Raw genomic sequence first — 72,089 nt, forward strand, 5'->3', positions numbered from 1 at the left:
TGACAGCGGCCTGGATGAGCAGATCCTTTGGGATGGAAGACAGGTGTGCAAAATGTGCGGGAGGACCAGCGAAGCATGTCCACATGTTCTGGGCATATCCAAAGCTTAGGGGATTTTGGCAGGGGTTTGCAGATGTCATGTCCACAGTGTTAAAAACAAGGATGGCACAGAGCCCAGAGGTGGCGATTTTCGGGGTGTCGGAAGATCTGGGAATCCAGGAGGAGAAAGAGGCAGACGTTCTGGCCTTTGCTTCCCTGGTAGCCCGGAGACAAATACTATTAGCTTGGAGGGACCCAAAGCCCCTGAAGCCAGAGACCTGGCTATCGGACATGGCTAGCTTTCGCTATTTGGAGAAAATCAAGTTCGCCTTGAGAGGGTTACTGTTAGGGTTCGCCCGGAGGTGGCAACTGTTCTTCGACTTCTTTGCGGAAAATTAATTGTCAGCAGAAGGGGTTCCCCTTTTTGTTCCCCTTTTATTTGTTTATCTTTAATCGCTTTCCCTGCCAAATCAAATCTGACCAATTCCCTCCCTATGTCTTTCCTGGGGCTGTTAGCAAAATTGTTGAGAAACGACTTCCTCCTGGAATCTTAGGTCCCAGTTCCTTCTGGCATCTGGAATCTGACTACCTCTGCCCCCTCTTCCTTATTTACCTCATATATTTGGTCGATATATGACATGAGGTGTTCCCCTGCATATGCTGCCTCTGTCATTTCTTTCATTAATTTAGATTTCTCATTCCCCAAATCCAAATCATTTATTAAATCTGAGACTTTGTCTGTTAACTATCTCCCCCACTGTATGTAAATCAATCAGTTTAGTTGATTCTCCTGATGGCCCCATTTTCTTCGCTAGCTGCTTTGCCCTCTGTGAATACTCAATTCTACTCTCCCCCTCTTTCTTTGGACCTGCTGTTTTCATCACTGCTGCTGCTATTTTATATGGCACCATACCTCCCTGTCCTTCCTCTGGGCCTGGGGTGAATGACTGAACTATTTTTTCACTTCTGGTGAACAACGTTCTTAAAGGAGCTCTGTAGGGGGTTATTCTTTTAGCTTGATTCCTATAGTCTGAACAACCTATTTGTCATTGTACCAGTTCTCTCTCCTGATAGTGACTAAATTGTTGTACAAAATCATCTACCGGCCCCATATATTCATTAGATATTGCAATTGGGACTGGGATATCCGGTGGAGTGAAACTGACCTCTTTTACCGGTGTGGGTGCGGCTATTCTGGGTCTTGGGAGATTCTGAACTCTTTCCTGTGGTCTTAATGCTTCTATTATCTGGCCATGTGTTTCTGTCCTGTTTCTTACTCTACTCATGGCTTCCCCGAAAGTGTCATACCCTTTGCTCATTTGCCAAACTTTAGCTTTGGTGGTAATGTTCGGTAATGCCAGTAGTTTTGCAGAATCAATTTGTTGACTCCCTCCTAATAATTCTCCTATGGTAAGTCCCCTTGATATAACTTATTTGTTCCATCCTTCCTGATCTCTGCGGTGTACCTCTCTCGCTGTCGGATTAAATACGTAAAACGGTAACTCGTTATTTACTAGTTGATATGTTGTCTTTTCCAGAAATCATTGGAAACCCCCCTGTCTAATGGTTTAGAATTTTTTCTATTCCCTGTCCTTTTTCTTGGTCTCACTATTTCCTCATCTTCTGATGATGATGATGATTCTTCCCGTCTCAGTAAAGGGAGCGCAATAAACCCAGCCATGCTTTGTTCCTCATCACTTTCGTATAGGTCAAAATAATCTATAAAAGCTCCCTCTTTAAATGCTGTATATTGCCTGGCCAATTCTCTTCCCTAAACTGACTTAAATCTGGGTATTGATACTGGTATCCCTCCGGGAAGTTTTCACAGGGGTCCTGATTCCCTTGGTCACTGGTGCATTGGGAAGTGTTTTCTCTGTCTTTAATAAGGGTGCTGGCTCTTGGTTAAATTGGAAATTAAGTCGCTGTCTTGGTTCTGCTGTGTCTGAAAGGGCTTGTGGCCATTGCTATCGCCAAATCCTTATTGTCTGACCTGCCCTAACCGGAGGGGTTATTGCATATGCCTTTACTATTGCTCTCAGAGATTCCTTTCAGTCATTTTTGAATATCCCGTCTCCTAACACTGTCATATCTACATCTCCCCCTACACTATGTCTCAGGATTCCTTTCATATTTCTTGATTTATCACTGCGTCGTCTGTCATGCCATACTGTTGTCCAGAATAGTCTAATGATACCACGTGTAATCATTGTCCCGTGGCTCAGAATCATGGCTCTCGCTGCCCCTTCTTTAAATTCCCCTCTCAGCTCCCTCCTCATCCATTTTTTGCTGTAGCTCCAGGTTGTATTTATGAGCTAATACCCCTGATATTCCTGCCCCTAGTTAGTGGAAGGATTCACCTGCACCTCCCCTCGGGCGTTTATAAAATCCCCTTCCACTAAGTGTGCTTGCTTTCCTCCCAGTTGTAATATTTTTACAATTTCCGTCGGCTCCCATTCACTTTCGCTGTCACTTAGCATTCTTGTTTGCAGCCCTACTGTTTTTACTGTACCATCTGATTCTAGGATTGATTCATCATCCTCCATTGCTAAAGTTTCATTTTTTTGCAGCTGTTTTTTGTATTGTTTTGCCACTTTAGATTTAGTTTTGTGTTTATTAGGAATTTGTATTATCTCTTCCATGCTTTCCCCGTCGATGATTTTACCCAGATCAGAGCACACTTTACCCACTTGAGCAGCTGCCTGCTTCTGTCTGTGTCCAGACAAGATCAATGCTTCAGTTTTATTTTCAAATGTAAATTCACACAGTGCTTTAAGAATCCCGACAGGATCTCTTAGTTGCAGGGCTTTAGGTATTCTAACAAAAATTGAGACCCCCTCCGTTCTGATAAGTCTCTCTTATCCAGGAGTTTTTTTGCCTCTTTCAACCCTTTCCACTCTCGTCTCATTATATCATTTCTCTCGGCCGTATTCCAGGGCAGGATGATTGTAGTTGCCATTTGTTGGATTTTTAACTTCTGTTCCTGGTTGTCCCTTTCAGGTCGACTCTGAAATTAAGGAGAAGTACCCTTTCTGGGCCCTATCAAAGGGTACTGAGGCACTATCTTCCTGTTTTAGTTAAGGGTCGTTAAAGTTTCTAGGCGTCCCTATTTCTCTAGGATGTCCCTCTCAATCTGCCTTACTCTAAGGATGATTTATTTTTTGGCCTCCTTTTACCAGTAATGGATGCAAGATTTTTAGTGCTGTCACCAAGATGTCTTGCAGACTTTTACTCAGGGTCAGTATCTTCTAGTCTACTGATTTTCACACCCAATCCGAGTTTTATGTCCCCTCGATGCACAGAATATCCTTCCAAAAGTCAATCACACATGACTTTCCGAACTAAACTCGGCAGGTAAAGCTCGCCTCACACATAGACTAGAAACTTCTAATATTCTAACCGTTATTTGGGAACTAGAAACTTATAATATTCTAGCCTCCACTCTGCTTAACTAGAAACTTCTATTATTCTAGCCTCGCTTTACCTAGAAACTTTTAATATTCTAGGCCCTCATGCTGGGTGCCATGGAGAAAATAAAACCCGCTGTGCGTAATTAACACATTGGGCGCCATGAAGTTAAAACCTCACCACTATTCTTCGCATTCTCCTTATATCAAAAAGGGGTCAAGAGATTCTAAATGGTGGACAGGGATTCTCGCTCCCCGACTCCTATGCAGACTTAGGCGGGTGCAATTCGGGTCAAACTAGTGTTAACCCGTATCTTCATAGAAGAATTCTATCTACTTCCCACTTAGTAGCTTCGATCTTGGGTCCTGCGTTGCTAAGTAAGTAAAGTACACTTTTGTAATAACCACTGTTTCATGTTAAAACTTTAAGTTATTTTATTTTTTCTTTTAAAAAGATAAAATCACTGTTTTTACAGAAAAGTAAAAAGATCTTGCTTCTGGATTCTCCTGGTCGGTTGACCAGACCTTCCTGGGCCTCCTCGACAATCTTTTGTCTTTATCTGTTGGTTTCCTCCCGGTTGTTCAACGGTTCTGCTCGGCTTTCGTATTCTGTCAGTTCCATGTACCAAAATCACCCTGCAGGATGTGAGTACCTGGCTGGGGCGATTCAGAATATATGGCTGGGGCGATTCAGAATATATATCACCTTTCTAACAGCCTTGCTGATTACATGACATTTTAAAGTATTTTCTTTTGCTCCTGATCGCAATATCAATTCTGTCCATGTGATTCCACATCGAGTACTCGTAATGTCATGAGAATGCCTTCATGTTAACTTGACCTTGGTTTTTCAGCTTACTGGTAAGGGAGGTTTCCTGTGAATTATTCTGGGGCATTCCAGCCTTTCATTACCTTATCTTTTTAAAGCATTGTATTTTCTTGTATTCTTAAATGTTTCAAGTTATTCAAACTTAAGATTCTGACAATTCCAATCAATTGCTTGCTAAACTAATTAACTTCTATTGAAGGGTAGAAAACTCATTCTCTTTATGTAACTTAAATCTCAACTTTTAGAAGAATTTCTCTGACTTGAACTAAAGATATCAGGTTACAGCTTCCCTATCTCAAGGCCTGTGTGATAATGGCTGTCTGCCATCTAAAGAACCTTTGTCTGCAGTTAACCCTTCGAGAGTCTTCTGCTATTTCATTACATTTAGTTTTATGGGATATTTTCTGTTACTTTGCTTTTTCTCATGTTCCTTGGGTTTTATCATCAGACCTTCATGTTTCAAATGGCATCTTTGCATTTTCATTAACGGGGTGGGGGGGTTAGTTTAGCTTCGAGTAGGGGGTTAATAAAGGTGGGGCCTGTAAGGGAGGGAGATGGCTTTTGCACTATGTTTATAGTTTCATGTACAATGTTTATTTTGTTGTTGTTGTTATACCAAAAATACCTCAATAAAATGTTTATTAAAAAAATGAATTCTTGCAGTGCAGAAGGAAGCCATTCAGCCCATCGAGTCTGCATCGATCCTCCGAAACAGCACTCTACCTGGGCCCACTCCCCCGCTCTAACCCCATAACTCCACCTAACTGTTGGGACACTAAGGGGCAATTTTAGCATGGCCAATCCACCTAACCTGCACATTGTTGGACTGAGGGGAAACCAGAGCACCCAGAGGAAACCCATGCAGACACTGAGAGAACATGTAAACTACACACAAGGTCATCCAGGGCTGGAATTGAACCCTGCTCCCTGGCGCTCTGAGGCAGCAGTGCTAACCACTGTGCCACCTGCTTTGCAAGGCAAATTGAATTTTGGCATTCATTGCTAATGGAAGCAACTGTGTAGGGCATTGGTGAGAATGCACCTGGAGTACTGAGCACAGCTTGGGTCCCCTTGTTTAAGGACGTAAATACATAAGAGGCGGTTCAGGGAAGGTTCACTAGATTGATTCCAGGGATGAAGGACTTGTCTTGTGACGAAATTGAGCCGATACACATTGGAATTTAGAAGAATGCGAAGAGATCAAATTCAGGTATTTAAGATGTTAAAGGGGATTGAAAGGATAGATGTAGAGCAGATGTTTCCCTTGTTCAACATTCTAGAACGAGAGGTCACGGTTTTAGAATAAGGGTACCAAATTTAAAAGAGATGAGGATAAATTACTTCAAAGGGCCTTAAATCTGTGGAATTCTCGACCCCAGACTGCAGTGGACGCCGGAACACTAAACAAATTTGAGATGATAGATTTTTAATTAGTAGCAGGATGAAGAGTTATGGGGTGCGGGCAGGAAGGTGGAGATGACGGGGAGATGAGATCAACCTTGATCGTATTGAATGGTGGAGCAGGCTCCAGGGGTTGACTTGCCTACTCCTGCTCTAATTTTTATGTTCTGATAAATGTGGGGGTGAGGGTGAGTGGGAACCCTGAGACTGGTCAGACTCTCTCTCTCACAAAGACACACACTCTTGCTCTCATACGCCCTCTCTCACTCGCACACACCAGCAGCCAATTTCATTCACCACCCCCCCCCCCCCCCCCCCCAAACAGGCAACCGCTCTCTTGTTCCTGCCCAGCAGCCTCTCTTCCTCTCGAAAACCTCTCTCTCCAGCACTCGCCACTGTCTAGGGGTCATATTTCTAGGCCTCAAGTGAAGAAAACTGCTCCTCCAATCAGAGACTGGTTCTCTCCCAAATTTGCTCACTAGTTATCCTGGCAACCAAAAATACAGGAGAGAAATTGCCTGTGACTGGAGGAACAGTTCTCCGAAGCATTTTGAAATTCACTTACTGGCGTTTTAAACATGGGTATGCGGACCAGATAGAGGGGCCTGGCATGCCAGGTAGTGGCCAAGTGCTGGACAAACCAGCTCTAAACTGTTTCTAAGCACCAGTTAGTCAAAATATGATTGGAGTTTGCACATCAGATTCATCCAGGTTAGAAGTCAATGGTGAAATGCATGCTTTCAACAAATTACATTGCAATTTGTAAACGTATTGTAATCTTAATGTCCTGTTACGTATTGGGTATTCAAATGGAGTCCCATTAGATATGGTGTTCTTGTAATAATTTTAATAATCCCCCATAATTTTTGACTGCCAATTATCTTTGGATTTATAATGTTTTAAAAAGCGGTGTACAAAATACTGTACTGCAAATCCTTGAAATAATCAACTGGGTTTACAAAATGCGATTCATTACATCCTCATTGTGACAACCTCAATTATTATTTGAGGATGAGAGCAGCAACAATAGAAAAATCTTTAAAGTAGCAACAAAGTTTGTTTCTTAGCCCTACGGAGCACAAGATCAGCCATTCTCAAATAAAGCATTCTCAAATAAAATTAAAGATGGCACAGTGACACTGTGGTTAGCACGGCTGTCTCACAGTGCCAGGGACCTGGGCTCAATTCCGACCTTGGGTGACTGTGTGGAGTTTGCACAGTCTCCCAATGCCTGCACGGGTTTCTTCCGCGTGATCCAGTTTCCTCTCACAGTCAAAAGATGTGCAGGTTAGTTGGATTGGCCATGCTAAACTGGCCTTTGGTGTCCAAAGGTTGGGTGGGGTTACAGGGATGGGACAGTAAGTGGGCAGAGGTAAGGTGTTCTTTCAGAGGACTTGATGGGCCGAATGGCCTCCTTCTGCACTGTTGGGATTCTATGTTTATGTCATTCCACGTAAACAATATTAAAAGATTTGGGCTGGGTTGGGACACAGAATGGACACTTAATACTTTAGGAGTCAAAGATGATCTGGAATTTTGTTTGGTTGATTCAGTAAATTCCTGATAAAAAAGTGTTTGTGGGACAACTGCCCATAAAGGAGCATCCAGCAGCTCAACTATAAAACAGAGAAGGAAGCACTGGATCTTACTCAAATACGTTAAATTTACTTTACCCATAGAGGATACAAGTTAAACTTGCTGAATTGTAAAGTATGGCATTTGTACAAGACTGCAAAATTAGCAGTGACATTTTAAATTTTAAGATAAAAATGTTATTGAATGCTTCAGTTTCAGATCAAATATACAAACATTCAATGAACAGCCAGAGCATAGGCTGTCATATGATGCAACAGCATTGTTTTCATACAAGTTACTGAAAAAAGGCTTTCGAATGTTTCTAATTTTAGCACCTTAGTTAATAGGAAAAGCGGTGCTTAAAAATTATTTACAAACTTTAAGTAACAATTTTACAATTGACGAAAGGCTGTAACATTATACAAAACGCTGCTTACAGAAACCATTGAGACCAGCATCCTATTGGATGCAAAGTATATTAAAGCCACATAATATCTCAATAATCCAGTCTACTCAGAAAAGTAAAATGATAATCCAATACACATTACTCATCTTCTGAAAGAAATACAATACGTTGTAATGGTTGGTCATTCTCAAGAGTTTTTAAGATGTTGCCAGTTTTCTATCTTCTCCCCCATAATTTCTAAGAAGCTTCCTTCTCAAGCTACAATTCACAGACTTACCCACTCTCCATTACCACAAAGTGGCTATTATTTACATGAGCCCACAGATGTGATCAGTTAATGCAGCAATGATCAGGGAATCATAGTCTGTGCAGCTCTCATTACTGGTTCAATGTGCAGAATGATCAGGGAATCCCTTGATTAGATTACCAGCTTCCTCCTGTCTACTGACAACAAGAATACTGGGAAATGCTACATTTTTGAAACTGGTTGAGAAATAAGGAGTAGCGTACTAGAAAACAAAGTATTAAAGTATAAATTTAATCTGATTGCAGGCATTTCAGTAGTGATCAATTTGTTTTCAGCACTCTTCTTCAACGCTTACAGCTAGTTTTACCAGCTAGCTTCTGTTTAACAAAATACATTCTCAAAACGTGTAGTTAACCAATCCAAGAATTTTGTTTTGAAATTTACACTTGAATATGTGAACAAAAATATATATTTTTCGTACTATTTACATGTTCTTGTAGCCAGTAATTAAATAAAATGTTACCTAGTTTTTACACTGGCTCACCTATAAATGAACTTCAAACAAATATTCTGTATTTGCAAATCTATTGCTAAAAACCTATTTTCTAAATATTTCTTCAGATCGAAGGTTAATTGAAGAACAACATCACATTTGTCCACGCTGTACAAGTTATTTCCATCATCACACACCTGTGATGGAGAAGAGGCAAATGAAATAAAAAAAACATGTTTGACTCAGCTGTCAAAGTAGGACATGTGAGCTGAAAGTATTCCCAGAGACAAGACTTGTGGCAGTTTTTTTGTCACTTGGAAATACTCCAATCATTGACTGGGCCAAAACCTCAATATTTTTGGTTAAAAGGTGAACTTCTGCCCCAACTCAGAGACAAGGAATCATGGATGGTGCTTTGAAGAAGAGCCGTACCCCTCTACAACCGATCAACTGTGCAGTTAGATTTAGTACCCAAAAAATGACAAATTGTAAATAAGACCATTTCAAGATCTATTACAGGGCAATTTCTTCTTGATCCAACACCATTGCAGACAGTGCATTAGGGTCTCTCATATGTGGGTGTGCTGCTAGAATTTGATCAATTTTCTGCCTTTGTCTGAATTCAGGAAATATCTTCAACAACTCTTGTTTTAGCTGTTCAGTCTCCTCTTTCGATCGGAAAGGTGGGATCAAAGGTTGTTTCGTGATGAACGGCAAAATGGCAGGTGCTGCTGTAAATGGCATATTTTGACCAGGCATTACATTTGCCCTCTCTGGTAAATTCCTAAAAATCAAGAAAAGAAGTGTGAAAAGGGCATTAATTTTAGTTCAAAGAATTGCTGGAAGTGCAATTTGCTATATTATGGATATCACGATATATTCAGCTGTTTTTATATGAGCATGATTTCAAACTCTTTAGGTTGGAGACCACTTTTCAATTGCATTTGTTATCAGAGTCACCATCTAAATTGTAATACCATTAACTGCTTTCACATATCTGAATGTAAAGTCCAATATCCTGTTAAATAGACTTACATGAAATTCTGTCAAGGCTGTGTGCGCAATTTTGAAAACAGTGATGTGATTGGTGAAGTGAAAACATTCAGCTTCAAGTTAGCCAACATATCTGTTCAATGATTCACCACGTGACACCACCCTGCTCTTTCTGGAGTGGCATTAGACTCTATAGCTGCTGCAAGATATTCTGGAACCATATTTAATGCAACCCGCCACTGCGTCTACTCACTGCCCAGCTGCTGAGAGTGTTTAAGAGATATCCCCCATCACCTCCACTCGCTGTGCTGGAATATCACTAACACACTACCTGGTGTGTGGCATTTCTGCCACTGGAACACCACCAATAAAGACAGCATGTTTTCTAGAATATGAAAACAAAAATGCAAGCTGAATTTGGAAAACAAGACTGTTGCCAGGCACACTTTCAAAAGACATTTAATTTTCCAGTAATTTGGAATATCTGGACATATAACTTCAGCTTCCACGGCAAACATTTCCAAGGTGTTGCCTCCTTTCTTTTCTCTAGCTAGAAACTATTTTTTCATTTATTCACAGACGTGGACATCGCTAACAAGGCCAACATTAAATTCCCATCCCTAATTGTCCATGAGAAGGTAGTGATAAACTGCCTCTTTTAACCAGTGCAGTTCATGTGAAGTGCAGTTGCAGAGGGGATTTTGACCCAGCAACAATGAAGAAATGATGGTATGTTACCAATTCAGAATGGAGCGAAAGTTGGAGGGGAAATTGGAAATGGTGGCACTCCCATGCTACCCTTGTACTTCAAGGCAGCTGTTGTCAAAAATTTGGGAGCTGCTTTCAAAGAAACCGTGGTGAGTTGCTACAGAACATCTTGTATATATTACACACGACAGTCGGGTTGTGCTGATGATAGAGAGAAGTGGAATCAAGCAGGCTTTGTCCAGGATGGTGTCCAGCTTGAATGTTGTTGGGAGCTGCACTCATTCAGACAAATGTAGAATATTCCATCACACTCCTAACTTATTATGCCTTGTAGTTAGCGGAAAGGTTAGTGAGCTGGGAGGTGAATCACTTGCTGCAGAACATCCAAGCTCTGACCTGTTCTTGTAGCCACGGTATTTATATGGCTGGTCCAGTTAAGTTTTTGTTGATGATGAGGAATCTAACATTGGTAATGCCATTGAATATTAAGAGGAGACAATGCTCATAGGATTGGTTGAGACTTTCCAAATTAATTTCAAGCAGGGCTTGCATTTATCGAAGGTGACTACAGGCTGGACTCAGACTGAGATCCTCCAAGTGTTCTAACTCACTGTAACATTGTTTCACAAAGCAAGTTTTGACTACTGAAAATTAAAGCTAGTGACGATGATTCATGTAAAGGTAGCCATGAGAAACACCTTCTCATCACTGACATCTGGCTATCTTTATTCAACAAACACATTACTATCCTTTCGGCAGTTTTCCAATCAACAGGAAGAACATTAACACGCAGAAACCTATTATAAGCACAATAGCCTGACCAATCAGCAATAAGATCCCACCCATATTCCCATCCTTCACTATATATTTCCTCTTTCAGCTGTTCCAGTCATTTCTCCAGACGACAGGCAGTATGCTACCCAAAATGCAAGACCTACCGATTTTTCTAAGAAGCTGCTTTTTAAGGTGACAACTGCTCTCTTCAGAGTGCATTTTACGTGGTGTACTGTAAAAACGCTTTATTCAAGGTTACCACTCTGATAGAAATCTAGTTTTAATATATAAGTTTATACGGAAGAAATGCTTCAAAATCAAAATGGCTTTTTAAAGTGATTTAGGCGCAAAATGGCTTCACTAAGGTCACAGTTCAAACAGACAGGCAGTGAAACTGCTGAATACCATGAGAATGATCAGATTTAAACTCGACACAGACATTCGTTATGATATGCATCTGGGCAAAGTTCGAAGAGTGGTGGGAATAAAATGATGCAGTCACCCCATACTAAAAATTTGATGGACAGTCATTTCTAGCGAATAAAATGAACTATAATTATTATGACCCAATCACGGACAGAAAGGGACAGAACATTAGCAATAGCAATCACCTTAAAAATAGGTGCCGATTATGAGCAAATTATTCCGGAATCATCTTTACTTCCTGTCTTTAACTATTTCCTGCGCTTTGCTCTGAAGGTGCCATTTTGTTTATTTTCAACTTTTCTGTATCGTGTATTTTAATTTGAAGAAATCATCAAGAGCTGTAATTTGTATTGAATTTAACTCAGTCATCTGTATTTGCTTGGACAAAACAAACTTTAAAAACTCTGTATTTGCAAGCAAACGTGATAAGAGACATCTGCAAAACTGACTGAATAAAGATTGGATTTACTTCACGCATGAAGCTCAGTTTTAAATTTCTGTCGAGTGAGATATAGTGCGGTGACACACAAGATCCTCCAAGATCTTGACCAAAGTACAGATCTATCACACTCTCCCCATGAAAACTTCAAAAAGTAGAGATGCAGAAGTTATAAATCAAATATATCTCAGCAAAGATAAATGTGAATGAGCTGAAGACTGAAGTTTTATAGATGAATAGGTAGATTAGATATTAAACCAAATATAAAGCACACACTTACACAGTAGATAAATTAATTAGAAATGAATATAAGAAATCTACAAAAAAAAAAGAATTTTAGAAAGGGCAAAAAAAAATTACAAGAGAAATTTAGCCAAAACAATATAAAAGAGACAATTATGAGGACTTCCGGTGACGCGATGCGAGGGTAAGATATGCACCAGGTGCCGTCCCGGCATTTTTACCATTTTCGCTCGTGCCATGGGTCTTTAGCGTCTCATAAAAATTCTGAAATTTGGCTGTATAGAAATCTCTCATCTCTGCGAGAAAAAAATTGGTGCGTATCCCGCCTACTGAATCTGAAGCCTCAGGGATCAACTGGAAGTAAATGGCGGAGGCAGCTTTTTCTCCAATCACTCCACTAGGCCGAAACTCTTACCTTTAATCTTGGCGATCGAGTTTGATAAACATCGACAAAACTTGTTGGTGGATCTTAAAAGATCAATTGAAGAGACCATGGCCCCCATTCGATTAGTTCTCTAAACAACCAGCAAGGCCGTCGAAGCTCATGGAGCCACGGGACTACATTGTCAGACCATAGTGTTAGCATCACTTCCCTGGAGTCTGACCTGGCTTCTATGGTCAAAGTTAACAGAACATTAACAGTTGAATGTCTTGGAGAACAGATCCAGAGACAGAATGTTCATATTATGGGGTTATGGAAGGGATTGAGGGCTGCACCCCGATGCAGTATTTCTTGGACCTGTTCCACAAGATGGTGGGTGAGGGTGTACACACGAGTGGGGCCTCAACCGGAACCTGGGATTCATGTCGCATTACATTCATCCCCCACCATCTGACCTGGGCTTGCAAAATCCTACCAACTGTCCTGGCTTGAGACAATTCACACCTCTTTAACCCGGGGTTACCCCCATCTCTGGATCTGTAAAGACTTAATTACCTGCAAATGCTCACATTCTAAGCATTGCCTTGCATCTTTAAATTTGTCTATATATATGTTTCTGGAACATACCTCTTCATTCACCTGAGGAAGGAGCAGTGCTCCGAAAGCTAGTATTTGAAACAAACCTGTTGGACTTTAACCTGGTGTTGTCAGACTTCTTACCATCCTATTCATGTATTTGTCAAGATGCCCCTTAAATGTCACTATCGTCCCTGCTTCCACCACCTCCTCCGGCAGTGAGTTCCAGGCACCCACTACCCTCTGTGTAAAAACAACCTTGCCCCTCGCACCTTAAACCTATGCCACCTAGTAATTGATCCCTCTACCCTGGGAAAAAGCCTCCGACTATCCACTCGGTCTATGTCCCTCATAATTTTGTAGTCCTCTATCAGGTTGCCCCTCAATCTCCGTCGTTCCAGTGAGAACAAACCAAGTTTATTCAACCGCTCCTCATAGCTAATGCCCTCCATACCAGACAACATCCTGGTAAATCTCTTCTGCGCCCTCTCTAAAGCCTCCACATCCTTCTGGTAGTGTGGCGACCAGAATTGAACACTATACTCCAAGTGTGGCCTAACTAAGGTTCTATACAGCTGCAACATGACTTGCCAATTCTTATATTCAATGCTCTGGCCAATGAAGGCAAACATGCCGTATGCCTTCTTGACCATCTTCTCCACCTGTGTTGCCCCTTTCAGTGACCTGTGGACCTGTACACCTAGATCTTGCTGACTTGCCAGAGGATTGGAAAATCGCTGTTGTAACCCCCCTGTTCAAGAAGGGAACAAGGAAAAAGATGGAAAATTATAGGCCAATTAGCCTAACCTCAGTTGTTGGCACGATTCTAGAATCCATTGTTAAGGATGAGATTTCTAAATTCTTGGAAGTGCAGGGTCAGATAGGACAAGTCAGCATGGATTTAGTAAGGGGAGGTCGTGCCTGACAAACCTGTTAGAGTTCTTTGAAGAGATAACAAATAGGTTGTCATGATATTCAAACACACACATCATGATAGACACACCAACAGACAAATCAGAACACACAACACCACAACCAATGACAGAAAGATATAAAAGCACAGACACGACCCCCGGTGGTCAGTATTAGCTGCAGAGGAGAACCAGGACACATATGTTACCAAACACACTCAGGGAGACAGCACGTGCAGAGTATCCAGAACGAACTGTATTATAAGAGTTATAATAAAATAGAGTTGTACCACATACAACTGTGTTGGCTCATCTGTGCACCAGAGCACCCAACACCACATGGTACAGGAGTGGATCGATACCTGCCGGCATACCTCAGTGTACACAGACAACCAGCAGTGCCCAGGCAAAATGATAGAGCTCCCGGTTCCGCAGCCGCTCCAGTGCTACGGCGATCTCCGCGAAAACTGGCGGCGATTCCGGCAAATGTTCGAATTGTTCCTGGTGGCAGCTGAACTCCAAGACCTGGATGATAGCGAAAAAATTGAATTTCTCCTCACCATCGCCGGTGCAAGGGCAAGAGAAATATTCACAAGGTTCAGGTTCTTCAGGAGGCAGCAAAGGTACGATTACCAGGCAGTCCTGGACAAATTCTCCAAGTACTGTGAAGAAAACGCAATCCAATCGGCAAATAAAGGTAAGAAAAGCTGCAGTACTCACCTCGTGGCTGGGATCCCGGAGCCCGAATTCCCAGAAGCCAAAATCCCGGGCCTGAGAGAAGGCTGGGTCGAGGTCGGCGGCCATCTTGCTAAAGGTATAACGCTAGCACAGTTGCGTGAGCAGTGCGCAGAACCGGAAGTTTCGTTTGCGCATGCGCGAGATGCTGCGCATGCGCAGTCAAGAAAACGGCCATCGGTAAAGGAACAGCGATCTGAGCATGCGCAGTCGTTTCCTACGTGCTACATACCGAGCGTCAGGATGTCAGAGGCCCCAGACTGCACCAATTTAAAAGGGAAATGTCCCAAATCCAATTTAAAAGGGAAACGTCCCAAATCAAAAAAACAAAAATCTGTTAAAGCTGTAAAACAACCTTCCCTCACCTGGAATGACAGCACAGTGCCGCAAATTGACCCAGGAGATGAATTTGACCTCCGAAGAACCCTCCGACAAGCAGTTACCTACGCACAAGCCGATGATTCCGACCTCGAATACTTCGATGACGATCTTTACAGTGTTTCCGGACCTCGCGAGCCCAATGATAGCTCCGTGGTCCTATACGACTATGACTCGGACGAACCTTTCGTGTTGCACATTGGCGGCCCCCACATTGAATCCGACGCAGATGCGGATTCATTTTTCGGATTTGAGGATCTTCAATCCAGCAGATATGACGTTCCAACTTATCAGTACCGGATGATGCTGCAGCCTGACATTAACAGACAGGGAGCGGTGCAAGCACACGGAGAGCGCCCTGCTGCCACACAGAGCGTGGTCCACGTCCCGCTCAACGTTCTCGACTCTATGAAAGAAGACATGCAAGACTCCAGAGTGCAGTCCTCGCATGGACAAGAAGTGACTCCAGTGTCACAAGCCTCCACAGAGAGCTCGTGGACAGCCTCCACGATAGAAGCAACGCAAGACTCCAGAGCGCAGTCCTTGCACGAACAAGAAGTGACTCCAGTGTGACAAGCCTCCACAGAGAGCTCGTGGACAGCCTCCACGATAGAAGCAACGCAAGACTCCAGAGCGCAGTCCTTGCACGAACAAGAAGTGACTCCAGTGTCACAAGCCTCCACAGAGAGCTCGTGGACAGCCTCCACGATAGAAGCAACGCAAGACTCCAATGTGCAGTCCTTGCAGGAACAAGACCATGAGGGTCTAGCAACCTCTCCTGACCAACCAGCGGCAGACGATGCAAGTCTACTGTGCTCCACTACACAGCAGCATGACCATGACGGTCTCTCATGCTACAATGAAGGGCACAGCGCTGAAGACTGTTCAAGCCCAACTGAAGACAAGCCAAAGGAATCGCCTCGTCCAAGCCCGAAGAAAAAAGGTTTATGCGCTGACCTTCAGGATCATTATAGCCGAACAGAGATTAATAATGCTGCACGGCCACAGAAGGATGCTGAGGATTTGCTAACGAAATTTATTGAATGTTTAACTTGCAAGGAGCAGACTGAGAATTGCCAGTGTTTTAGTACGGATCGAAAAAATGGACAAGACATTGATCCTCAGGTAATGGAAATAACACAACCTGAATCATATCTACAGCAGGGACAAATGTCTCCCTTCAACACAACGCCGCAAAATCCCAACTTCGGAGACCAGCAGTTAGTCAGTAATGACTCTTCAAACCTTGAGGGGAACATTAATTGCATTGAACCTATACACACTCCACTGATTATTGAGCAGAACATTGGAGCAAGAATCCTGAGGACACCGACATCGAGTAGCCAGATAACGAATTTAAAACCCACAGCAGTTTCAAGTGAACCAAGTGTGCTTTCCACTAATGGTGAAGATGCAGATAAGGTCGACCCGATTATCCATTGTACCACACTAACCCCAGTGATTAAGCAGTTATGTATGGGGAGTATAATGTGGGCAATTGAGAACAGTAAAAGAGAGACTGTGACCATGCCAGTCCCAGCAAAATCAGACCCAGAGACCATGAAGGCATGTACATTAGACAAAGTTACATATGAGGTACCTGAGAAGAAAAGTGAAACGGAATGTTCTTTGGAAAATAGTACAATGTCGATAGAAACATTGGATCCTATATTCGAGACCATACATATGGGAGAATTTGGGGGTAATAAACAAGGTTCTGCAATGTCTGGGGGAAGATTTAAAATTCCAAAGAAGAAAAGCCCAAATGAAGGACAACGGCAAGACAATGACAGTCCACCGACATGGTGTGCACCACCAGATGAAAACTCTGACAATTTACCCAACCCTAGTGAACAGCAAGCTGCTAATGAGGATCTATCCACGGGATGTGAGACGAGTGACGACAGCATCCCACTTCCCATGCAAAAGGTGCAAGGTGACAGACCTCGCCTAGTGCGTACCGAGGCACTCGACGATCACGGTGGGACCACTGACGACTGCGGTGGCGGCGCACCGCTTCCACCCTCGATGGCTCGACCCTCTCCACTGGTTGGTGCATTCCTGCATGTTCCGACTCCAGAAGTGCAGCTTCAGGGAATCTCGGCTGCCTCCAGTGAACCTGTTGGGACTCCGGACGGGGGGCATCGACGGAAGGCAGACCGGACTCCAGATGGGGAGCAGCCAAGCGCCGACTCTGATTTGCGCACGCCAGACCTTGCTCCGGACGGGCGGTGTCGCGGCCTCGGTGATGGCACGCTCAGGGTGACGGCGGATGCCACGGCGACAGGGAATGGATCGCGTGGCAGTCCCACTGGGTCGGCAGTGGCAACCACCACCGGCGGTCCAAGATGGACACACCAATTCGCGCCATCGCCAGACGTTGATGCGAGCAACAATTCTCTCTCCAAGGCGACATGCTTCGACGTTTCTCTGCGGAGTCGCCCTTCCGGCACAGCAGGTGGCCGGAACCAGCGTACACGGTCTCGGCCAACTTCCACATCTGGCACAGTCATCGCCTTGCATGATATTAGTGATGGTGCTACTTCGATGGCAACGACCCATCGGCTACAAGATGCCGTCCACCACAAACATAAAAAGAAAACAGACTCCACCTTGTTCCTGGCATGCAGGGCGGATGGATTGGTGCGTAGGCGCAATCAGCGGGCTTTGTGCCGCCTTCCACGCTCGCAACTGAACCGTACGCACACGCCGGATCCTCCACTGGTTCCCAAGGATGACTTCGTGGAGATGCCACGGATCATGCCCCTTCCATCGCCACCAGAACCAAACCACAGCCAAGGCACCACTAACAAAGATGTTGAATGTTATATTTGCACGAATGAAAAAACCAAGCACTGCACGAAGTACAACAAATGGTAAAGTAGAGACTTCGGCAACAGCATCACCTCCAACAGTCCAAGGTGAACCAGTGTGACCCCAAATCTCCACAGCTGAACCGGCTTGAGGACCAGCCCATTCCTGAGGCGGTCACCCATTAGACTGGACTTATAACGCTGTTCATACGTTCAAAAAGTCAAACACTTCTGTATTATAACCTGTTGTTGTTTATTGTTCCAGATAGCGTCTGACCGGACCAATGTTCAAGTTTTTTTTTCTCTCGCATCCCAAGTTTTGTTATGGTACAACCTTGTTAGTGTGACGCACCCGACATCGCCCCATGTAAATAGTTACGTCATAAACACACGCTGTACACAACACACACACACACTCTTAGATGCACTCACGACACAATTATATTTATAACCACGTAGGCACTTATCTTTGTAAAAAGGGGGGATGTCATGATATTCAAACACACACATCATGATAGACACACCAACAGACAAATCAGAACACACAACACCACAACCAATGACAGAAAGATATAAAAGCACAGACACGACCCCCGGTGGTCAGTATTAGCTGCAGAGGAGAACCAGGACACATATGTTACCAAACACACTCAGGGAGACAGCACGTGCAGAGTATCCAGAACGAACTGTATTATAAGAGTTATAATAAAATAGAGTTGTACCACATACAACTGTGTTGGCTCATCTGTGCACCAGAGCACCCAACACCACATAGGTGAGACCAAGGAGAGCCAATGGATGTTATCTATCTTGACTTCCAAAAGGCCTTTGATAAGGTGCCTCACGGGAGACTGCTGAGTAAAATAAGGGCCCATGGTATTCGAGGCAATTTACTAACATGGATTGACGATTGGCTGTCAGACAGAAGGCAGAGAGTTGGGATAAAAGGTTCTTTTTCGGAATGGCAACAGGTGACAAGTGGTGTCCCGCAGGGTTCAGTGTTGGGGCCACAGCTGTTCTCTTTATATATTAACGATCTAGATGATGGGACTGGGGGCATTCTGGCTAAGTTTGCCGATGATACAAAGATAGGTGGAGGGGCAGGTAGTATGGAGGAGGTGGGGAGGCTGCAGAAAGATTTAGACAGTTTAGGAGAGTGGTCCAAGAAATGGCTGATGAAATTCAACGTGTGCAAGTGCGAGGTCTTGCACTTTGGAAAAAATAGAGGCATGGACTATTTTCTAAACGGTGACAAAATTCATAATGCTGAAGTGCAAAGGGACTTGGGAGTCCTAGTCCAGGATTCTCTAAAGGTAAACTTGCAGGTTGAGTCCGTAATTAAGAAAGCAAATGCAATGTTGTCATTCATCTCAAGAGGCTTGGAATATAAAAGCAGGGATGTACTTCTGAAGCTTTATAAACCATTAGTTAGGCCCCATTTAGAATACTGTGAGCAATTTTGGGCCCCACACCTCAGGAAGGACATACTGGCACTGGAGCGGGTCCAGCGGAGATTCACACGGATGATCCCAGGAATGGTAGGCCTAACATACGATGAACGTCTGAGGATCCTGGGATTATATTCATTGGAGTTTAGGAGGTTGAGGGGAGATCTAATAGAAACTTACAAGATAATGAATGGCTTAGATAGGGTGGATGTAGGGAAGTTGTTTCCATTAGCAGGGGAGACTAGGACCCGGGGGCACAGCCTTAGAATAAAAGGGAGTCACTTTAGAACAGAGATGAGGAGAAATTTCTTCAGCCAGAGAGTGGTGGGTCTGTGGAATTCATTGCCACAGAGGGTGGTGGAGGCCGGGACGTTGAGTGTCTTTAAGACAGAAGTTAATAAATTCTTGATTTCTCGAGGAATTAAGGGCTATGGAGAGAGACCGGGTAAATGGAGTTGAAATCAGCCATGATTGAATGGTGGCGTGGACTCGATGGGCCGAATGGCCTTACTTCCGCTCCTAAGTCTTATGGTCTTATGGTCAATACTCTTGAGGGTTCTACCATTCACTGTATATTCCCTACTTGCATTAGACTTTCCAAAATGCATTACCTCACATTTGTCCGGATTAAACTCCATCTGCCATGTCTCCGGCCAAGTCTCCAAACAATCTAAATCCTGCTGTAACCTCGGACAGTCCTCATCACTATCCGCAATTCCACCAACCTTTGTGTTGTCTGCAAACTTACTAATCAGACCAGTTACATTTTCCTCCAAATCATTTATATATACTACAGACAGCAAAGGTCCCAGCAATGATCCCTGCGGAACACCACTAGTCACAACCCTCCAATCAGAAAAGCACCCTTCCATTGCTACTCTCTGCCTTCTATGACCTAGCCAGTTCTGTATCCATCTTGCCAGCTCACCCCTGATCCCGTGTGACTTCACCTTTCACAGTCCAAAGATGTGCGGGTTAGGTGAATTGGCCAATGATAAATTGCCCTTAATGTCCAAATTGCCCTTGGTGTTGGGTGGAGGTGTTGAGTTTGGGTAGGGTGCTCTTTCCAAGAGCTGGTGCAGACTCAAAGGGCCGAATGGCCTCCTTCTGCACTGTAAATTCAATGATAATCTATGATTAATCTAGGACAAAGGTTCGGCACAACATCGTGGGCCGAAGGGCCTGTTCTGTGCTGTATTTTCTATGTTCTATGTACCAGTCTGCCATGAGGGACCTTGTCAAAGGCCTTACTGAAGTCCATATAGACAACATCCACTGCCCTACCTGCATCAATCATCTTTGTGACCTCTTCGAAAAACTCTATCAAGTTAGTGAGACATAACCTCCCCTTCACAAAACCGTGCTGCCTCCCGCTAATACGTCCATTTGCTTCCAAACGGGAGTAGATCATGTCTCAAAGAATTCTCTCCAGTAATTTCCCTACCACTGATGTAAGACTCACCAGCTTGTAGTTCCCTGGATTATCCTTGCAACCCTTCTTAAACAAAGGAACAACATTGGCTATTCTCCAGTCCTCCGGGACATCACCTGAAGACAGTGAGGATCCAAAGATTTCTGTCAAGGCCTCAAAAATTTCCTCTCTAGCCTCCTTCAGTATTCTGAGATAGATCCCACCAGGTCCTGGGGACTTATCTACCTTAATATTTTTCAAGACGCCGAACACCTCGTCTTTTTGGATCTCAATGTGACCCAGGCTATCTACACACTCTTCTCCAGACTCAACATCCACCAATTCCTTCTCTTTGGTGAATACTGATGCAAAAATACTGATGGGACTATCTACATATTGTTTTAAGAAGCCCTCCTGGATGCTCCTTACAAACTCTGCCCCGTTCAAGCCCCTAGCACTAATGAGTCCCAGTCAATATTGGGGAAGTTGAAGTCTCCCATCACAACAACACTGTTGCTTTTACTCCTTTCCAAAATCTGTCTACCTATCTGCTCCTCTATCTCCCGCTGGCTGTTGGGAGGCCTGTAGTAAACCCCCAACATTGTGACTGTACCCTTCTTATTTCTGATCTCTACCCATATAGCCTCGCTGCCCTCTGAGGTGTCCTCCCATAGTACAGCTGTGATATTCTCCCTAACCAGTAGTGCAACTCCGCCACCCCTTTTACAACCCTCTCTATCCTGTCTGAAACATCTAAATCCTGGAACGTTTAGCTGCCAATCCTGTCCTTCCCTCAACCAGGTCTCTGTAATGGCAACATCATATTTCCAAGTACTAATCCAAGCTCTAAGTTCATCTGCCTTACCCATTATACTTCTTGCATTAAAACATATGCACTTCAGGCCACCAGACCCCGCTTTTTTCAGCAACATCTCCCGGTCTGCTCTTCCTCAGAGCCATACTGGCCCTATTCCCTAGTTCTCCCTCAATGTTTTCATCTTCTGAGTGTAGACCGAGCTAAGAAAAGAGCAGCGTTTAAGAGAGTGAAATCCATCCTGAACAAGAGTGGATTCAAGTTCGGGATGATTTATCCAGCTTGCATTTGAGTAGCGCTCTGAGAAAAAGGCCACTTGTTTGACTCACTGTGAGATGCTGATTCCTTTTCCTAGAAGCACAAGTTGCACTCTGTTTAATCTGATATATGGCTAAGTGTATAGGCTCGTTCTAATTTGTTTATTTTCATGTTTGTTGTTTAGGTGTATCCTCGATGCCCTTAGTTGTAGTGGAGAGTTTTCGGTCTTTTGTTCCTTACGTTAACCTATTTTTCCATTTCTCTTTTCATTATCATTTGTCCTGACTTCAGTCGACAGTGTGGCATTAAATTAAATAAGTTTTTACTCTCCAGTTGGGAGTCTCTCTGCTAACAAGGAGCGTTAGTTAATGGGAGTAGTATTAGAAGGTTTTCTGCGGCGCCTAATAGTTTTGAAAAGAAGCTTAGAATTTGTGTTTAGTTATGTTTTGTCAATTGTAGGCTTTAGATTAAGTTGTTTGTCACCGTCCCATTTACAGTTGGGTGTGGTTGTACTCAATTGCCTTTTTTGGGGTGGGTTTTAATTTGCTGACAGTATCTGCTGGTCCCTCTTTATCGAGTCATCTGACTTATCTTGGTGACCATCTTGGGTGGAACTTCTTGCTTCGTCTTAGTTGTGTCCCTGGTTTAATATCTTTCCTTGGGAATGGCTAACTCTGGTTTGAAGAGTGGTGCGAGACAAATCCAAACGATTACTTGTAAAACGGTTGAGAGCCTAAACACTGAAACCCATTTACACATTCAGGATAAGACCAGGCTACACAAAAGTTGGGTTGGGAAAGTTTTTTAATCCAATTTCAATAGCAGTGGCATGGCGATTTTAATTGATAAAGGAGTACAATTCTCTTCTCTTCAGATTGTGGCTGACTCCACTCATGTAATGGTTTGCAGCTACCTGTCAAACCCAAATCCTTTGTCTCATCCGGGATGGCCAGGAATTTTTCTTCATTTATGGCTCAGATGTGCTGGTTGGGGAGGGGTAGATCCCTGGCGCTGTTTGCTCCCGGACGACAGGGATTTCTCCTTTTTTTGCACTCATGTCTACCATGAGTACTCCCGCATTGATTTTTTCATTTTAGATTGGGCTCTCCTTCCTTCGGTAGTGGTGGCTGAATACTCAGCAATTGTAATTTCTGACCATGCCCCACACTTTGTTGATCTGTTGCTGGAGTCACTCAACACCCACCCCGGAGACTGAATACTACTTTGCTGGCCGCCAAAATATTTTGCCATCGCCTATCCACCGCTATTGACAACCACATCAATTTAAATAGGTCCAACTCAATCTCCCCTTCCACGTTGTGGGAGGTTCTTAAGGCCGTACTTGGGTGGGGGACCCAGCCGAGTGTGGTCCATACCGACACAACTCGCTTTTAAACAAGGACACTAAGCTGCTATCTAAGGTTCTGCTGCTTTGGTTGGAGTCTTGCCTGCCAGGTATACTTTTGGAGGATCAAAAAAGCTTTGTAAAGGGCCGTCAATTATCAGCCAATATACGTCGCTTTTTAAATGTTATTCTTTCCCCCTCCCCTGTAATCGAGCCAGAGGTAATCGTATCTCTCGACACTGAGAAAGGATTTGAGAGGGTGGAATGGGACTATTACCTTGAGATTCTTGGAAGATTTGAATGAGGCCGTAAATTTGCCTCTTGGATCCGCTTGTTATGCCCCTACGGCCAGCGTTCACATGAGCACTTCATATTCAGACTACTCCACCTTGAATAGGTGCACTCGGCAGGGCTGCCCACTTTTCTCCACTTTTATTCACCCTGGCAATAGAGCCGCTCTGTACGGCCTTGAGAACGTCTATTCAATGGAGAGGCATTAATCGAGATGGGATGGAACATCGGGTATCTCTTTATGAAGATTACCTACTTTTATATATTATAGATCCAACTCCTTCCATCAATGGCACAATGAAAACACTTCTGTGCAGAGTCTGCTCGTTCTCCCCGTGTCTGCGTGGGTTTTCTCCGGGTGCTCCGGTTTCCTCCCACAGTCCAAAGATGTGCAGGTTAGGTGGATTGGCCATACTAAATTGCCCTTAGTGTCCGAAAAAAAGGCTAGGGGGGGCTATTGGGTTATGGAGGTAGGGTGGAAGTGAGGGCTTAAGTGGGTTGGTGCAGACTCGATAGGTCGAATGGCCTATGTCCTATATGTTCTATGTTTTTCATATGTTCTATGTCCTTAAAATAAATGTCACACATTTGGCAGCTCACGCTCGAGGCGGTTTTTTCAGTCCTTTTCCCCGTTTGCTGGGCGGCTGTTTTGGTGTAAAAAGGTGTAGAGGTGGTGGAGGAAAATAAAGCACCACTGGTGGTGTCGGTGATTGGATTCACAGACCAGAAGTGGGTCGAGAAGGAAGGAGCTGTTGGAGCAAGAAATTCTTTGTGCGCCACAGGTGAAGATGGCGGAGGGTAAAGGGTCGGTTCTACCAGCCCAATGGTCGATGGAGCAGCTGGTGGACTTTGTAAATGAGAATTTCAGCCAGCAGAGGAGGGATGCCCAGGTGGTAGAGCCGCTAAAAGCAGGGATCAATCGGGTGGAGCAGAGGCTGGAGACCCAGGACCAGCCGATTCAGAAAGTGGAGGAGGCGGTGGAGGAGCAAGAGGAGCAGCTTAGCTCGTTGGCGGCCGAGACTGGGATGATGCGGGAGACCCAGAAGCGGCTAAAGGAGAAGGTGGAGGATCTGGAGAACCGGTCCCGGAGACAAAATTTAACAATTGTTGGGATGCCAGTGGGCATTGAGGGAGCGGACACTGGCTCATATGTAGCCAAGATGCTGGAGGAGCAGAAGGGGGAGGGGGCCTTCACCCAGCCCTTGGAGGTCACCCGGGCGCATAGGGCGCTGATGAGGAAGCATAGGCGAACTAGCCGCAGAGGCCAAAGGTGGTGCGGGTCCACCAATTCCTCGACAAGGAGATGATTTTCCGATGGGCCAGGCAGACGAGTAGATGCACCTGGGACGGTAGTGAGGTCCGGGTGTACCAGGACCTGGGTGCGGAACTGGCCAAGAGGAGAGCCGGGTTTAACCGAGTCAAGGCAGTGCTATTCAAGAAGTGGGTGAAGGTTGGGATGCTGTACCTGGCCCTCCGCTGCGTGAGTTACAACAGCCATGACCATTATTGTGGGACACAGAGGAGACATTGGAGTTTCTAAGAGATAATAAACTGGCAGAAGAGGGAGAACATTGAACTCTGGAGGAAGCGTGAGAAGGTGGTAGTTCTCTCGGTCTTTTCGCTTTATGGTTTCTGGGTTGTTGGTTAGGGGAGAACCTCTTTGCTTTTAGATGTTTTTGTGGGGTCCTGTGGTGGGATGCCGAGGGAATGTGGAGGGCGAGCTCACCTTTTTCATATTTCATTGTTGTTTGTGCTATGGAGTTTTAAAGCGAGATTTGGGGCCATGGGTGCGGGCTGCCAGGCTAGCTGGGCGAGTTAGTTAACAGGAAGGCAGGGGGGGGGGGGGGGGGCAGGTGGTTGGTGAAATAGAGGGGGATGGGAGTGTTGTATTGTTTAAGGGGGGGGGGAGCTGCTGACAAAGGTGAGGCTAAGGCGCAGCAAGAAGGGAGACGGCAGCGGTGGACATCGGAGGGTGGGCCTCGGGGTCATGTGACCGGGGGAATGGTCCAAGAAGGTATATGGTTAATCGGCAGGGGAGGGGGACAGGGAGCCCCCCGACCAGGCAGGTCACATGGAACACGAGGGGGCTGAATAGGCCAGTGGAACGGTCATGTTTTCGCTTGAGGAGCCTTTTTGCAAGAAACGCACTTGAAGATTGGAAACAGATTACAGATACATTTCATAGAATTTACAGTGCAGGAGACCATTCGGCCCATCGAGTGCACCGGCCTTTGGAAAGAGCACCCCACTTAAGCCCACACCTCCACCCTATCCCCAGTAGCCCCACCTAACCTTCTTGGACACCAAGGGCAATTTATCATGGCCAGTCCACCTAACCCACACATCTTTGGACAGTGGGAGGAAACCGGAGCAACCGGAGGATACTCACGCACACACGGGGAGAATGTGCAGACTCCGCACAGACAGTGACCCAAGCCGGGAATCGAACCTGGGACCTTGGAGCTGTGAAGCAACTGTGCTAACCACTGTGCTACCGTGCTGCCCGAGGCTAAGGAAAGGGTGGGTAGGGCAAGTCTTCCATTCAGGACTAGATATGAAGATGTGGGAGGGTGGCAACGCCAAAGTGGGTAGTGTTTGAGGTAGGAAATATGATGGCAGATTCGGAAGGAAGGTTCATGATGGTGAGTGGGAAACTAGAGGGGATTCCAATGGTCTTGGTAAATGTTTGTGCCCCAAACGGAGGCGGGCGCTGGGGTAAAACCTGGACCTGGACTCGCACCGGTTGATTGGGAGGGATAGGAGAACTTTAACACGGTCATTGAACCAGGTTGGGCTGGTCGAGTCCATGGTCAGGGAGGGTGTCGTCGGGGACGAAGAAGCTGAAGGGAGACATGGAGCGCATTGGGAGAAGGGGTTGACCCATGGAGGGTTGGAAGGCCAAGGACAAAGGAATTTTCATACTTCTCCCATGCGCACAGCGGAAACTCACAGATTGATTACTTTGTGGTGGATACGAAACTGCTGGGGGGAGTGGTTGACTGGGGGTACTCGGCGATTGTGGTCTCGGATTGTGGGAGAGAGAGAAAGAGAAGCACAGTATCTCGCTGTATGTGGACGATCTGTTGCTTTATATATCGGATCCGCTGGGAGGCATTGGGGGAATTATGAATATTTTGGAGGAGTTTGGCCGGTTTTCCAGATAAAAGTTAAACACGGGGAAGGTGAGGTCTTCCCGACCAAGACAAGGGGGCAAGAGAGGAGGTTGGGTGAGCTGCCGTTTAAAGCGGTGGGGGCGAGATTTAGATATTTGGACATCCAGGTAGTGCGGGGCTGGGAACTACATAAATTGAATTTGGCACGGCTGGTGAAACAGATGAGGGGGGATTTTAAGAAGTAGGATGTGCTCCCGTTGTCACTGGCGGGTGGGTGCAGACAGTGAAAATGACGGTACTCCGGAGGCTCTTATTTGTTTTCCTAAACCTCCAGATCTGTGGCAGGCAGGGGTCGAGCAGTTTGGGGACAAAGTTCACCTGAAGAGGGTCAGTTGACGGTATTGCCTGGAGGTGGAAGCCGTTCATCGACTATTTCAAGGAAAATTGAGCTGTCAGCAAAGGGGGGGGGGGAAGAATAGGAATAAAATGGGGAAGGCAGGATGGGTGGAGGGGATCGGCAGAGAGGTTGGGCGTTCAGGTAGTTATTTATTTGTTACGAGGTTTTCTGCTTGTTCTTACTCTTTTTGTGTTGGTTGTGTTTAATGTATATATAAATGCCTTAATAATATAAAAAAACCTTTGGCTCCTTTTCTGGCTATAAATTGAATTACGCTAGATTCTCCTCAATCTCAGTGAGGGTCTCCTATCTTAGAATCTGGAAACAGTTTTGACAATATTTTAAAGTCCTTGCTCGTCTTCACTGGCCCCTGTAGTAATCACCTTTTCTTACCTTCTGGGCTGGACTCAACATTTTAACTCGTGGAAATTGAAAGGACTTGAGCACTTTGGTGACCTGTACATTGAGGGAAATTTGCCAGTTTGAGAGAGTTAGCGGACAAATCTCAGCTACCCAACTCTAGGAATTTTCGCTACTGTCAAGTTTGCGATTTCTCTCGTACTGCTTTCCCTTCCTTTTCTCTGGCTCCACCATCCTCCTTGCTAAAGAGGATTCTATCCTTGGCTCAGCCTGGTAGGGGGTCTATCTCAGATATATAGCCACATTCTCTCACCAGATTCCTCCCCTCTAAAAGGGGCGAGGGCAAAATGGGAGTGTGAACTGGGCCCTATAATCACAAACAAGGTTGGAGAGAGGCCCTTGACAGCGTCAACACCACACCTTCATGTGCCTGCTTGAGCCTAATTCAATTCAAGGTGCTACATAGGACGTACTTGACCAAGGCAAGGTGAGTGGGTTTTTTCCAAATGTCGAGAATGTTCAAAACAGATGCTATCGCTGTTCGCTCGCTTCAGCTGACTATCCACATATGTTTTGCCCCAGACTCACTGACCTCTGGGCATTCATTTTTAGCACCATATCAGGGATACTTCGTTTGGAATTACTCCCTATGTCCGCTGATCGCCATTTGGAGTTTCAGACTCACCTGGCCTCTGAGACCTTTGCCTCACTGGTAGCCTGGAGTCGGATACTGCTTTGTTGGAGGTCTCCCATTCCACCCAGTGTCTCTGGCTGGTTAGGGGACTTTAAGTCCTTCTTGCAGAGAAAATTAAATTCACCATCAGGGGTGCAGTGGAGAGATTCTACCGGAGATGGCAACTGTTTATTTCCTTTTTTTTAAAGATCTAGACACTGTCAACTGTAAGGGGTTTAAGGTATAGTGTTTAAGTTATTTACTTTTCCTTTGTTTGTGATGCTTGCATTCTTGTTAATCGCTTGATAATATGTAAAACTTTAATAAGCAAAAAACAGACAATATACATGATTTAAATAAGCTCATTTAGGACTGGAGAGCGAGGTAAAAATAACTTTGCTTCAGCTATCAAAAAATATAGTTGACATTAATAAACCATTGGTCACATGTTTAGGACATCCAAAGTACTTTGTAGTTTAGCAGTACACTCATGAAGCTACTCTGGTTTCTGAGGATCCAGTTCTAAATGGTACATTACATCAGAGTCTAGCTATATCCTGCATACTAAGCGACCTGAGAATATATAGCAAACATAGATGATTACAAAAATGGAATGCAACTCCATATTGGCTCAGTTGGTTGAAACATTTAGCAGCTATACAATGAAAAACAGGAAGGTTCCATATTCTATCCTTGATTCAATATTGTTGACAATAGATGTGCCAGAGCTGGAATAAGTACCAGAGGAAGACAAATAAAACCTATTGATTGCTCCCTGCTGAAATACATAACAGATGTCAGGTGGGCATATAATTGCAACTCCCACAGTTGTCACTGCTGACAACACCTAGATTCAAGCATAAAGAATCACTACAGCTATACCCCAACAAGTCAGTACCTTCAGCAAAAAAAAAACTAAAAAGACTTGGTTTTCAAGTTTAAAAAAAATGGAATTGTGGATGAAGTCATAAAACAATGCAACCAGTTCCCGTGGTATAAACATTTGACATATGTTGCCTTTGGAACAAGTACCTGCAAGCACCCGCATGATGCAGAAAAGCTTCCAATCCAGGTCCATGTCTCCCAAGGGGATCATCTGGTACCATGAATATGTCTCCAACAAATGTATATTGTAGTAACCTAATTTATAAATAAATAGTGTACAGCTTACCAAACAAATATATACTGAAAATAAAATCACTGCGAGAATATTTCCAGATGAATGTGGAAAATAACTTCATTCTCCCTCCAAATATTGAGGTGCTTAGTCATTCAAATCACACAACTTAATCCAATATCAATTATTTGCTTAAATTTGAAAGCAAATCAGATTAAAACTTCACTTTGTGGTAAATTCACTTTGTAGCAGCAGGGTGGCAGAGTGGTTAGCACTGCTGCCTCACAGCGCCAGGGATCCGGGTTCAATTCCAGCCTTGGGCAACTGTCTGTGGCGAGTTTACACAATCTCTCCATGTCTGCATGGGGTTCCTCCGGATGCTCCGGTTTCCTCCCACAGTCCAAAGATGTGCAGGTTAGGTGAATTGGCCACACTAAATTGACCCTTGGGGCCCAGATAGTTAGGTTAAGGGGCTAATGGGTTGGGGCAGGGGAGTGGGCATGATCCATATTCTATCAGAAGGTCGGTGCAGACCTGATGGACTGAATGGCCTCCTTCTGCACTGTAAGGACCTGTGACCTCCAGCACTAATTTCTATCTAATCAGATAGTTTGTTAAGTTGAGGAACGTGGATGCTACTTCATCAATGTGAATAGATATGTATAGTGCAGTTTTGAAAACATCTCCTAAACTACATAACGGTACATCATTAATTACAGTTCGAAAGTACAAACTGGATGAATGAACAATGTATGTAGTTTGTCAAGCATTTAATGGGACAGATCTGCATTAAATCACCAGATATTTTTTAAAAACTCAAATTCAAAATGAAGTTAATCTTCCAACGTTATAGCATTTTACTGGATTTCACTCAAACATGAAAGGCCTCAGATTTTATTGATCCCAATTAGAGACCCCCCCCCCCAATTTCTTCAATGTACCATGCAACTATAATCAATGCAAGATGGTGTTGCTGTACTGAGAAACAAGTACACACAAGTTATAATGGTGGATCTGTCCTGTGTGAAGAAATTGGTTCAACTGGTCGGACTAGATGCAGGGAGGATGTTCCCCTAGTTGGGGAATCTAGAACCAGGGATACAGTCTCAGGATATGGGATAGACCATTTAGTACTGAGATGAGGAAACATTTCCTCACTCGAATGATAGTGAACCGGTGGAATTCTCTATTACAGAAAGCTGTGGAGGCCAAGTTACTGAACATATTCAAGAAAGAGATAGATAATGTTTTAAGAAGGTAGGTATGGGGAGAAATGCATAAGGGGTCGGTATGGGGAGAAAGCGGGAATATGGCCTTGAGATAGAGGATCAGCCATGATCATACAGAATAGCAGAGCAGGCTCAATGGGCCGAATGGTCTACTCCTGTTCCTAGTTTCAATGTTTCTAAGGAACCTCAGATCACTTCACTTCAATTGGAACCTGTGGCCATGGGCAAGGAAGGAAGGGAAAAAATAAAAATAAAAAGTGTGTTTTCTGCTCCCAATTATTATCGTCACTCCTGCTGGAAGATGCATTTGTATGGTCAGGTAACCAGGCAGTGCTGTAATTCATGGATAAAGTCAACTAACGTCAGATAAGCTCAAAAGGAAGACTGGTCATTTAAGATCACTGAGGACTAACAGTGCTTGTGGAACCATACTAATCTTAAAAGAAATGAAATGGGAAAACTTTTCGCAGAAAATGTCTCTCCATGAACTGTTAATTTTGAGCCTCGCTATTTAATATTTACAAATTTTAATGTCAAAAAATAAATACAGTACTCATAATGGAAAGATGTTTCTTTCATTGCTAAAGTTTGAGTCAAAACACTTGCTTAATAGTGCCTGTTCTCTATGCATTCTGAACTTATTCAGTTTGCAGAATTTTGTTGAAAGGTATTAATTGAGACACTTCTTACATTCAATGAGGATCAGAAACTTAATTTGCTTTTTCTGGGACTTTGAAAGAAACAGGAGGTAAAATTATGAAAAGCTTTAATTCTGTCTGGCATTATTTAAATGCATTATTCTTTAAAAATAATGAACTGATCAAGGACAACAGTTGTAAATAGAATGTCAATTGTTAGTGTAATATTTTTATTCATTTTAGTTAAATCTCTTCTAATCGGTGCTGAAGCACAAGGATCTTTTTCAAATACTAAAATATGAAAATTACATAAATGATAAACTTCTGAATGAATTTTTTTTTTCTGGAAATGTATCTAATAATGACTGTGAAAGTCAGTCATCTCACAAGTGTGCACTAAATTATCCTTTTCTGTACTGACACATATTTGGAAAGCAGATCAGGAAGTGTTGTAACCCATCTATTTATTTTAAGCAGAAACACTTTTGCTTATATGTTGCAAAGCAAGACAGGAACTGATGATAATCGGAAAAGTGATGGACTGGACACCTGAAGACACCAAGAAAATAATGGATGGGCTGAACAAAGGAGGGCAATAATGGGAATGAGAGGGTGTTGAGGTCTGATGGTTAGAAAGTGAACGAAGGCAATGTGGGTCCCATTCTTCAGTCACCGCCCATCCACAAGGCCGTCAGACCTTGCTGCACTCAGCGTTGTCAAGACTCCAGAACCCCCAATCAATGCCACGCAGCATTTAGCTGTGTCCATGTTCTAAAATTACTCCCTAGTTCTGCTGGACTGGAGGACCACTTTTTGAGACTTGCCCATTAGTACTCAAAACTAAGAGATTGCATTCCCAGTCTTCCAACACTCTCATCTGCCCTCAATGTTCTCAGACCTCAAGATTGACTTCCTAATACAAATACCCCCAGGCCTAGGATCCCACTCCTGATATACACTCACAGCCTTTATTTCATGGCATATCAAGTATGGTAAATTAAACTACTGAAAGAATAAAACTGCCATATGGTTACCCGTCTTGAATTATTGTTTTCCAGACTGGAGATTCATACACAAATTCTTTCAGGTTGTCATTAGTGACAATAATTCCACCAGTTTTCTCAGCAAGGTGCAACAGGAACCTGTAAGAAGGCAAGTGTACATAAAAGTAGTTTGGAAATGTTATAATATACTGTCAATTAAAGTTATGAAGAAGTGCTTCAATATACCTTTATTTTGCCAATCTATATCTAAAGCATCATAATTTCTCATATTTCCTACTTTTTTGTCGCCATTTCTGGCTTAAATTCCATAAAACAGGCCTATCCCCACCACTGATATTGCATTCCACACCAAGCTCTTTTCCCCATCCTTAATTACAAGTTTCTGGTCATCTCTCACTCCTTTGCTTGGTGCCAGATTTTCTTGTGCCATTTTGCTATGTTAAAGGTGCTATATGAATTCAAATAATTACATATATATGTAATGTATATGATAAATTAGGATTAGAAATAGTACAAAAAATTCAGCAAAGTTTGGCCATTTACTAGTTATGACTCATTAGATGACATTACTTCTGTACCAATAGAATTCTTTCGCAAATTATAGGTGGGTTAGGAAAATATTGCATCTTATGCCACCAATATTTTTTGTACTCCAACACAACTTTCCTGATGCTGGTACCTAAAGGGAAGTCAATTGTTGCCGGGCAAAATTGGTCTTGCAATACTATATACAAATATATTAATTAGGAGGAGTAGGCCACATGGCCCTTCAAGCCTGCTTCTCCATTCAACAAGATCATGGCTTTTTAAAAATAAATTTAGAGTCCCCAATTTTTACCAATTAAGGGGCAATTTAGCGTGTGGCCAATTCAGCTGCCCTGTACATCTTTTTGGGTTGTGGGGGTGAGACCCAAGCAGACACGGGGATAATGTGCAAACTCCATACAGTGACCCAGGTCCTCGGCGCCGTGAGGCAGCAGTGCTAACCACTGTGCTAACGTGCTGCCCAAGACCATGGCTGATCGGATTATAACCTCAGCTCCACATTCCTGCCTACTCTCGCCCTTCACCCCCTTGCTCATTAAGAATATTCCAAATATTAAAAATATTCAGATTCTGCCCCCACCTCCTTTTGAGGAAGAGTTCCAAAGTCACTCAACACTTTAGAGAAAAAAATTCTCATCTTGGTCTTAAATGGGCAACCCCTTATTTTTAAAAAGTGACCTTTAGTTCTAGATTCTCCCACAAGAGGAAATATCCTCACCATTTCCACCTTGTCAAATTCCCTCAGTATCTAATGTTTCAATCAAGTCGCCTCTTAGTCTTCTAAATTCCAACAATTACAAGCCTAGTTTCTCCAGCTTTTCCCCATAAGTGAACCCACCATTCCAGGTGTTAGCATAGTAAACATTCCTTGAACTGCTTCCAATGCATTTACATTGTTCCTTAAACAAGGAGACCAATAGTGTACAGAGCATTCCAGATGTGGTCTCACCAATGCCCTGCACAACTGAAGCATAATGTCCCTACCCATGCATTCAATTCCCTTCTGAATAAGTGACAATATTCTATTTGCTTTCCTATTACTTGCTATACCTGCATACTAGCCTTTTGTGATTCATGCACTAGGACACCCAGATCCCTCTGCATCTGACCCCTTCAATCTCTCACCATTTAGATAATATGCTCCTTTTTTATTCTTCCAGCAACAATAGACAATTTCATGTTTTCCCACATCATTCCATTTGCCAGATCTTTACGCACTCACCTAACCCATCTATGTCATTTTGTCCTTATCACAACTTATCTTCCTACTTTTTCTTTTGGGGCTGACTATAACAATTGCTTTTTACTATTACTTACAGACATCCAACATAGGTCCTGGTATCAATCAGACATCAGCCAGTAGGCCCATCAGTTCTTTTCAACTCATAAATATAATACAGATGGGTGATCTATGTAACTTTATTAATAACCCATACCCATCTTCAGAAAGTAAAAGGTGCTAAGTTTAACACTTCTTTATTAACATTTCCTTCTTGCCTTGCAATTTAAAAAAATGTATATTTTATTCCAAACACAATCGATAACATACACAGACAACAGCTAAATATAAACATGATTCAAAGTTTGTCAATTTCCCCCCTTTTTCTCCCCAAACTACCCCAACATACCCTCCCTCCACAACCGCCCCGACCCGCTGGCGACAAATAAATCCTCAAATAAGGACAGAAAAGCCTTCACCGTGCATAACACCCCTCTTCCAACCTCCGAAAAACAAACTTAATCTTCTCCAATCTTAAGAATTCATACAAGTCCCCCAACCATGCCGAAATCTCCGGCGGTGCTGTCAACCTCCAACTCCGTAAGATTCACCGCCAGGCAATCAGAGAGGCGAAGGCCATGACATCAGCCCCCCTCCCCTTCGGCAGGTCTGGCAATTCCAAAACTCGCCACCAGATGGCCCGGCGACATCCTCACCCCCACTATCTCTGATAGGGTGTCGTACATCGCAGTCCAGAAAGCCCCAACTTTGTGCATCCCCAGAACACACCAGCGTGGTTCGCCAGCCCTCTCCCATATCTCACGCATAGTGGTTAGCACTGCTGCCTCAAAGCTCCAGGGACCCGGGTTCAATTCTGGCCTTGGGTGACTGTCTGCGTGGAGTTTGCACGTTCTCCCCGTGCCAGAGTGGGTTTCCCCCCCCACAGTCCAAAAATGTGCAGGTTAAGTGGATTTGCCATGCTAAATTGCCCCCAAGTGTCCATAAGGTTAGATTGGGTTAGGGGGATAGGGTGGAGGTGTGGGCTTAAGTAGGTGCAGACTTGATGGGCCAAATGGCCTCCTTCTTCACTGTAGGTAATCTATGATCCTCCACCTCCAGGAAAAACCCTCTCAAAAAGGCCCCGAGTCATATGAGCCCTTTGATTTCAGGCGCTTCTCCACCTGATCCAAAGTCCCGTGAAGAGGAGCTATTGCTCCCTCAGTTGCACCGGACCAGTCTCTTTTGAGACTGTTGAGGAAATAGGGGCTGTTGAGGAACTAGCCCCTTGATTAAATCCATCAAATGCCCCAATGGCGGATGGCGACAATCCTTTCCCCTCTGCCATTTTTTCCATTGGTGCTGCGCCAAGCGTAACCTCTAACTCCAAAGCTAGGGCTATCACCGACTTTTGCCAGTGTGATATCCTGCCGACATTCCATTCTCAGGGGGAAGCCACGATCTTCCACTCACTTCTCACTTTTCCCATAAAAATCACCCGTTACCTAGGCAGAAAGGGCCAAAACCAACACCTCCAAGCAGGAGCCACCTTGTGTGCAACTGATTAGTTCATGGCCAGCATCGGAAGTTGCATTCAGAAAGTTTGATATCTGACGCAAAGGGTATAGTCAACATGGTACAGATGGTACTGTATTAATATAGTAAACAAATTGCTACAGAATGTTATAGCAAAAGTAACTTTATGTTAATTAGTAATAAATATGCAGTACTTCAATTGATTTAAGTTTAATTTTAAAATAGAAAATTTAAAAAACTGCAATTAAAGAAAATAAGTTGAGTGCAAATAACTCAGTTCATCAGCGTTGTCTGGAGTAAGAATACAGTGATAGTGAAGGTGTTGTTATGTAACTTTACCTGTCATCATGAGATGCAATTCTTACTCCACACACAGTTCGAGCTGGTGTGAAAGAAAGCACACCCAAATCTTCAAGTTCAGTTAAGAAATGCTGCTCTGTTTGAAAAGAAAATATGGTTTATCACATTAATCTTATAATTTTCAGACTAATACTTGAATAACAAGCAAAAAAAGGGGGGGGGGGGAAAGAAGTTAAGCGGGAAATTAGGAATTAGATAATAGTTAACCCAGTTGTATTTGCTGCACATTTAATTACAGTTCTTATTAATAAAAAATATAATTGTGTTTACATTTACAAACCTGGTACAAAATTGGCCAGCCAGGGCCAAAGACTACAGGTATTTTTAAAATAATTCTTGGTTGATTAATTTATGTTGTGATTCCAGGTCAAGTGGGGCTGGAATTGACCCAGGGTGTGGTAACAGAATGTCATGAGGTACTTTGAATTACTCTCATCAGCAACACCTAACAGGCTAGCTCTTTTTGCCTCAAGACTGTAAGCAGTTTATAAATTCAGTATGTAAAAAATATTGACGATGCTCAAGTACAGAAATCACAACACTTTATGGTTAACAGAGATTTTTTCCCCCCGGACATACCTGTGATTTTGGCATCGCGTTTGGTTCTCCACTGAGGAACAAACACAGTTATTTTTCGGTGACCACGGTTCCAAAAACATTCCACTGCAATAGCAATTCCACGACAGGAAAATATTTTTTTCATTCCATGGCTGTGAGGATAAAAATATAAAATGATAAATTATAAAACTATTGACATACAAAGACTAATTTGGGTCACAAATTTGTCATCACAGGATTCAAATCAACAGATTGCTGGTTAGGATAAGGGCCTGAAGATTCTCTGGATGACAAAGCTCAGTATTCACATACAGTTTATGTAATTTAGAAGCTTTCCCCCCATTATAATTGAATTACCCAGCCATTCAATTTGAAGTATGCCCCGAACAGTCAATTGAAAGCAAAATCAATGACATTAAAGGCAGTAACAATATTTGACGTAATGAAACGTTTACAAATAGATTTCAACTCGTAACCCAACTTAGTTACATAAGTTTATAGCATCTACGTCTCCTTTCACTCGATTTTATCTAACCATATTTTCCTAACATTCCTTTCTCCCTCAAGTACTTATCTAGCTTCTCCATAAATGTATTTTTGCAATCCACATCAATTATTCCATATGTTAGCCAGTTCCACATTCTAACCACTCTGAGTAAAGACATTTCTCATGAATTCTGTTGGATTTATTATTGACTGTTGAAGGCCTCTGATGTTGACTCTCCATGATGGAAGTACCTTCTGTGTATCTACTCTATTAAAACTTCGCAGTTTTAAAGACATCAATTAGGTTCCCCTTCAGCATTATTTTTTCACCGCCAGAGAGCCTCCACCTTTTCACTCCTTTCTGATAGTTTCTGGTATCCTCCTCCTCGTGAACCCTTTCTGCATCATCTCCTGTGCCTCTATACTCTATCGTCGTATGAAGATCAGAACTGTGCACATTACTCAAAATATGGTTTAATCAAGTTCATATACAAGTTTAACATAACACTTCTTTTTAATTCTATTCCTCTAGAAATGAATCTCCGTGATTTGTTATAATTTTACAGCCTTAAAAAAAAAAGTAATTTTGTTGTACAAATTATACGCTGATCAAGTTAATTTCATTCTGAAAAATAAAATTGGAGAAATACTTGCTGAAATTAGGAAAACAATCGTGAAATATTGACTATAACACAGTCAGGCTCCAAAGAAAAACAGAAACATGAACAGTCAAAGGAAAAAGGAGCTGAACTGGAAGAGACAAACTTCAAGGAGAAAAGAAATAAAGCAGGCAGAAAAAAATAAGCCAATAATTGGTGGCAAAAGTGTGGACCATAAAACAAAATATATTTCTATATGATGAAAAGGGGATAAGATTAAAACCGAAACAAATTCAAAAGGGGAAGTGGAGGAGGAAGGTTAAAAAATTAGAAGGCCTAAAAAAATGAAAAAATTATCTGACAACATTAAATGGAAATAGTAAGAGCTTTAGACGAAGGAGGGAGTTTAAGTGTGAAAAATGAAAGTAAAGTACAGATATTGAATAAATATTCTCCATGAGATTTTACAGCTGGTGGAAGTGAGAAAGTAGTGAACCAGAGGATATGGAGCAAGTGACAGAACTACAGAAAAGGAATTACTTCCAGATTGTTGTTTCAAAAAGCAGAACTTTAGAAAGATAAGTCACAGGTCCTGATAGTATGCAGTCTTGGCTGATGGAAGTCAAGGGACTTGACAAAATTGTTTTACCCTCATGCAGTTGGACAGAAGAGCAACAGGAAGAACAAATCTAGTAACCATTGCCCTGCTAAGTTATCACGGTCACACAAATTAATTAGGTAAATTTCACAAAGTTTGAAATGTACGGGTCACGTCCGAACATACAGACGGATTAGGAGTAGGCCATGCGGCCTCTTGAGCCTGCTTCACGATCCAGTATGATCCGACTGTGGCCTCAACTCCACATTCTGTCTACACCATCTGACTCCCTTGCTAGTCAAGGATCTATCTACCTCGGTCTTAGAAATATTTATTGACCCTGCCAGAACTGCAGGGTCAGGAGAGACAGGAGTTGTAAAGATTCATGACTCTCAGAAAAAAAATCTTGTCCGACTTAAATGGGAGACCCCTTATTTTTAAACTGTGTCCCCTAGTTCTAATATCTCCCACAAGGGGAAACATCCTTTCAGCATCCACCCTGTAAGTCCCCACAGGATCTTGTATGTTTCACTAAGAACAGCTGGCATAGATTTGTTAACGGCAAGGTGGTCCTTGATGAATATTTTTATTTTGAAAGAGTGACCAATTCAAAGCTCTGCAATAGATAGTTTATATGCAATGACTTTGAAAACCATAAGGCATCTTGCAAAAAATTTGTTCACTGACCATCAACGGAGTTTCTAAAGCCATAGAGCTCCACAGCACAAAGTGACCTTTTGGCCCATCAAACACCTATCTATTCTAATCCCATTTTCCAGCATTTAGTCCGTAGTTTTGTATGCACAGTCACAATTTCTCTTGGATTATCTGCTTGTTCAGGATGTAACTGCATGAATAGAAAGCTAGTTGATACACAGTAAAATCTTAAGGTAAATGGGTTACACTTCAAAAGGAGGAGTGAAAGTGGTGTACCCAAGGAACCTCTTCTGGGTCCATTTTTATTCTTGACACCCAACGCCTCAGGGCAATGGTAAATAAAACAATTAAAAACATCAATAGAATTTTAGATTTTACAAAGAGAGGCCAACACTAAAAGAACAAAGAAATAATAATGAATATACATAAACAAGGATTGCTTCAGAGTGTACTTCTGAAGTTTTGGATGTCCCTTTGTAGAAAGGACATTAACACAATGTAGCGCCAAAATATGTCAGGGATGGGAAACTAGAATTACAAAGGAGAGAGTGGAAATTCCGCAGGAATAGATTTAAGATAGTGATAGCTGGAAATACTTAGCATATGTTGACAGATTTATACAGGGAGAAACAGAGTTAACATTTTGGATCGGAGACCCTTTGTCATGCGAGGGTACCTTTAAGAAATGGATGTTTAAGCAATGTACCTTTAAGAAAACAGTGATGTCAGAGAGTGGGTGGAGCAGAGCTCAGTTCAGCCATTTTGAAGTTTCAGTTTAAAAAAGTGCCTGGCTAGTTTTGCTGAGAGCAGTTTAAAAGTGCCTGGCTGTTTTGCTGTGAGCTGCTTAAAAGGAGAAAGCCAGTTTGAGACAGCAGCTTGAGAAGTTCTGATTTGCTGTGAGTTGCTTGAAGGGAGAAAGCCAGTTTGAAAAAGCAGCTTGGGTGTGTGTGTGTTTCCAGAGAGCTGCAGGAAGGAAAGCAAGGTGCTGGAGCTGAAGTCAACCAAGCTGATATATCTTTGCCATCCAACAGAAAATATATATTAACTGTCATCTGGTGTGTTACTGTTTTGAAGGTTTGAAGCCTTTTGGATGTTTGAAGGAACATTTTGAGGGATTATTTAGTGTTGTATTATTTTCGGGATTATCTTTGAAGTAAGGGGTGTTAAGGGATCCAATGTTTATTTAACAGGTTAAGTTGAGTTCATGGAATAAACATTGTTTTGTGTTAAAAAGCACGTGTCCATAATTGTAATATCACTCCTGGGGAACAAGCCGTGTGCTGGAAAAGCAACAATCCATTAAAGAGAGAGGTTGGTTGAACTCCATGATACATTTTGGGGTTCTGAAAACACCTCGCCCATAACACCTTCGATGGGCCTGGTTCGTCCAACCTCAATGACTGTATTCTTCCCCTCCCCGTTTAGGGTGAACGAGCTTCTTAACATGGCAAATCTTTGCAAAATCTTGCTCACCAGAAAAAGAGGTGGGGCGGAAGAATACAACCATACCGAGGTTGAAAGAACCAGTTCTGCCAAAGAGTTTCCGACCCAAAATGTTAATTGCCCTGCATGGATGTTCCTATGAACACACCGAAATATTGCAATTCTTATTCTGCTGTCAAAAGGTTAGTTACAAAAAATATTTATTGCTTGTTCCTGAAAATTCCATTCTTTTGAATAAAAAGACAAGTAAATATACACAAAGAACAGAAATAAGCGTGTGCGAACATGCACATCATCAGGAACCACTCTATTAATAAATCATAATTTTAAAAATTTGGGTTCTTAGGATCGGCATGTTGTTGGCAAGGCCAGCATTTACATTTCATTCCTAATTGTCCTACAGAAAGTGGCTTTGAGCTGTCTTCTTCAACTGCTGCAGTCCAACATTCACCAAGAATTAATCTGGGTTTCACACAGAAGTCAGCACCAAGACAGCTCTTTAGTGATGGAACCATGTTTTCTGAATAGCATGGTATGAGGCCGGTTCCGAATTGCATTATCTACAGCAAAGTAGGTATTTACTTGTTGCAGAGAAAAGTACAGCTATTCAACTTTAGTATACTTTACTTTTCCACTCACGAGAAACCAGATGAAGACACTTGGGAGTTAAAAACTTGGCCTTTATTACAAGAACAAAGAACAAAGAAATGTACAGCACAGGAACAGGCCCTTCGGCCCTCCAAGCCCGTGCCGACTATGCTGCCCGACTAAACTACAATCTTCTACACTTCCTGGGTCCGTATCCCTCTATTCCCATCCTATTCATGTATTTGTCAAGATGCCCCTTAAATGTCACTATCGTCCCTGCTTCCACCACCTCCTCCGGTAGCGAGTTCCAGGCAACCACTACCCTCCGTGTAAAAAAACTTGCCTCGTACATCTACTCTAAACCTTGCCCCTCTCACCTTAAACCTATGCCCCCTAGTAATTGACCCCTCTACCCTGGGGAAAAGCCTCTGACTATCCACTCTGTCTATGCCCCTCATAATTTTGTAGACCTCTATCAGGTCTCCCCTCAACCTCCTTCGTTCCAGTGAGAACAAACCAAGTTTATTCAACCGCTCCTCATAGCTAATGCCCTCCATACCAGGCAACATTCTGGTAAATCTCTTCTGCACCCTCTCTAAAGCCTCCACATCCTTCTGGTAGCATGGCGACCAGAATTGAACACTATACTCCAAGTGTGGCCTAACTAAGGTTCTATACAGCTGCAACATGACTTGCCAACTCTTATACTCAATGCCCCGGCCAATGAAGGCAAGCATGCCGTATGCCTTCTTGACTACCTTCTCCACCTGTGTTGCCCCTTTCAATGACCTGTGGACCTGTACTCCTAGATCTCTTTGACTGTCAATACTCTTGAGGGTTCTACCATTCACTGTATATTCCCTACCTGCATTAGAACTTCCAAAATGCATTACCTCACATTTGTCTGGATTAAACACCATCTGCCATCTCTCCGCCCAAGTCTCCAAACAATCTAAATCCTGCTGTATCCTCTGACAGTCCTCATCGCTATCCGCAATTCCACCAACCTTTGTGTCGTCTGCAAACTCACTAATCAGACCAGTTACATTTTCCTCCAAATCATTTATATATACTACAAAGAGCAAAGGTCCCAGCACTGATGCTATGACAATGGGCTAGTGGCATTCCAAGAATGATGCCAGACAGCACAGATTCAAGAATGGTACAGACAGATATACTTTGAGATTCGGTTATACAAAATCTGCATATACCAATAATGTGTTAATATTCATCTATGTCCAATCATGACTATTGATTAAGGTTACATCAGGCATAATGTACGAGAATAATTAACCAACCAAATCAATGGTCCATATGCTTAAATTAACTATGTGCCCCCTAATATTTATCACAGATCGAGAATGTGGATATCAATCACCAACCTGTCTAGGGATAATGTTGTTCTCCCAAGATAAATGCCTGCTGTACTAACAATTCTGGATATCTATGTTTAGCACAGGGCTAAATCGCTGGCTTTTAAAGCAGACCCAGGCAGGTTCAATTCCCGTACCAGCCTCCCCGAACAGGCGCCGGAATGTGGCGACTTGGGGCTTTTCACAGTGACTTCATTTGAAGCCTACTTGTGACAATAAGCGATTTTCATTTCATTTTTTTTTCCATTTCTCTCTTCCTGACTGGCTGGCACCACAGAAAAGATCCCACACTGTCCTTCTGATAAACTTTTGGCTTAATCTATCCTCGGCCCCACCACCAGTGAGATATGCCCTTGGGTATGCTTCCTGTGGGAGTCAACTTCAGCTAACCAGCTTTGTGAGTAATACAAAACAATACAGAAGAGTTTTACCTCCTTCAGCACTTAGAGGGATTGCTAAAGATTTTTAAACTAATTCAATATAATGTCTAAAACTATACCCTTTCATACTTTAAAACAAACGTTAAGTTAGCCAATATTTCAGGCAATTAATTCTTAACATTACGGTGATGAGTATAAACATACTGCTTTATTCATTTTTTGCCAAATTCAGATATATCCACACAAATGAACTATTCCACAACCTCCACATACTGAGTACCTATCCAATAACACACAACCTCCTCTTCCGTCACAACAACCAAACTGACCTTCCACCCCCTATGATTTGACATTTTTTGGCTCACCAGCACTTTCGCAAAAGCAATTTGACATAGGCAATAAATGTTGCAATGCCAACGATGTCCACATGCCACGAACAAATTTTAAAAAGTTCCCCCCCCCCCCCCCCCCAACCATTGATCCTTTGTATGTTGAAATGTTATAACTCTCATCAATTCAGCATCTTAATGCAGCAAACCACTGCCCTGAGCAACCCAGCCTTCAACCATCTGAGTGAAGCAGCCCAACCTCCCCCTCAGCCCTGAGGTCACCAATACAATATGTAGCTGTACAGTGCCTAAACTCAAAGGCAAAATCATCTCTCACTTTCTCCTTGATCAACCAAGCAATGTGCAATGCAACTCCTCACTGAACAGAAAAATTTCAATCCCTCCTTCTATCCTCTTTTACCAAACCTTTGCCTCTCCTTTCCCTTCTTCCACTCTGTATTCCTTACTTGTCCATCTCCCTCCCTTCTGCCCTGGTTTCCAACCCACTCTTGGCTGAATTCAATTATCACCCCCCTACCCCCACTCCATTTTCCTTCACCTTCTAACCCTACTGGTCTTGAATACTGCATTTCTTCCGTGTAAGCTAATGCGAAATTGGCTAACTTGCAGTCTCTTATTTAGGTTATCATTTTTATGTCCTATTAGTGTCAATGTTAAGAGTACACAGCAATGCTAGCATGTAAAGACTCGTAGTTGGAAATCTCAAATTGGTTATTTTGTTGCAGTAAGCAAGGTGAATGGGCTTTAGCTGTACTATTGACAATCAAAGGCTTGGAGTATTCTGGAAAACACAATGGTGGGTGGGGAGGGGGGGGGGGGGGGGGGGGGCATTAAATTTAACAGCACTTGTAATGGGGCAGCACCTAAAATGGTGTTGAGATGGAGCTGTGCAAGAACGGAATATTGGACATGACTCACCGTTAGAACCTGTCAAGAATAACGGGAGCAGGAAAGCATGGATCAAACTGCATTGCTGAGGAAGTGAAGATACGAGGGTGTAACTCAACTGGCATTACTGGTTTATACTAACGATATCTCTAAGCATCAAATCTTTTATAAGATTGTGAATCATTACCTTGAAGCTTTGTTTGCTTTCAAACTGTTTAGTAACCGAACAGACCTTTACTTAGGAGGAAAAACATTGTCTGTGTACCTGTTTCACAAAAACACTTTTTAAAAAAAGAATCTTAATGCAAGTTTTTCCCAAATGAAGTTTGTGAAATTTGCCCGCTAGCTTGAAGTCAAACAATTTTGAAAAACAAAGATTCGACAGGAGACAGACAGAAACATTATTTAATTGCTGTTGCGATAAAGTGGGAAATTGTGCCCATTCCATGTGCTCAGATTGCAGGATCGGCCTTAATTTAAAACATTCTGCATTCAGGACAAAATTTCTATGCTTCATCCTACCTTAAAATTTAGATTTTATTGAGATTATTAAAGGTGCCAAAACAATTCTAAATAAATTTACTGTGAAATATGTAAATTGGATTTTTTTATTAGATGTTTACCTTGATATCAAAAATTTAAATTCATCGAAAGATGTTGTGAATCTTTTTGTCCCCAAAAAGCACCCATCAACTTGATTAGGTCATTGACTAACTGCATCCATAAGATTAACAGTGGTTTATTTGGGTTTTCAGAAGGCTTTGGACAAAGTCCAGCATAAGGGTCAATGTTAAGAGTACATAGCAAGCTAGTATATAAAGAATTGTAGTTGGAAAACTAAAGAATGGACTTTAGCTGTACTATTGACAATCAAAGGCTTGGAGTATTCTGGAGGGTGATCTTGGAAAACAATGGTGGATGGGGGGGCATTAAATTAAGCACTTATAATGGGGCAGCACTTGAAATTCTGCTTCTGAGGTGGAGCATGTAAAATTAAAGTGCATGGGATTTGGGCAGGAGTCGGCTGTTCGGGTCTGCTCCACCATTCATTAGTGTATTGAGATGGATGGAAAACTGGTTGGCAGACAGGAAACAAAGAGTAGGAACAAATAGGTCTTTTTCTAAATGGCAGGCAGTGACTAGTGGGGTATTGCAGGGATCGGTGCTTGGACCCGAGTTATTCAAAATATATATTAATGATTTAGATGAAGGAACTAAATGTAATAGCTCCAAATTTGAAGATGACCCAAAGCTGGGTGGAAGAGCTGCAAGGAGGATGCAGAGATGCTTCAGTGTGATTTGGACAAGTTGAGTGAATGAGCAACTGTGAGACAGATGCAGTGTAATGTGGATAAATGTGAGGTTATCCAGTTTGGTAGCAAAAACAGAAGGCAGAGTATTATTTGAATTGATATAGATTGAGAGGAGAATGTGCAATGAGACTTGGGTGTCCTTTTACATCAGTTGCTGAAAGTAAGCATGCAGGTGCAGCAGGCGGTAAAGAAAGCAAAAGATATGCTGGCCTTCATAGCGAGAGGATTCAAGTGCAGCAACAGGGATGTTTTGTTGCAATTATAGAGGGCCTTGGTGAGACCACACCTGGAAGTGTGTGCAGTTGTGGTCTCCTTACCTGTGGAAGGATGTTCTTGCTATCGAGGGAGTGCAGCGAAGGTTTTCCAGACTGATTCCTGGGATGGTGGGACTGACGTATGAGGAGAGATTAAGTCAGTTAGGATTATAATCACTGGAGTTTAGGAGAATGAGGAGGGATCTCATAGAAACCATAAAATTCTAACAGGACTAAACAGGGTACATGCAGGAAGAATGTTCCTGATGGAGAACTCCAGAACCAAGCGTCACAGTCTAAGGATAAACCATTTTGGGCCGAGAGAAGGAGAAATATCTTCACCTAGAGAGTGGTGAGCCTGTGATATTCACTCCCACAGAAAACAGTTGAGGCCAAAACATTGTATGTTTTCAACAAGGAGTTAGATATAGCCCTTGGAGCTAAAGGGATCAAAGGATATGGGGGAGGGGGGAGGGAGGGAGAGTAGGAACAGGTTACTGAGTTGCATGATCAGCCATGATCATAATGAGTGGTGGAGCAGGCCCGAACAGCCCCTATTTTCTATGTCTAACAAACATGGATGTATTTTTTCCAGACACAGGAAGTAATGCTTATGAACAAGAAATGCTTGCGTATTCAGGGCTATATTACACATTTAGGAGTTTGGAGGCTCATTCCCACCCTAATCCTAGAGAAAAACAACAGGGCCAAAAAAGGCGCATTTGTGGAAATTCCTGCAGGAATAAGGTTACATTTTTTCAGCATGAACCAATGACATTCTCTTGATTGAAAACGAACAATTCTCTTCATTCCCCATACTTGTTAAAAACATAGCTTTCACAGAAGAAATTCACAGGTCTGATGGGGGAAAAACTCTTTTACAATATTTTGTAAAGCATCCCAACTCAAAACCCTCTGTCCCTAATAAAACAAAAGAAGATTTAACTTCCCCAAAGCTCCAGACTAGGATATTAATAAAAGATTTCTATATTTGAGGGTAGTAGAAAGAATTGCGTAACTAAATTAAAGGATTTGGAAACATTTCTCACGAAGCTACAACCTACGAAAGCAATTGTCAGAAGTTTGTTCACATAGTTATGGGGAGGAAAGTACAGAATACCGAAGGTTACTGCAAAGCAGCGATATTTATGGTAATGTGGTAATGTGGGAATTCCCCAATCAGAGCAGAAATGGTGATTAACTGACTCATTCAACAGAATACCAAATAGAATATACTTTGCACCTGCACTACACAATTATACATGACACAAGGAATCTAGTTATGATTCAGACTGACATGACTATATGCTTTTATTACTGTGAATATTTAATCTACGTATAAACGAATACGCGAGTGACACACCTCCACCACTTCTTCGCAAGTATGCGGAGTGGAAGGGAAAAGTGTTAGTCATACTTTGGCCACTGAAGCATTTGATAGAATCTGTTTAAAAGGTAGTCTCATAACTAGAATATGGTCTTTAATTGGATAACAGATTCCCTTTGGTTTGGGACAAAAATGAGAATTGTAAACCTAACTCTCAGAAAAAGCATAGACAGCTGCACTGGGATACTCTGACGGTGATCTGCAAAATTATAGAATGGAATAAAGTTTTGAATTCCAGTAATTAGTGAATAAGATGCAGATTGTGAATAAGTGCATGGATTTTGGTCCTGTGAAAAATAGTTAAAAAAATTAAATGCTAATTTGTTTTAGAAATGTGTGGAAAATGTGCAAGAGAACAGGATATTACAGATTTCTGCTCATCTCAAAGCTGACTGATTTTCACAAACCCTCAAGTTCTTAAAGGCTGAATTAATCAGCTTACCAGGAAAACTTATTATGTTCACCATTTCTGTTCACAAAGGAAAACAAATATTTTAAGACTGAAGGAGTTGAAAGAGGAGATATTTAACAGAGATAAAACAAAAACAGCAATACATATTTCCATTTACATAGCAAAACCCACTTTTAAAATTTTCTATTTACCTCTTAGTCCTTATTTGCTTTGATAAGATCATTAGTTTAATCACAAGGTATTTTTGCTTGCAGATGTAATACTGACTTTTAAATATTTCAGCGATCTCCCAAGATAATCCAGTTGATTAAAGATCACAGCCAATTTTTGGGATTCTCACCTTTAGCTGGCTATGTCATTTATGGTTTGAATGGTTTAGATTATCACAGGTATAAGAAGCTTTAATAATACTCAGATCAAAAATATATTAAAAAATTAAGCCACTGTATGTTGACTGAATGAAAGAGGCATGATTAAACGGTGCTAGGAAAACCATAGGAATTGAGATTATAATCATAGAATCCCTACAATGCAGGAGGCCATTCGGCCCACTGAGTACACTGACCCTCTGAAAGAGCATGCCACCCAAGCGCACTCCCCCGCCCTATCCCAATAACCCTTAACCTATACATCTCTGGACACTAAGAGGCAATTTAGCATGGCCAATCCACCTAATCTACAAATCTTTGGGCTGTGGGAGGAAACCTATGCAGACACGGGGAGAAAGTGCAAACTCCACACAGTCACCCAAGGTCGGAATTGAACGCAGGTCCTTGGCGCTGTGAGGCAGCAATGCTAACCAGTGCCCCTGTGCTGCCCTTTCACTGATAAGTGGAATTGAATAGCTTGTACCACTTCTTCACTAAAAAATAGTGAACAGAATATTGTTCCAAAGTTTGTGAATTTGGAAAATAATTTTACACTTGCTCTTCCAAATTCATGCCCACTTTCTCCTTCTAAAATCTCATGATGCCACTGTTGGGATGTTATAATTCTGCTCACAAAGAAATGCTTGAAATTTAAAATACTGAATGCTATGTTTACAATAGTGTCAAAGATCTGAAATTATATTTTGAAATTCTCAATAGTTGAGGTTGTTTGTTCCTGGACCAAGTGCAAACGGGCCAGATTAATCACCAGATTTAATGGGTGTTCATTTTGTGAAACATGAGCCATGATGTATGTCAGAAATCACAGGTTAGCATCCTCGTCCCTACATTGAAAACTTATGTCAAAACTTCCTCAAATAACATAACAGACAGGACAACCCAGAGGCCCAGAACCACCACAGCCAACTGTTATTTTCTATTCATTTATGGGATGTGGGCGTCGCTGGTTTGGCCAGCATTTAGTGCCCATCCCTAGTTGCCCTTCAGAAGGTGGTGGTGAGTTGCCTTCTTAAACCGCTACAGACCTTGAGATGGAGGTACATGCACTGTGCTGTTAGGGAGAGTTCTCGGATGTTGCCCCAGCCAATCACCTTAAGCCAATCATATGCACCATAAAAAGCAAGAACACCATTCATGACACTTGGATATCAAGACAAGTGTTATCAGGTTATATCTCTCACCTAAAATTACTCAAATTATTAGCTCAAAATTGTTAGAAAAAACTGCAAAACATAATTTCCAGTGACTGAACACTCATTCCTGCGAATGTTGCAAGACAAAGTCAAAATAAGAACTGTAACTTTTAGAATAGGGACCCTTGGTGGAGGGGAGGTGGAAAAGTACTAGGCATATTAGCCGGAAAGTTAAATTAAAAAGTTCCATTTCTAAATAAAAATTGGATTTTCAAAAAAAAAAGGTAAACATTTTCAAACAATATCTGTAAAATAACAAATAGCTCAAATATTCAAGGTTTACTGTTTGACATCTTGACAGAAGATAACTAACCAAGACTAATAGATATATCTATTCATTGACAATCTGTTTACCTTATCCTTTTTGCAAGGATAAGTTTTGTTATGACACCCACTCTCTGGAATGAAGCTGATGCAAGTTAGCTGCAAATGTGAAAGTGAAGCTCATGAGGCACTTCAGTTATTATGAAGACAAAACCTACTTAAAAGTGGGGGAAAATTAAAGGGTTAAATCATCTGTTGACCAAATTTAGCATCTGAAACCAGAGATCTCTGTAGCCTTCACACTGTGGTATCCCTGCGTGCCAATTTCCAGAATAAATTCCACAAAACAAAAATTGTATTTTAAATCGTACTTCCTGGAACAGAGACAACAACTACCATAATAAAATAGAAAATACTGGTAAAACCTCTGACAGCAACTGTGGAGCACAAAACAGAGTTAACGTTCCAAGTCTGTAGGACTCAAACCTGTCCAAAAGAGATAGCAAACTCGGTCTCTTAAAGAAAAAACTGCAGATTTTCCTTTCTCTCTGTTCTTTCAAATTCACTAGAATGATTCCAAGGCTTAAAGGATAAAATTATAAAGACAGGGTGCATAAACTGGAGCTTCAAAGGTTAAAGGGCATCCTAATCAAGATGTTTAAAATTATAAAAGCATTTGATAGATTAGATAAGTGGTTGAAATGTGGGACTCTCCCATTACAAAGGATGGGAATGTTGGGCTAAACAAAGATTGACATTTTTATTAGACAGGGGTATTCGGGAATATGGAGCAACAGCGTATGAGGAGAAGTTGAGTTACACAACAGCCATTATCAAATTAAATGGCAGAACAAGCTAGAGGGATTGAATGGCCTACTTCTATTCCTATGTTCCCAGCACATTTTGCTTCATGTTCATTTAATCGTAACAGGTGCCTTGACGGTTTACTCATGTGGGAACTTAAGTGATGGATTGTCTATTCGGAACCCTGGATATGCGTTACCCCTTCTTAGTTCCCAAATAACAGAGATTACAGACTGCAATATTGGTAAAGTTATTTGAAACTTTATTCGTCAGCTTGTAGTGTCTACTGGTAAAGTCAATTTTCAGGTACAAAATTTAGGAAGTTCCGACTAGCCCTGCAGCAAGCTAGTCAGATCGATTGTCTTTCGCAAATGCAGATAGTTGAATTGAATTTAAAATACAATTATAGTTCATGGTAATTTCTTCAAATCAAGATGCACAGTACAAAACGAAAGTAAAGAAAAAATGGCGATTTGCAAAGCAAGCAAGAGAATCGGTTTCAGAGATTAGGTAAGAATGATTCCAGAATGAGTTCTCATCCCGACATCTGATCTTTTTAAGGAGATTACTATCTTTAATGTTTCACCCTTTTTACAGCTGTGATTAGCTTTAACTAATTTATAATTCACTCAATTCGACCAAACTGTCCGTCTGTCAATTTAAGAGATAAAATTCTGTGTGAGATTTTGTATTTTTCCATAACCTGGCTTTCCAATTATGCCTCTAACATTAATTAGATTAACACAGTTTTCGAAAAGTCATTATGACCCTGACTGACTATTACCATGGAAACGGATCTTGTCCAGGCCTGGGAAGGCATGAGAGTCTCATTACACTGGCCTTGAATTGTCGAGCTGTTTCAAGCAACTTGAAAAATGTACTTATCGGATCAGTTCCCAGCTAGTCAGTTTTTTTCTCACGCTCATGGTTAATATATTCATTTAGTTAATTACTCTTAAGGATTTTTCCAACCAGGATTTCTTCATTAAACCTTTTATCTATCTTATCTATAGCTAACCAGAAAATCAGGTGATCAGCAGTGCTTTCAGGCCAATTGTGTTTCTTTACTCAATTCGGCACTAGCAGCAATAAGGTACTAACTTCTTGACTGGGTTGGCCAGGGAGACTAGGTAATTCTGTTCCTGTTATTGAAACCAGAAATGCCATCAAACTTCCCCCTGCAGCAGAACACATAAGCAAGCTATCACCCTAACTATTACATCTCTGACTTCAGAATCCAATTTTTGTGCCACTCAGCTTTTTTCTTTGCTTGGCATATGAATGTGTGAATGCAGAGAGAAAGAGTGACACTCACATGAACAGAGAGACAATGTGAATGCAAAGACACACACAAAGAGAGAGAGAGAGAGGAACAAAGAGAGAGATAAAGAGACTATTTCCTCTGGCTAGAAAGCCCACCAAGGTCATAATCTTAAAATTAGACAAAAATAATAAAGGTTACAAAACAAGTCAGGTAAGAGGAAGGTACAGATCAACTATGATCAAACTGAATGGCAAGCTAGGCTTGCCAACCATGGCAGCATGATTTTATTCCTGTACCCACAGAAATTAACAAGTACTAAACAAGTTCCATTAGCTTGAACACGGAGTGCAGCTGTGACGATCAATACTTCAGAGTTTTGATGATGGTATCCCAGGACAAAGCATGTTTATATTAAAATGTTAATGCAAGCCAGAAGAACTCAAATTGCAATGCAAATTAAATAAGAATGAAAAGCAAGAAAAGATTAAAAACTAACTTACGATGGACAATGCACAATTTCCATGACTGTAATAATCTCATAAAGAAAGCTAGAGCAGACTGGCTAAAAAACAAAATCCTTGACAATAGTGGGCAGCTATCTGTGGTCAATAGTGAGCGTCGTTGTTTTGTCCCTGACTGTGAAAGCTGGGCCATACATTGCACAATCATTCCTATACTACCATGCATTGCCATATAATATTCCACATTAAAATGTATTTGCTATCCTTCACCCTGATCACCTGGCTACAGACCCCGAGGTCAATAATTTAATCATTACTAGATAATCATTGACTGCAGTCAAAGCCTTAACATTTTCTCTTCTCACTACCTCCAAAGCAATCAGGGAGTGGGAAAATGAATCCCGCACTTCTTCACTTTATGATGGCTTCCAGCTACAAAATTATCATCTGTTATAAATGGCAGAAATTGCCATATACATTGCCAACTTCAATAGCGGAGCCCAAAGCCACCTCTGAAAACCCAATTCATCAGTTACACCCTCACTCAGCAATATATTTTCTCAATGCAAAAAATATTATATTCATTGCCTCTTGTTCTGTGAGCCTATGCAGATTATATCATAGTGCTTAGTTATATGTGAATAGTAACAGCCTTTGAAAATATCACTCAGTTCTTTGAGGTCCGATCCCTCATCATTTTAATCAAGTTTTGTTTACAATACAAACATATCTGCGACCAGAGATTTGAAATTCTACATCTAGATTCGCTGGATCGGGTTTTTGTCCTTGTTCAAATTTAGAAATTGAATGACTGAAACGGAGTTCTTTGGAAGTGTATTCCATCAGCAAGATATACCAATTAGCAAAGACGATAGCACTAAGTATAAGGAAAGATTAGTAAAACAGTAAACTTAACTAAGTCAGTCAATTTTATTTATTTCTCAAACCTAAATGTTTATTTCTATTATGCCTGTACCAACTGGCTCATTATGTAAATGTAATAAATTTTGAAACCATTTCAAATCAGCACAAACCTAGTGTATTAGTGGTATAATCTTCAAAACAAAGTCTACATTTATCCAACACAATATTTTTTCAAACTCAAAAGCACTTTACATGCAATGAATCAATTTGAGTAATATGCATTTAGACACTTTTTTTCAGTCATTTTGCACATGAGATCTCACAAGAGACATAGAAGAATGATCAGTCAACTCTGTGTGGCTTGGTTAAGAGAGACATGCTGGCCAGACGAACACAACGAATTAAAGTTTGTTCCAAAAAACATCCCCTTTAGCAAGGTAATATTCAATAATCATTGCATTGGAAGAATTAAATGCTGGAGTAGAAATTAAGTGATTATACATCAAGAGTATTATTCAATGAAAAGAACTATAACGGAGCCAAACTGACACTTGTTCAAAATTTTCCCAGATCCCGTGAATTGCACAAATCTGAAGGTAATGTAACCATACTCACGCCATAGCAATGTTACTTCCATCAATTATAATATGTTTTAAATTTGGTTTCCCTGGATCACTTGTTAGGGTTAATTTGTAAGGGCTTTTCAGTAAATCGTGGAACCGTTGAACTCCAGTCACTGAACGACCCATTTTTTGATTAGAAGACACAGGCAACCGTGGCTGTTCAGAACTGCCTCTTGCTACAATGTCACTTTCATTTAGCAATCTTCTCTCAGTAACTAAGTCATTGTTGCAAAACCGGACTGGGTAAAACTTCTCAGTGTCATTATTTAATCTGGATGGAGCGGATATTTTTAAGACTTCATCTGTGTTGCCCTGGGCATTACTGACCAATGCTACATCCACAGGATGAATTGTCTCATTTTTTGATTGGTCTTGTAAGTAATTGGCTACTGGTTTACACTCTATGTTACTTCCTTCACTTTGAACAGTTCTGATAGTACAACTTCCCAGCCTCTTCTCTCTTTGTGGATTTTTCTTTGGTTCATTCATTGAATTTGCAGAAGAGCTACTTGGAACAGCTACCTGATGTACACCAGCAGTTTGCTCCTCATCCAAATGTTTACTTTCTTCAACAATTCTTTTAAGCAGTAACATAGGTTCTTCATTTTGTCCCATTTCAATGACAACTCTTTTTATAATATCAGTAGGATAACCCATTGTTCTAAAAAATTCTACAAGCATGTTGAACTCCATTTCTGGAGTAGTATCTGTGGAGTCTTCTTCAAGTTGATTATCTTGCTGTTCAATTAAGTCACATACATATGGATCATCAGTGACCAAGTTATTACAAGGCACTTTAGTTGTTGTGATATTTGCTGCAAAATCATCAACATCTCCTGAAAACTGACGCTTTGTATGCCTGTCCTCGTTTGAAGACGATCTTCGTTTGCATGACAGTCTCTCCTTTCCTGCTGACGATGCTTCGCAACACGTTTGCTCTGTTTCTGGAGCAAATACTTTTTCAGTTACTTGTGCAAGCATTGTGTCCATTTGTTGAGCAAGTTCAGATATAGGTGTGCCAGCCTGTTTTCTAGCTTCTTCAATGGAGGGCAGATCTTTAGATTGTGCCTCAGAATTCTCAGTGCCTTGGGAGGAGTTAAATGCATCATGATTAATGATTTGTGAATTATCATCAGGTTCCAAAGTAAGATCTATAAGTTCTGCATGATGAAGTACATCTTGAGCAAGATTCAAAAGTTCCTCCTTTACAGAACTGGGCAAGAGCAGCAAATCCATTGTATATTTATCATCATGTAACTCCACAAAATGTTTGAAGTTCTTCTTAATTGAAGATTCCCGTCTGTTTGGTAAGCTTTGGTTATCTTTGAAGAGTTGCACAAACTGCTGTATTCGAGTTTTTGCCATAATCACTGCCTCGGTACCTCCTGTAATGGTAATCACCCCAGCACTTGCCATGGAGATGTCAGCACAGGTATCTTGGATGAGACACTTGAGAAATGACCCTTTAGCTCCTGCAAAAATGCAATGCATATCCTTTGGATAACACTCAATTTGGCGAAATTCTGGATTACAAACACCTTTGATATATTCCTATAAAATGTAAAAGGAGATGTTAGGACTGATGACCAATAACACATAATTAATTAACACTTAAATTTTATTTGCAAAACTTCAATTGTCCTACTTGATGTGTGGGGAGGGAGGGGCGGTGGCGGGGTAGAGGGTGGTGGAAAATCAAACAAGTGAAGAAACTTCTGGTAAACTAACTGTATGAGGATAGGCGGGGTGATCATTGCAGAGATTCAGCTGGCCAACTCAATGACTTGCCACTTTGCACCTGTAGACAGGACATCAAATCTGATGGGAATAGTCCAAGCCATACATACTATGCAAATCGCACTAAGAACGCTGATTCAGATGTTGATTTCACTTGCTGAAAATAGTGATACCCTCTCCCTCCCTATCTCAATAAGAAATTAAACACAATATTAATAATCCAATTGCTTTTGGCATGTGTGTCTCAAATTAGTGTTAAATTTCAAAAACGATTTCCCACCAAAGTAAACACACATTCCATGCTTACGAACACACACATTTTAAAATATGTACCACTGAATCCTCATGTCAATAGCAGAATGGAACATTATAGCATAGTTCATTGAACCCAGAAAATTACTTGTTTTACAACTGAAATATAATATGGCTCAAGGCAAATTATGACTTCCTACATTCTGCATCCTATATCCTTTTATAGAACCATTGCTTCGAAGCCAAATGACGATATGATCTTGGTTTTCAAATGTTGCAACCATGGAATTTTTCTGTTGCTATGAAGTGATCCAATGCAAATTCCATAGCAACACATTTGACGAAGACTTGAAAAGCATTCATCTTACTAGAGAATTTGGGACTTTTCTTGCAGTCCAATTTAGTTACATTCAACGTCGCAATCAAATTTTTCCCACAATAAAAATTATACTGGTCACAAAAAAAATCCTTGGCGCTACAATTGATAAAACAAATCTGCACTGAAACTTTTAAAAAATCTCGAGATTGAGAAAAAGGCATAGAAACTCATTATTAAAGAGACTTGTTGCTAAAATGTCCGAGTTCAAATGTTGCTATCCACACAAAAAAAACACCATTACCAAAAATACAAGATTATTGATATCTATTGGCTAGATTTTGGAACAAATTGGTTTCAGCCACGAAGCCCCCTCACAGGATACGATTAGTGTTCTGTAAAATAATCTACAATCAGAATGGAATGATTTGTCATTAATGCCCACACCCCCCCAAAATTAACTTCTGACACAAAAAGCCCCCAATAGACAGCACCCCAAATCCTCGGGAAACACCAGACCGAGTTTCCTGCTCAAAACAACAATTACTCCGCGACAGCAGAAAAGGGGAAAAGCTTATTCTTGACACTGTTTACTTTTAAAACTACCTATGGCATTACTTCCGCCTCTGCTCCTTCCCCCGTACAGACCGAGAATAGAGCCTCCCCCGGGCCCGGAGCCCCTCCAGAACTCGTACCTTGGCTTTCCTGACTTGCTCGCGTTTCCCCTTTAGCTGCACCCAGATTTGCTGGGAGTCGGGAGACTGGGACAGGTAATGAACCATCGACAGAGGCACCGAGATGACCAGGACCACCTTGAAAAGCTCCTGGATGGCGGCCTTCCTGCTCTCCAGATAATGCTGCTTGTCGCTGCAAACCGCGAACTCGTCGCTGATGTCGCCCTGGCCGCCGGCCCGCGCTTGCCAGCCGTCCGCTGGGGCAGGGGGCGCTCCGGTGGCGGCCAGGGGCCTACAGGCCTGCGCTTTAGGTCGGTGGCCGCTCGAGGCCGCCACGCCGGCCATGACTGGATCAGGTGGGTGGGACCGGCGAGACTACAGGGAAGCTCGGCGACTGGTGGTGGTGGCGGCGGCGAGTCCGTGAGGCGCTACTCTGCTCCCTGAGCCGCCCGCTCCACGACAGGCTCCGTCCCTCAATTCCGACATCACTGCTCCGGGAAGGAGAGCGAGAAATCCCCAACGCGGTGACGTCAGCACGTCCCGTGCGCGCGCGTGCGTGCCGTAGACCTCCTCACCCTAGTGGCGCGCCCCTGCCTGAGTCAGCGCCCGCGCCCCCCAGGGAACGGGCACGAGCAGCTCACAGGGACTTTCCACTTACTGCAGCACGTGACATTGTGACATGGCAGGGACTTTTTCAATGCATCAGACATGCAAACAGGAATAAAGCTGCAAATGGCAAGGTGTGTCATGAGGGAAAAAATACGTAATTGTGAGCGTAGTTGGTTATTATTCAAGAAGACTCCGCCTTCATGAATAACCTTTCTTTAGTTTGCAATGTGCAACACGAATGTTGTCAAATCAAATGGGCTCCTCATCAGGCGTTCCTTGAGGTTTGACATTTTTTAAAGTTCGCTTTTGGAATTTGTGTGTCATTGCTCCCTGTGTGGATGGCGTTGCAGGAAGGATGAGTCAGCTGACCAAGGCACCATGGTTCAGCAGTCCATTCAAGGGGAGGGAGTAAATAGGCAAGTTGTAGTTGTAGGGGATTCTATTATCAGGGGCATAGATAGTATCCTTTGTGAGCAGGATAAAGAGTCCCGCATGGTATGTTGCCTGCCCGGTGCTAGGGTGCGGGACATCTCTGACCGGCTTGAAAGGATACGGGAGAGGGAGAGGGAGGGGGAGGATCCAGTTGTTGTGGTCCATGTCGGTACCAACAACATAGGCAAGTCTAGGAAAGAGGACCTGTTTAGAGATTATAAAGAGCTAGGATTCAAATTAAAAAACAGGTCCTCAAGGGTCATAATCTCCGGATTACTGCCCGAGCCACGTGCAAATTGGCATAGGGAGGCAAGAATAAGGGAAGTTAACACGTGGCTGAAAGAGTGGTGTGGGAATGAGGGGTTCCTTTTCATGGGACACTGGCATCAGTTTTGGGACAGGGGGGACCTATACCGTTGGGATGGTCTCCACCTGAACCGAGCTGGGACCAGTGTTCTGGCGAAAAGAGTAAATAGGGTGGTCAATAGGACTTTAAACTAAAGATTGGGGGGGAAGGGAAAGTCAGGGAACCAAGAGGTGAAGTAATCAGTGGGAAGCGTAGCTGCTTAGGAATACAAAAAAGCACGAAAAGACAGAACTCAGGAGAGGTTACAATAGTCCCCATCCCACAAAATATGACACAGTGTATGGAAAGGCTCAGTAAACCAAGGTCCACCACACTAAGAAAACAAAAAGGGACGGTCAATAGAGAATTAAAGGTGCTATATTTAAATGTGCTCAGTGTACGGAACAAGGTAGATGAGCTTGTGGCCCAGATTGTGACTGGCAGGTATGATGCGGTAGGCATCACAGAGACATGGTTTCAGGGGGTTCAGGACTGGCATTTAAACATCCAGGGATTCACAACCTATCGGAAAGACAGAGAGGGGCAGAGGGGGCGGGTTTGCCTTGTTAATTAGGAATGAAATTAAATCAATAGCACTAAACGACATGGGGTCGGATGATGTGGAGTCTGTGTGGGTAGAGTTGAGGAACCACAAAGGCAAAAAAACCATAATGGGAGTTATGTACAGGCCTCCTAACAGTGGTCAGGACCAGGGGCACAAGATGCACCACGAAATAGAAAGTGCATGTCAGAAAGGCAAGGTCACAGTGATCATGGGGGACTTTAATATGCAGGTGGACTGGGTAAATAATACTGCCAGTGGACCCAAGGAAAGAGAATTCATTGAATGTTTACAGGAGGGCTTTTTGGAACAGCTTGTGATGGAGCCCATGAGGGGACAGGCCATTCTGGACTTAGCGTTATGTAATGAGCCAGACTTGATTAAAGATCTTAAAGTAAGGGAGCGCTTAGGAGGCAGTGATCATAATATGGTCGAATTCAATCTCCAATTTGAAAGAAAGAAGGTAGAATCAGATGTAAAGGTGTTACAGTTAAATAAAGGTAACTACAGGGGCATGAGGGAGGAACTGACGAAAATCGACTGGGAGCAGAGCCTAGTGGGAAAGACAGTAGAACAGCAATGGCAGGAGTTTCTGGGAGTAATTGAGGACACAGTACAGAGGTTCATCCCAAAGAAAAGAAAGGTTACCAGAGGGGGGAATTAGGCAGCCATGACTGACAAAGGAAGTTAGGGAATGCATCAAAGCAAAAGAGAAAGCCTATAATGTGGCAAAGAGTAGTGGGAAGTCAGAAGATTGGGAAGGCTACAAAAACAAACAGAGGATAACAAAGAGAGAGATAAGGGAAGAGAGGATCAAATTTGAAGGTAGGCTAGCCAGTAACATTAGGAATGATAGTAAAAGTTTCTTTAAATACATTAAAAACAAACGGGAGGCAAAAGTTGACATTGGGCCGCTCCAAAATGACGCTGGTAATTTTGTGATGGGAGACAAGGAAATAGCCGAGGAACTGAATAAGTACTTTGCCTCAGTCTTCACAGTAGAAGACATGAGTAATATCCCAACAATTCCGGAGAGTCAGGGGACAGAGTTGAATATGGTAGCCATCACAAAGGAGAAAGTGCTAGAGAAACTAAGAGGTCTAAAAATTGATAAATCTCTGGGCCCAGATGGGCTATCCTAGAGTTCTAAAGGAGATAGCTGAAGAAATAGTGGAGGTGTTGGTGAGGATGTTTCAAAAGTCACTGGAGTCAGGGAAAGTACCAGAGGATTGGAAAATCGCTGTTGTAACCCCCCTGTTCAAGAAGGAAACAAGAAAAAAGATGGAAAATTATAGGCCAATTAGCCTAACCTCGGTTGTTGGCAAGATTCTAGAATCCATTGTTAAGGATGAGATTTCTAAATTCTTGGAAGTGCAGGGTCGGACTAGGACAAGTCAGCATGGATTTAGTAAGGGGAGGTCGTGCCTGACAAACCTGTTAGAGTTCTTTGAAGAGATAACAAATAGGTTAGACCAAGGAGAGCCAATGGATGTTATCTATCTTGACTTCCAAAAGGCCTTTGATAAGGTGCCTCACGGGAGACTGCTGAGTAAAATAAGGGCCCATGGTATTCGAGACAAGGTACTAACATGGATTGACGACTGGCTGTCAGGCAGAAGGCAGAGAGTTGGGATAAAAGGTTCTTTTTCGGAATGGCAACCGGTGACGAGTGGTGTCCCGCAGGGTTCAGTGTTGGGGCCACATCTGTTCTCTTTATGTATTAACGATCTAGATGACGGGACTGAGGGCATTCTGGCTAAGTTTGCCGATGATACAAAGATAGGTGGAGGGGCAGGTAGTATGGAGGAGGTGGGGAGGCTGCAGAAAGATTTAGACAGTTTAGGAGAGTGGTCCAAGAAATGGCTGATGAAATTCAACGTGGGCAAGTGCGAGGTCTTGCACTTTGGAAAAAAGAATAGAGGCATGGACTATTTTCTAAACGGTGACAAAATTCATAATGCTGAAGTGCAAAGGGACTTGGGAGTCCTAGTCCAGGATCCTTTAAAGGTAAACTTGCAGGTTGAGTCCGTAATTAAGAAAGCAAATGCAATGTTGTCATTCATCTTAAGAGGCTTGGAATATAAAAGCAGGGATGTACTTCTGAAGCTTTATAAAGCATTAGTTAGGCCCCATTTAGAATACTGTGAGCAATTTTGGGCCCCACACCTCAGGAAGGACATACTGGCACTGGAGCGGGTCCAGCGGAGATTCACACGGATGATCCCAGGAATGGTAGGCCTAACATACGATGAACGTCTGAGGACCCTGGGATTATATTCATTGGAGTTTAGGAGGTTGAGGGGAGATCTAATAGAAACTTACAAGATAATGAATGGCTTAGATAGGGTGGATGTAGGGAAGTTGTTTCCATTAGCAGGGGAGACTAGGACCCGGGGGCACAGCCTTAGATTAAAAGGGAGTGAGTCACTTTAGAACAGAGATGAGGAGAAATTTCTTCAGCCAGAGAGTGGTGGGTCTGTGGAATTCATTGCCACAGAGGGCGGTGGAGGCCGGGACGTTGAGTGTCTTTAAGACAGAAGTTGATAAATTCTTGATTTCTCGAGGAATTAAGGGCTATGGAGAGAGAGCGGGTAAATGGAGTTGAAATCAGCCATGATTGAATGGTGGAGTGGACTCGATGGGCCGAATGGCCTTCCACTCCTATGTCTTATGGTCTTATTGACAAGTGCCCATCCTTATTTATTTGCTTCTTATTTTTTAAAACTACTTTTTTCGTAAAATATCAGAAAGAACTTTGCAACCATTTCAAAGTGGCCATCACACAAAGTGCAATAATCAGGGGCGTCATTCTCCGACCCCCCGCCGGGTCGGAGAATGGCCGTTGGCCGCCGTGAATCCCGCCCCCGTCCCCGCCGAAGTCTCCGGTACAGGAGATTGGGCCGGGGGCGGGAATCGGGCCGCGCCGGTTGGCAGGAACCCCCGCTCAATTCTCCGGCCCGGATGGGCCGAAGTCCCGCCCAGAAATTGCCTGTCCCGCCGGCGTAAATCAAAGCTGGCTCGGCCCCCAAAGATGCGGAGCATTCCGCACCTTTGGGCCGGCGCGATGCCCGTCTGATTGGCGCCGTTTTTGGCACCAGTCGGCGGACATCGCGCCGTTGGGGGAGAATTTCGCCCCAGGTTTTCTACATCGATCATGTTGCACTCTTGAGGTGCTTCAATATAGACAAAGACACATTACAGACATTTCAAAATTGCTTTTACAATGGTACAAATGTATTTAAATTGAGGTGCTTCCATAGAATTGTGATTCTTGTCTATTCACTGTATACAATTCATTTGAGTCATATTGCCCGAGGGGGTTCTATTCAATTCCATTCCCCTCAGTCCACTATGGCTGAAAGGTCTTAGGCAGCGACCTTCTCCCATTGTGCCTTTGCGGCAGCTGCCCCAAGCTTTAGTGCATCCCTCAACATGTAGTCCTGGACTTTTTAATAATAATCTAATAATCATTAATAGTGTCACAAGGAGGCTTACATTAACACTGAAATTAAGTTACTGTGAAAATCCCCTCGTCACACTCCGGTCGGTGCCTGTTTGGGTACAAAATAAATTTGACTTAATTTGATCTATTGTCACATGTACAGTGAAAAATATTTTTCTGTGGCCAAGGGAATGTACACGAACAAAATAAAATAATCGACAGAGTACATTGACAAATGGTACATTGACAAATAGTGATTGGTTACAGTGCGGAACAAGGGGCCAAACAAAGCAAATATATGAGCAAGAGCAGCATAGGGCATCGTGAATAGTGTTCTTACAGGGAACACTGAGGGAGAATTCAGAATCTCCAATTCATCTAACAAGTACGTCTTTCGGGACTTGTGAGAGGAAACTGGAGCACCCGGAGGAAACCCATAAAGACAGAGAGAGAACGTGCAGACTCCGCACAGACAGTGACCCGGGAATCGAACCCGGGTCCCTGGCACTGAAGCAACAGTGCTAACCACTGTGCTTACATGCTGCCCTTGAAATGTGCCAGTCTGCAACACTCAGTCGGAAACAACTCTTGGCACTAGAAGACCAATGTCCAACTTGAGCAGTTGGTGATGAACTGCTTACAGCTGAATGCCTTGTTAGGCTATTTCAGAGGGAAGATATTATTGTGCATCTGGTGTCGGTAAGAATGGCAGATTTCCTCCCCTGAAGGGCATTAGTTAAACTGGTATTTTTTCCCCAAAAAAATCCAGTAGATTCATGATCATGAGATTTATTTCAGATTTATTAATTAAGAATGTAAATTTCCCCCGCTGCACTGTGGGATTTGAACTCACAGCTCCAGACCATTAGTCTGGCTCTTTGGATTATTATTCCAGAAACAACATCACTGTCCTACCATGCCCTCTAAACATCTGCAACTGTTGCCTTATTTACTTTAGTGCGATGGGTTCCCTGTAATATAAATCTTTGCTCATTGTTTTCTGGCAGCAGCTGTTGTGTGAGAAGATTCTAGAACCAGGATGCCACCCACAAGCAGGTGAAGGGAAACCAAAAGCTGGGGAATGATACCCCAGGAGAAACCAGAGGTGTAAAGCAGTGTTTTTCAAACTTTTTCCTGGGACACACTTTAGCCAATCGGCTGACTTTTGGGACCGCACCAGATGACCTTCGCGACACACGCCACATTTGCTTACCTTTAATGTGAAAGGGGAGCCTGCTTGTTCCACATGATCTCTCTCCAATCAGGTTGTATATCAGGTGCAGACTTCAGCCAATTCCTTTGTGCCCTCTTCATCTTTGTAATAACGGAAAATCCATCCTTACACATGAGGGATGTCGTGAAGGGCAATAGCAACAAAATGCTTGTTTTACTCACCACTGGATACACCTGGGAGATGCTATTCCAGAATGCAGACAGTCTCATGGGCTTTTGCCGTGCATTTAATATGCTATCACAGGTCAGGTGTAGCTGCGTAGTCATTTAGCGGCACGGCAGCACAGTCGTTAGCACTGTTGCTTCACAGTGCCAGGGACCCGGGTTCGATTCCCAGCTTGGGTCACTGTCTGTGCGGAGTCTGCATGCTCTCCCCGTGTCTGCGTGGGTTTCCTCCAGGTGCTCTGGTTTCCTCCCACAAGTCCCGAAAGATGTGCTTTTTAGGTGAATTGGACATTCTGAATTCTCCCTCAGTGTACCCGAACAGGCATAGAGTGCGACGACTAGGGGATTTTCACAGTAACTTCATTGTAGTGTTAATGTAAGCCTACTTGTGATACTAATAAAGATTATTATTATTTTCAATTGGAATATTATTGAGTTAATAACTGACTCTGAGGTCTCAACCTCAAAAGGAATTATTCGCCCACTACTTCTGTTACAAAATTTGAAACTTCTCTCATTTACCAGTACTTCCCTGCTTATGACACACATGGGCTTTACATCCTTATTTGCATTGGCACAATTGACAAAACCAAAACTCAAGAAATCTTTATATTGCTTTGTTTCTGAATTAAGTTAATTTTTTGTAGGCTCTTAACCAGAGTCCCTGGAGCTCTCTACAGAGCTAACACTAGAACAGCTCTGTCCTGGTGTGAACTCTCTTGTGCAACTCTCTCCAGCAGATTCAGTGAGATCCTGGCCAGAAAATACACTGTCTATTTTTGTCTCTGGACCTCTCTTATTTGTAAGAAGACGATTCATCTGCAAAGTCCTCTTGCTTTCTTGGCAGCAGCTAGAAAATGGAAGAAACTATCCATGGTGATTTGGCGCTAAAACCAACGTACATGCATTGTATGTGCAGGGATGTGACCTGTTCACTGCTTCTGGCTGTAAGACAGCACATAGTCACATTTCCTTCTTAATGAATAAGCAATAGCGGCCCCCATTCTCAATAAATATGTCGGTAGCAGCCGTTGGGTGCTTTTCCCGCAATAAGGACCATCGTGAGAACGCCTCGACCGATCAATTCATGACCCTCCCGGCACACGCCCGGGGGCAAAGACCCACACTTTGAAAAACCTTGGTATAAAGGACCATTGGTTCCACCAATAACTAATAATAACCTAATGCTGTACTGGTAAAACTCAGATTTTCCTCATAATTAACAGCAATATGATAAAACACCAGTTACACACCCTATTCCTAGCTTCTTCTCTCATGGTGTTGGACCCATTCACCAGGTTGCTGCTGTCCTTGCCTCTGCAGAGAATATTGATTGCCATACCAAATCTGTTCTCCAGTCTTTCCCTCCCGTCTCCCAATCACATTCTTGTCCCCTGAATACTCAAATCCCATTTCTCCCTTAGTCACCATTCCCCAATGGTTCAGAATGTGTGGCTCGGGAGATGCAGGAGGAGGGAGGGTTTCAAATTCCAGGGGCAATCGGTTTCAGAGGTGGTGAAAACTCGCTGGACAGAGGGCTGGGAACCTCAGCATTGATTCAGAACAGAGATAAGCAAGGCTGGCAATAGAAGGCAGGAAATTAGTAGGCGAATATGGAGGTGAATTCAAACAAAAGCTAGCAAATAGACAACAAAGAAATCATTCAGTGATTATTGGTACCAGGGCTAAATCGCTGGCTTTAAAAGCAGACCAAGGCAGGCCAGCAGCACGGTTCAATTCCCGTAACAGCCTCCCCGAACAGGCGCCGGAATGTGGCGACTAGGGGCTTTTCACAGTAACTTCATTGAATCCTACTTGTGGCAATAAGCGATTTTCATATACTTGTGTAAAAGTCAAGTTTGTGAGACTATGGGCTGGATTCTCCAATTGCCAATGCCAAAATCGTGTTCGGCGATTGGCCGGAGAATCCGTTTTTACGCCAAAATCAGGAGCAGCGCGTTTTTCGGATGCTCTGCCCCCTCAAAAACGGCATAATCGCTGAGTATGCCACACGCCGTTGGGACGGCCTCAGGACATTAACTGAGGCCCTCCCCCGAAGCTCCTCCCCCGATGGGCCGACTTCGCAACGGTATTGGTTGCGTGTCCTCTCAGTTTTCGTGGACCTCGAGTGGTGGCTGCGGACTGTGTCCAGCGCCGCCACAGTGGGGGGTGGGGGAGCCGTTCAGCTGGCAGGTGGTGCTTCAGCGAGGGCTGGGGGGACTGGTGGGGGGGTGGTCCGGGGGTGGCGAGGGGCGTTACAAGGGGGCACAATCTGGCAGGCAGCGTGCAGCCGGCGCCATATGCATGCACGGCCACGGACTCGCACATTCTCCGTCCGTATCTGCAGGTAAAGCCGGGGGCCGGGCGGAGCATCGTTATGGGGGTGGCACGACCTTTTGGGCATAAGACCAGATGCCGCCTCCGGACATAGCCGCAACATTGCAGAATCCAGCCCTATATTTTTAGCCAAAAAGTGGGGGGGTCGATTTTTACACAAGTAATATTTTTAAGGGGTTGAAATCCATCCTCTTCCATTGTCTCACCTACTACAGATTTACCAGGCCGGGATGTTCCCACCAGCCTAATCCAAAAGGAGCAAAAATAGCATTTTTCATATTTTTAAATTATATATAAATAAATAATAACCTCCATAGAGACAAACATTAATTTGTATGCACTAGGTTCAAAATCACAATGTTTACAGTCCACATGGAGGCCATTTGGCCAGTCATGTTTTTATTGGCTTTCTGAAAGTGCAATTCACTTACTGTCATTCTCCCGCCTTCTATCCATAACCTCGCACAATCTTCCTCTTCAAATAACAGTCGAAAAGAAGCAAACCTATCAAAAACAAATGCCGTATATTCAGCTTTATACAATTTCATTCAGTTTTTTTCACAGTTAGTTTTCTTTACTAACACTGTTTTCTCTCCAACTTTGCTTACCGTTTGACTGGTTGGGATGTCAAAATATCCATCATAGACCCATCTGTATCCATTCTTTTGTTGATGTTTGATTATACACTGCTGAAATGCGATAAGCTGTCATCAAGTTCTACAGGAAGATACTGTGAAATCCTGGTCTTCTGTCGCAGGAAAAAATTGTTTTTCCTCATAAACCTTGAGCGCCACAGTGTTTAGTACTACTGCCTCGCTGTACAAGGGATCCGGGTTCGATTCCAACCTTGGGTGACTGTGTGGAGTTTGCACATCCTCTCCGTGTCTGTGGGTTTCCTCTGGGTGAGCTAATTTCCTCCCACAGTCAAGATGTACGGGTTAGGTGGATTAGCAATGCTAAATTAGATGTGAAGGTTAGATGGGGTAGGATAGGGTGGGGGAGTGGGCTTCTTTTGGAGCACCGTGCACTCTCAATGAGCCAAATGGCCTCCTTCTGCACTGTAGGGATTCTATGATCTATGGATTCTACAATACCATCCAGGCTGGCTTTGAAATCTGCAATGCCTAATTTTCTTGCTTGTTTCAGGGCAAAGATTCAGATAGGTCAGCAAGTAAGAGTTTTCAGTGACATATTTTATAATTTCATTTTCCATCTCTAGCCCCATGCTGTACTTCTCCCTGTTCACACATTTATTCTTAGGCTCCTGCCTAAGGTTTGCAGAGAACTTCCTCCAATCTCTAATCTTCTCCGATATCCTGAGTTCACTAGCTACTACAAAATGATTTGTTTGCGTTGTAATCTCAACAACGTTTAAATTTGAACCAGGGTGTGTATCTGTTACTTCTGGATGCTATGGTGTTATATTAGAGGGCGAGATTGACAGGGACACAGAGCGCACCTGTTAAGCGGTAGCTTGGACGTAACGTGTTGGCTGGTGGAGGCATGAGGAGCGACACAGCCCCTTCAGCGGTGTGCTTTCTTATGGTTCGATCAGTGTAATGATCTTACTTTGCCACGTACATTCTATGGGGTTGGTTTAGCACAGTGAGCTCAACAGCTGGCTTGCAATGCAGAACAATGCCAGCAGGTCGGGTTCAATTCCCGTACCGGCCTCCCCGAACAGGCGCCGGAATATGGCGACTAGGGGCTTTTCACAGTAACTTCATTGAAGCCTACTTGTGACAATAAGCAATTATTATTATTATTATTACATTCAGTTCTGGAAGTTATCTACATTTCTAAATTTTCTGTAGCCCCAACAACTTGATTGCTGTTGGCAAGTAGACTGATGAAAATCATAAAAGCCTTTTGAAATGTTCTGCTAAACGTCTTGTATGTTTGGAAGAAGTAGACTAGCAGGAGAGGGAATATGAATTTCAATTCTTCCAAATTAGTGCAAAACAAATTAGTTTCAACTGTCAGAACAAATCACGTGAGGGTTTCACCATGTTTTCAATAAAATATCTGCTCCACGCATTTATATGTAATTAAAATTTCAGAGGATATTGCCCATCATGACTCTGGGATGTGGGAACATTAAATTGGAGAGACTTGAGAAACTGGGTGTTGTAACCTACACAAACCCACGGGGCCAGGCCGTTAGGCTCCCTGTGCATCTCGTAGAGTAAGAGCTTCCTCACCAATGGGAGAGGACACCAGAATAATACAAACTCAGCCCAAGTATGAGCCGGTGCGGGTAGTCATTTCTGGGGCCTGTGTACATAGTATTTTCATGCTTTCATTCCTTTCCCATGTGGCTGCTTCTGTGAACTCAACACTGGCAACGAGGATTAAGTGGAGCTGCAGCACTATATTCACTGGACCCAGCCACCTCTCCGCAGACCTCTGGAGGTTGATTCACCCATCATAGCAATGCCACACTTGGGAAGCTGTACGTATTTCACGCATGTTTTGAAGATTGGTCACAATATGTTGAGCGGAGGCGCTATTTTTTCAAACCTCTGCCATTATTGAGATGAGCTACAGACCATGATCCTCTTGATGGACTGTGGGGTGTCCACCTTTAGTGTGATTAAGAATCTAACATACCTGCCACCCCGGATTCAAAGTTGTTTGCGGATTTGGTGGCGCTTGTTGCAGATCATTTCAACCCCAAGCCATCGGTCATCGTCCACACTACCGCTTCAATATGGACAAGCAGACCCCTAGGGAATCCAAATGGAATTATTGGCACATCTCAGGAAGCTTGCAGGATTCTGCAAATATGGCGTTGGCCGCCCTCCACGAGATGTTGCGGGATAGTCTGGTCTGCGGCTTGTGTAATGCAACGACCCAGAGGATGTTGCTCGCTCAGCCTCAGTTGGATCTCAAGTGGGCCGTGGAAATCGCCCTGTCATGAGAAAGCGTGGAGCAGGGCATACATGTATTACAAAGGAAGGAAGTCCTCAGCTTAGGGCTCACGCATCCCCAGAGCATGGCGCCTCTCTGCCAGGTAATGCCTGTTCTCCCCCCGGTGGCCTAGAACCCTGGAATCCAGGCGGGACCCCTCTGCCGATCTGGATGAGGAAGACCCCAGGCATTGTGGGACATATGGCCAGAGAGGCTGTGGGGAGTGGCAGTTGTCGGTAGACCCACTTTTGAGAAACTCCTGATGGGAGTGCAGCTTCTGTCATTATGGGACACTGAGGCTCGGTTGGCCATTACACCGGAGAACCACAGGCCATAGCAGGGACAATTTGATTGTTTGTACCCAATTGTAGTGAAAGGTAACAGCCCCAGTTTGCTTGGCCATGACTGGTTACAAAGCCTCCGCATTGACTGGCAGAAGGTTTTCCGAATGAACACGGGAGGCCTCAACACGATGTTATCAAAGAACCCTGTGGATTCTGTGAACCCTTGGGACAATCTGCGGTGCCATGGCGAAGATGCACATGGATCCTACAATGCAACTGAGGTATTTTCGTGTTCGTCCGGTTCCCTACGTGCTACTGCCTAAGGTAGAGGTGGAGCTCGGTTGGCTCAAAGGCCTGGGGATCATGCAGCCGGCGAAGTTTGCGGATTGGGCAGCATCGGTCGTCCCCGTTATGAAGCCTGATTGCACTGTTCACATTTGCGGCGATAATAAATTGACAGTGAATAGAACCTCCAAGCTGCACCGGTATCCGATACTGCGTATTGAGGACCTTTATGCCAAGCTCGATATGACGAGACATCATCAACGTGCGCCATTTTCCAATGCGCGATGGCAAATATTCCGCGGGGGTTACCATGCGTAGTGGTCTATCTGGGCGATGTCTTGGTCATGGGAATGTCTGAACAGGACAAGCTGAATAACCTGGATGAAGTGCTCCGTCGCTTTGAGGAGTCTGGTCGTCGCCTCCGCAGAGAGAAGTGCGCCTTTCATATCCCAGTTCTCATGTGGACTGGGAGGGCCTTCAGCCAGTTGAAGTCAAAGTGAGGGCCATCCATACCGGGAGCCACGACAGAGCTCCTTCGTTCATTCCTGAGGCTCGTAAATTACTATGGGAAATTAATTCTGGGCATTGCGACTCTGTTGGCCCCCCCCTGCACAATTTACTAAAAAGAAACAGGAGCTGGTGTTCGCTGAGGTAAAAAGGCAGCTCATTTATTCTCAACTACTGACCCACTTTGACCCCACAAAACCACTCTTGGCCACCTGCAACACCTCATCATACGGCATTGGCACCGTGTTGTCTCATCGGATAGGTGATGGCAAGGACCTTTCGCCTCAAGGACGCTGGACGCGGCTGAGCACAATTATGCTCGGACAGAGAAGGAGGGTCTGGCTGTGTCTTCACCATAAAGATGTTCCACCAGTACGTCTACTGGCGTCAGTTCATGTTATTGACAAGCTGCTGCTGGGGTTGTTCAAGAGGATAGGGCCATCCCACCTATAGCGTCGGCCAGAATTCAACAATGGGCCCTCTTATTGGTGGCCTCTGAATACAAACTGGAACACTGTCCTGAGACGCAAATCGTGACGCTGCCGCACAGGGTCGGCTCCTGCTTCTGACGAGACCACAAATTACCCCCAGAGCCGCCGATGTCATTGCAGCGATGCATTTTATGGATATGTTACAGTCACGGCGGCCGGGATATGTGCTTGGACACAGACTGACCCCCTGTTATCCAAGCTTTACCACATCGTGTACTATGGGCCCAGTATCACGCCCTTCCCAGTGAACTGTAAGCTTTTACCTCAAAGATCACTGAGTTCTGCGTGGAGGACGGTATACCCCTTTGGGGGACGCATGTGGTGGTTCTGCACAAGGGACAAGGCTCCATGTTGGCAGATCTCAATAACGGACACCCTGGTATGTCAAAGATGAAAATGCTTGCCCGAAGTTACCTGTGGTAGCCAGGGTTGGCCGGGGAGATTGAGCGGCTCACCCAAGAATGCAAAGTGTGCTAGAAGCAACAAAAGCTCTCACCTCCGACACCGCTTCAACCCTGGGAGTGGCATCCTCATCAGCGGGAGAGGAAACCAGAATATGAAGTCCTGGCCCGAGTGTGAGTCGGGTGTGGGTAGTTCCTTCTGGGACTTGTGCACCGAGTATTTTCGTACCTCTGTAAATAAACATTTTGTTCCCAACACTTCCCATGTGGCTGCTTCTCTGAACTCAAGACTGGGTTTCTTTTTATTCATGAGATTTACTAGACTTAAATTTATGATGGATTTTGATGAGGCAAATGGGGATAAAGCTATATTCCTTGTTCAGTTAATCATAAAGAAAAACATGGCTTTATATAGTTTCTTTCACGGCTACTGGATGTCCCAAAGCTCTTTACAGCCAGCTAAGTACCTTTGAAGAGTAATCACTGTTGTAGTGCAGGATCATGGCAGTCAATTTGTGAACACCAAACTCCAAGAAACAGCAATGTGGTAATGACCAGATAATTCATTTTTATGATGTTGATTGAAGGATAAGTATTGGCTGGGGCACCAGGGATAAGTTCCTTACTCTTCATCAGAACAGTGTCATCAGATCTTTTACATCTTATAACAAATGTGAAGTTTGTAAGATTGTTATGTTTTAAGACAGTGTCTTTAATTTGGGATAAGGCGGAGGAATGAGAGGACTTGTGATCTACTATGAAATTTTAAAATTCATTTTTACGGGATGTGGGCTTCAGTGGCTAGGCCAGCATTCTTTGCCCATCCCTAATTGCCCTTGAGAAATGGTGGCGAGCCAGTTTCTTGAACTGCTGCAGTCCATCTGGTGTAGGTACACCCATAGTGCTGTCAGGGAAGGTGTTCTAGGATTTTGATAAAGTGACATTAAAGGAACGGCTATCAAATTGGTCAGAGATGAGATAGGGCGCAGAGCGACATTAATTATGTGTGTTTTGGACAATTCATACATACGTGGATGCAGTGACCGTGAGGACAAATCCTATCATATATCATCCGGCAGCTCATTGCTCTTACACAAGTCCAATAAGTGTTTTGTTAGCTTGCTTTCGTGTAAGGCTATACGATCATGCTGCAGCAGACCCATTGGATGAGAATTATTTGGACTTGTCATTAAAAATGGCGTACAATTTGTTGATACGGTCAAACTTGTTAAGGATGAGTATTTCTTAGTATGTTCTGCACAACATGAATTAGCTAAATAGTTGGGCGAATTGCTACAACCAATTTTGAGCAAGTTTTCCACATACATGGTGAAGGATTCTTTCACATTTGGGAAGACCAAACAGGACTTGCTATTGATAGTTCCACATCCGACGTCCTGCGGGACTTGGGTGAATCCCACGAAGCGCGGAGGCTTCTGGGAAGCCCGCAAAAGGCTTCACCCAGGATTCTATGGTCGCATTGTGCTCTCGCTCGAGCGCAACGTGGCCAGAGAATCGCACCCAATAAGTTTCATAGAATTCATAGAATTTCATCATAGAATTTACAGTGCAGAAGGAGGCCATTCGGCCCATTGAGGGTGCATCGGCCCTTACAAAGAGCACCCTACTGAAGCCCACGTATCTACCCTATTCCTGTAACCCAGTAACCCCCACTTAACATTTTGTGGACACAAAGGGCAATTTAGCATGGCCAATTCACTTAACCAGCACATCTTTGGACTGTGGGAGGAAACCCACGCAGACACGGGGAGAACGTGCAGACAGTGACCCAGCCGGGAATCGAACCTGGGACCCTGGAGCTGTGAAACAATTGTGCTAACCACCATGCTACATTTGAATCCGCAGCTGCATGTAAGAATTTCCTTACACACTTTAATGGGCTTCAATCTCTGCTCAAATTCACCTTTGAAATGGAGCAGTCAAATGAGCTCCCATTCCTCAACGTTCTAGTTGAAACATCTGCTAGTGAGTTCTCTACTACTGTCTACTACAAGCCCCCCTTCCCTGGTTAATATACGTGTTGGGATTCCACGTGCTATACTATTGGCCTTATTGACAACCTCGTAAATAGGCCCAATATATTAGCTCACCGTTCACAATGCTGAAATAGGACACATCATAGCCATCCTGCGAGATAATAATTACCCTGATCAGATCATTGCTGACTGTATATCATGCAAATTCATGAATGGCTCTAAGGCCACCACTTTCTATCATAAAAAGTGCCCTCAGATTAAGGGTACGGTGTTGCTAATTGTGTTTCTCTTAATTTGGCTCTGAAGATGGCGGCCAATATGGTCGCCTTCCTTAATTTTAATTACGTTTTGCTCTAGAGTCGCCAGGTATCGTTCGATACCGCCACAAGGTTCAAAACTGAATACTGATCAAAGACTCGATACACCAGTTAGTA

At 43.1% G+C, this 72,089-nt stretch overlaps 1 protein-coding gene across 1 annotated transcript; it reads right to left on the reverse strand.

Moving 5' to 3' along the window:
- Positions 1–7,317: 7,317 nt before the first annotated feature.
- LOC140430610 (NEDD4-binding protein 1-like) lies at positions 7,318–56,199 on the reverse strand. Its single transcript, XM_072518207.1, has 7 exons — positions 55,676–56,199; positions 52,668–54,226; positions 36,107–36,237; positions 35,507–35,603; positions 31,900–32,007; positions 28,914–29,021; positions 7,318–9,177 (listed from the first exon to the last, which is right to left on the reverse strand). The coding sequence occupies exons 1-7, from the start codon at positions 55,997–55,999 to the stop codon at positions 8,907–8,909; spliced, it is 2,598 nt and encodes an 865-aa protein (XP_072374308.1). The 5' UTR covers positions 56,000–56,199; the 3' UTR covers positions 7,318–8,906.
- Between the last annotated feature and the right edge of the window lie 15,890 nt (positions 56,200–72,089).

Source organism: Scyliorhinus torazame, chromosome 10 (genome assembly GCF_047496885.1).
Source record: "Scyliorhinus torazame isolate Kashiwa2021f chromosome 10, sScyTor2.1, whole genome shotgun sequence".
Taxonomy (NCBI): Eukaryota; Metazoa; Chordata; class Chondrichthyes; order Carcharhiniformes; family Scyliorhinidae; genus Scyliorhinus; species Scyliorhinus torazame.

What these genes read in the sequence shown, in the direction of transcription:
- LOC140430610 (XM_072518207.1), bottom strand. Translation starts at nt 55,999, where the DNA reads ATGGCCGGCGTGGCGGCCTCGAGCGGCCACCGACCTAAAGCGCAGGCC. An exon ending in AGCAAGTCAGGAAAGCCAAG is followed by an intron (nt 54,227 to 55,675) that starts GTACGAGTTCTG and finishes TACATTTTATAG; the next exon opens with GAATATATCAAAGGTGTTTG. An exon ending in ATTGCATCTCATGATGACAG is followed by an intron (nt 32,008 to 35,506) that starts GTAAAGTTACAT and finishes GCCTTCTTACAG; the next exon opens with GTTCCTGTTGCACCTTGCTG.